Here is a 65,883-nt window from a genome sequence, read left to right as displayed (position 1 = left end):
CCGAGCGCGCCAACAAGGAGCTCAACTGGAAGACCGAGCAGACCATGGAGAAGGCCTGCGAGGACCTGTGGCGCTGGGTCGAGAACAACCCCCAGGGCTACCGCCAGGACCCGCCCCCGGAGTTGCTCGCCAACGCCAACGCCATTGGCACGAAATAGAGAGACGGGGGACGATGGGAGAAACGCGAAGGGATTTTCCAGGACAGCCTGGATTCGCAGAAACGGGAAAAAAATGTTGCTGCTTTTCACTTTCTCCTTTTGTTGCTAGAGGTGCTGAGCGCCACGCACGATAGACTAATGAAAAAAAAAACATGACGAAGAGGCTTGGAAGTGTCTCTGCAAATGAGCGGAATTTCATTCTCGATCCCCATTACTACACGTCTATCGGTCTAGGCAAGTCTGCTGCGTGGTGCGTGGGCAGCCCCATCTCCCTCGCGTCAATCAATCTTGAGCAGGAGCTTGCCGGATGTCTTCCTCGACTCCAGGTCAATGTGGGCCTGGGACGCGTCTGCCAGAGGATATGTCTTGTACACTGGTACCTCGACCTTGCCAGACGTCAGCATCTCGAACAATTCGCTGCCGTACCTTTCCAGCTCCTCGCGCTCGGCTAGGTAGCCGTTGACCACAGGTCTCATGAGTTTGAGGTTCTTGCCGCCGAGACGGAGGATGTTGACGGGGTCCACGGCGCCAGACTGTAAAACATCAGCATAGTTTGGGTTCAGGCAGGGGCATGTGCTGTCACGACGTACAGCATTTCCAAAGACGACAAGCCGTCCCTTGCGCGCCGCCATCTCGACGTCACCGTCAAAGGTCGTCTTGCCGACGCCGTCAAACACGACATCAACACCATGGCCACCGGTGATCTTCTTCACCTCCTCGACGAGGTTAGCGCTCTTCGAGTTGACGCCAAACTCGGCGCCCTTGGCGTGCGCAGCAGCGAGCTTCTCATCGGAGCTCGCCGTAGCGATGACGCGAGCGCCGACGGCCTTGAGCATCTGCACGAGCAGTCCACCGACACCACCAGCCGCGGCGTGAACGAGAGCCCACTCGCCAGACTTGACCTCGCCCGCCTCGCGCACAAAGGTCCATGCCCGTGAGCCCCTGCAGCCAGGCGGCAGCGGCGACGTCGAGGGACAGGTTGTCGGGGATGACGACGACCAGGGCGGCGGGCACGGCAGAGTAGCTTGCGTAGGCACCGACGGATCCCATGTAGACGACACGCGTGCCGTTGGGGAACTTGGAGGCCACCGAGGGGTGTGCAGCAGCGACCGTGCCGGCGCCTTCTCGTCCTAGAGTGTAGGGGAAATCGTTGCCAGGGATGGGGTAGAGACCTGTGCGGAAGTAGGTGTCAATGTAGTTGATGCCGGCGTAGGCGTTGCGCACGAGGACATGGCCCTCGGGGACAGCCGGGACGGGAGCCGTGTTGAGAGCCAGCACGGAGGGGTCGCCGGTCTTAGCAATCTGGATGGCGGGCATCGACTGCGGCAGGGAAGAGGAGGCCATCGTGCGATGTATTCTGGGGCCGCAGATGGGTCTGAAAGCTGTTTGGACAGAGAAAGGCCGGACGAGGGCAGCGGTTGGGATGCGCTTTGATACGAAGTAAAGTGGTGAGGATGCCAGAGACATGCTACGTACGCTGGTGTTGATACTGATCTATCTTAATGCGTGGTGGGGGTTGAAGTCGTGATCCAATGTGATGAGGGGTAAATCCATGCCTGCCTGCCCGAGGTGCCGCAATGCTGTTCGGGGCTAGTCAGGTGCGCCGCGGATTAGTGAGCCGGAATACTGGGCAACTCTGATGTTTCACGCCCTTTCATTGCCTTTTTGGGCATGATGGGTGGATGCTGGACGATCAAGACAAGGGCCGTTCATTTTAGCATTACTATTAGAATCAGCCTTGGTCGGCGGAGGCGCGTCGTCACTGCTAAGTTTTCGCCGAGTCGCCGTGCGCCTTCAGAAGAACCCGATAAAGCTCTTATCTGGATGAGACAGGAGCGCGTCAGCTTGAGCGATCTCCAGGGGTTAGTTGCAGTGTCCCGGCGACGGAGTAACGACGATGCCTATCCATGGAGAGTGGCCTCCGGGGGCTGAGTCGGAATGCTGTGAGGCCCCGGCCGAGAGGTGGTTCAAGTTTTGTTTCAATGGGCATGCTGCCTCGTCGCTTTTTCCCCAAAGCTTGCGAGGCCTTGTTCTCTTTGTTCTCCTTGTGGAGGCTCTTGTGGATTGGCGATGACTCGGGAGAGCGCTGCGCCTCGCAGGAAACGAGAAAAGAATCTAGGTTGCCAAGCAGAACACTCAGCGAATGGCGTGCATTGACTTGCACTGACACACCGAGACGAGCAGGTTCCGTTGTCGTTCTCTTCTCGGAACATGGGTGGGAGGCAACAGAATCCACGTGCCGCGTCATCGCGAAAGAACAGAACCGTCGGCTAGGGCCTCGCCATTGGCCTTTTCATCCGGAGTCCGGGCTCTTGATGAAGGGTGAAACGGGCGAGAGAAGTGGCTGTTCACATGCTTTTCCAAATGCATCATGGACCAAGTATCAAGAAGCCTGCGAGGTTGGGGCAAAATATGATTCGACGCAATCGTGACGATTCCAATCAGGAAGACTGCAAGGCGAGACATCAAGCTGGATTTTGACGCTTGTCCTCCCCCACTACCTAGTGATACATGTACCTTAGGTGCCTTAAGCTATAGCTGATGGATGGGCGAGTCGGCACCTGCCAAGCGGCTCTCCCGTCGAAGGCCTGTCTTCGAGCTGTGGCTAGAGAAGGAGAAATTGGTGGGGTGGACAGGGGCATCGACAGGGGATATGTGGCGCATCGAGATCCACTGGCTGTCCATCCCTCTGTCTTGCCTGTCGTCCCTAAGGTAGGTACCTCCTGCCCATGGACACAGAAATGCACTGCCTACACTTACACTGCCTGCACTTGCCTCACACCCGCTTGCTCCTTCCCCCTCCGCCACGGTGTGTGGACGTCACTGACCGAATACTCGTGTCTGTACGGCTGCTCGGGATTTTCGCCTTTCATCCTTTCGCATTTTTATCCTTTCATCCCTCATCTCCCCAAGCTGGAGCCTTTTCGTTTTCAAATGTCAAGAACTCAATGACTGGCGGCCCCTCTTACGAACACTCTTCAGCATAGTATCCGTCGGTTCTGAGACGAAGCAGTTTGCCCCCCAAACTCGACACTCAGTCCAGCCCAATTGGCCGAGCCTCGAACCCGCAACCCGGCTCACTCACTCCTGAGACATCAGTCCATTCGTCTTCTTCCAGACGGACCAGACGGACCTTGACACAGGAATTCAACCTCGGAGGGAGGCCTCGCCGCGTTGTATCTCCAGCCCTCTCTGATTGCTTCACCAACCTTCTTCCGATTGCGATCTGCCCCTCCTCTGATGCAACCACGATCCGTTGTTTAGCTTTGGCTTTTGGCTCTCTCTCACCACGCTGTGGCTGAGGAGCTTGACCTGAACCGCGCCACCCATTAAGCGACACGTCCCTGTCGTGCCTGTCATGCCAATTCCCTCCCCCGAAGACCGCCAGCGGCGACTTCTTCAGCTCGCCGAGCAATGGGGCGTGGAATTACCACCAACGACCTCATCACTGTCCCGCCCATCTCATCCGCCAACTTATCGCAACACAGATGATGACTTCTACGCCGAAGAGCTCGTCAAAAGAAGACAACTCTCGCACGGCCGGACCGAGTCGACTGGAAATCTTCGGAAAGCATTTTCTTCCTCCAAAAAGAAATCCTACGACCCCAAGATCGTCTTCGATGCCTTGAACTCTCACGTCGCCAACTCTGGTAGAGCCGGCGCAGCCGAGTCCCTCATCAATCTCCTCATTAGCTCTGGTGGCGATGTAAATCTTCCCCAGAAGCCCAAGCCAGGCCTTCTTAGCCGTCGCAAGAGCTTGGAGACCTTTGGAGAACGAAGCAGGCTCCTCCAGCAGGCGGTGCAGAATGGACAGGCAGACATGGTGGCCGTCTTGTTGCCCCACGCGGACGCCGTCGCCCTGGACACATCGTTGCCCATAGCTATGAGAAACCAGAACACAGCGATTGTTGAGCTGTTGCTTCGATATGGTGCCGGTGCCGCCTCGACGGCTGATGCCCAGGACGCCGTACGCCAGGCATGTGTCACAGGCGGACAGGCCGAAATTGTCAGTCTGGTTTTGCGGTCCGAGGGACGACCCTCAGCTTCCTGGCTGTCCCAATGCATGATTGATGCCACTCGAGCCGCCTGCGTTTCGACAGTTGTGAGACTAGCCAGATCTACCGCCGATGGAAACCACAATCAGGCGCAGGCCCTGAAGATTGCAATATCGCAAGGACGACACGACATAGTGCTCGCAATCTTGCTTGGAAGCAAACCACCCCGTGGTCAAGGCCTGGACGAAGCCTTCACCGAACTGATCGGCCATCCGTCTATCAATCCAAATGACAAGATTTCCATGGTGGAGATGCTGCTTTGTGCTGGTGCCGAGGGGGATGGCCCATCCCTTGCTCTGCTCGACTCGGCATCCGCGGAATTCCTCGAGATGCTCCACGTCCTAGTCACATACGGCACGTCGATCGAGTATCGGGATGCCATGGCCGTTCGAAAGGCCATATCCAGTGGCCGCGTAGATGTGGCGCATATTCTGCTTGCTGGCAACTCGCCTTTGAGCTCTCTTCAGGCGTCCGAGTGTGTTGAACTCATTCCTAAAGACTTGGCATCGGATCACCGGCGGCTGTTGCTTGATGTACTCTTGCGAAGAGGAGCCAGCGGCAATCCTCTGCATGCCGTTCTCATCGAAGCCGTTAGGGCTGGTGACGTCAAGTCTGTCAATCTCCTGGTCACTCCCCAGTTCCCGGGGTCGGGCCGACCCGTCGAGTCTCAGTCGCCGCGCGGTTTGGGGAGAAGAGCGTCGAAATCTATGGTCTTTGAGAGACACGAAGTGGCCTCGGTCGACTACAAGAATGGACTGGCGTTGCAGATTGCAGTCGGCCGTGGTGATGTACCCATGGCCAGTGTGCTGCTCGCAAGCAAGCCCAGCGGTCAAACTGTTGCGCGTGTTTTCGCCGAGACATCAGCACTCCCGCCTCGGGACAAGCTTGCCATGGTGGAGTGTTTCCTCTCAAATGGACTACCCCCTCAAACCGTACAAGATGCTTTGCAGGAAGCTATCGACTCACAACCACCAAACCGGGATGAAGCTTTAATTGCTCTGCTTCTTCGGTTCACAAACGACGTCAATTCAAGCGATGGGGCATTGCTGGCAGCAGTGACGCAAAAAGATGTCAAACTTCTCGCTGCGCTTCTCCGGAAGAACATCTCGCCAGACACCGCGGCGGGTGTTCTTCCTAGCATAGTAGCGATTGAAGACCCACGAGCCAGGCTTGAGATAGCGAGTCTTGTATTGAGCTCCGTGCCTGGCATGGATCCCGCCAAGGTGTCGTCTGCGATGCTTCACGTTCTCAATACACAACCTGCAGATATGAGACTGCTGCAGGTGCTATTACAACAAGGTCGAGCCGACATCAATTTTCATGATGGCGCACCATTATCAATCGGTATGTTAGGTGTATCTCAACCCTGCCATCCCTGTCCTCTAACAACGATAGCGATTCGTGACCATGAGCCTCCGGTGCTCGACACAGTTCTCAAGCATAGCAAGCCCTCTGCTGCGACTCTGAATCGTGCTCTGAATGAGCTGTCTCAAATGCCATCCTCTGAGAAAAAGGTATCCAAACTGCACACCCTCTTGCGAAGAACTACAGACAAGGCCCTTCTCAACGATATTCTGGTCAAGGAGGTCCACTCTCTTGTCAAGACAGAGCCTAAAAGCCGGCAGCTGTCCACGGTCAAGGTCCTCCTTAGCTCTGGAGCTGACGTCAATTCACACAATGCGGCAGCCTTGTGTCATGCAGTTGCTGCCAGCGACGAACAGTTGACGAATGTGCTTTTCGAAGCCAAACCGACACCGGCATCCCTGGCTTACGCTCTGCCACATGCCTTACGGATAACTGATCCCATGGATCGCTTGGCCTTTTCCAAGAAGTTGCTGGAGGCTGGTGCCCCTAGTGCGGAGGCTAATCGTGCACTGGGCTTTGCTATCAATACATATTCTGACGATCTCCCTTTGTTGCGGACCCTCTCAGTCAAGGCGAATACCAATGATGGGGAGGCTCTTGTTGCTGCCATCAGACGAGAAAGACCCGACATTGTGGAATTGGTGCTGCAGAGAAAGCACACCACCGCCATCCTTAACAGTGCTTTCACCGAGGCCACCAAATGCCAGAAAAGGGATACTAGAGCGCTCCTGTGTACGCTGCTTCTGAAACATGGGGCCTCGGGCAACGCGGTTTCAGAAGCTTTGCAAGCTGCGGCGACCGACGGAGACATCGTCCTTGGAAACATCTTGATCAACCATGGTGTAGGCGTTGACGACCAAGCTATCATCGAAGCTTGTCGGTCCGGTGCTGCCGATGTCTTAGCGATGCTGCTGACCGGTAGAGAACCTAGCAGAGCAACGCTAGAACAGGGGTTCCAGGCAGCAACCGAGGTTGGAGACTTGCGAAAGCGAGCTGCAGTTCTGGAGCCGCTCCTCACGCGCGGTGTCGGTGGGGACGCTCTCAATGCCCAACTAGTCTCTGCAGTCCGTTTCGGTGGCGAGGGTGAAGAACTGGTCAGGATCTTGCTTCAAGCTGGCGCGGACCCAAATTATTACAATGGCGAGGCTGTCTGGGCAGCGACGCGGAGCGCCAATGTGGGCAGTCTGAAGACAATGCTCGCTGTTGGCCACGACGAGAACAGCAGAGTGAGTTGACTCAATAATGGAAATCGATTTCTGGCTAACACTGTGTAGCAACCAAGGGCATCCTCCGTTACTCTAATCAGAGCACTCAACGCTGCCTGGAAGCTAAGCGGAAGCTCGCGCTTGCTGGTGCTTGACATGCTTTTCAAAGCCGGACTGCCCGTCTGCGAGGAGCTTCACATCTGCCTGAATAAGGCCGTAAATGATGAGGCGATCGATGAAAAGGCCATCGAAATTCTTGTGGCCCATGGCGCAACCCCAAACGTAAAGGGCGCCAAGACACTGGTTGATGCCGCACAAAGAGCTTTGCCATCGGTTGTGCGACTGTTACTCGAGGCACCAGTTACGATCGATGCCTTGAACCTGACAGTTGTGCAAAGCTTCACCAAGGACAACGCAGCCACATGGTTCAGCGACAGAGGCTTCCTGGTTCTCCAAGCCTTGATACTAAAGGGAGCCCAGGGAGCGGGTTTGACAAATGTCTTGGGTCTCGTCATCAACATGGTCCCCCAGAGTCCAGACCTCGGAGGCCGTTTCATGGACTTGCTGTTCGAGAATGACGTGGATGTCGACCATGAAGACGGAAAGCTTCTAGAGTCGGCAACCTCTACAAACAACATTAGGCTCGTACAGCGCCTTCTAGAGAAGCATCCCAAGACAGAGTCGCTTTCAAAGGCTTTCCATCACATATTTGACCAGCAACTGTCCGAAGATGAGGCCCTGCAACTCATTCAGGTCTATACAGAGTACAGCAACGGAGAGACACGACTGGATGTCATGTACTCACTTTCGGACTCGCCACCAGTTCTGTTTCTTGCGCTCGCCAGGTTCCCACGGTCCTTCAGGATTATGAAGGCTTTGCTGGATGCCGGCTTCTACCACGACCAGACAACCGTTAGTCGGGTCATGCCTGAGATTGAGGAAGAAGAAACAGTAACACTTCTCACTTGGGCACTTATTCAACCGCAAAAAAAAGTCAGCAGCAACATCATCCAGCTTCTTCTAGATTCCGGTGCCAAGGTCAACTTTGAGACTCGACACTCACGTTTGACGCCGCTGATGCTGGCGATCCATGCCAGACGACCTGATGTCACGAAGGAACTTCTTCTGAAGGATGCCGATGTCGACGTCACGGACGCAAAGGGTAATACACCACTGTCACTGGCGTCAGACATTGGCGGCGACGTGGCCATCACTATAATGTCCAACCTGCTCGCTGCTGGCGCGTCCAGGAATGACGGATCCCTTCAGAATGCTGCTCGCGAGCTCAACCTAGCAGCTGTCCAAGTGCTTGTCGAGTATGGCCACGATCCAGACTTTCCCAGTCATCTGCACGACGGACGGAGTGCCTTGGGCGAAATGTGTCTTCATGGTGCCATGCCTGGCGAGATGACTGCTGCCCACGAAAAACAGATTGAAAGAGTTATGAACTTCCTGCTCGACAAGGGCTCTGACATTTCTGTCAAGTGCAGCGGCAAGTCCTTACTTCATCTTGCCTTGGAATCGAGCGATCCTGTGGCTATGACCAGGCTGCTCCTCAAAGTTGGCATGTGGAAGTTGGTCAACAAGAAATTCAATCTATACAGGGATGGGGTGTACACGTACTCACCCACCATGTACGTCGCTAAAGTTTTACCCAAGGCTGATGTCAATGAGCAACTTCTGCGCCTACTACGTGCCAACCGGTGCGAAGACGTCTTCTTTGCCAATCGAGGGCCGCAGCCGGACGATGCCACAGGCCTCCCAGATGACGTGGCGCTCCAGGAACGGGAACGCCGAGCCCGCCTTAGCCGGCTGGCGAGTGAGCAAGAGGACTACGAGGTGAGCATTGCTCGCTCCAAGGAACTCGCGGCTGTGCAAGCACAAATCTGGGCGAATCAAGCCGAACTCGAAGATGCGCGCCGTAAACGGGCGCACAGCGAAGAAATGCAAGCTATGGGTGATAGGGCACGCGCAGAGGAAGAAGCCTTCGCAGCGGCCATGCGACGGCGACAGAACGAGCGCGCGTCGGAAGCGTCACACGAGAAGGCCATGGCCGAGGCATCTGCACTCAAGGCACGACAAGAAATGGAACTGGATAAGCGACGACACCTTCAAGCGCTTGACTGGGAACGGAACATGGCGACGGAGCGAGTGGACCATGCTAAGGCACTGAGTGCGCTTCGCATTGCAGAACGTGAAGATGTTGAGAGAATGGACCGGCAACAGGACGAACGGGCGACACGAAGAATTGCAGAACAACGGCGACTGGTTGAAAGTCAGTCAGGTCTTGCGGGACAACTTGCCGGCGTTGGTCCTCAAGGACGGCGGCAGATTGGATACGTCGCTGGAGAGCTTAACAATTAAGGCGGAATGCAGCAACTACGGACATGACGGAAGGCAATCTGTACTGCGATTTCAGAATATTGTGGTGCACACGGAAGACGGGACACATGACGACCGGAGTTAGGGCTCATTCAGATATACCCTTCAGTTGAGATATCTTTGATCGAACAACCAAATACACAGAAGACCAAGCTCATATACGTTTCCCTTGGTATATAACGCAGAACCTTGAAATCATGGCGATGCCAGTCGCCCCCCTGAACGCCTCCAATGCAAGCTTTGTCCACCATCCTCTCGTGTCTGTGACAATACGGCAACCTTTCAGGCAGCGTCAAGCAGCTAGGTGCCTCAAAGCAGGCTAGCAGAGATCCAACAGTCGTTCGTGTCGTTTAACAAGCACCTTGAGAGCTTCAGCGACCCGAGAAGCCGCACCCAGGACCGCCTGCTGCCTCGGCCACCGCGCGTGCGGCACAGAGCCCATTGCCGCAGCACCCCGAAGCACAGTCGGCGTCACTGGTGCACTGCCCCGTGATGAACTGCTGGCCGTTTCCGGTACCGACATTCTGGGAGCCCGGCGCGCCCGAGTCCGCACCCGGCTGCTGGGCCATCCGTCCCGGGTCTTGCTGCTGTGGGGGTGCCTGCTGCTCGGGTGGCTGCGGCTGCTGGCCGCCATCGCCAAAGCCGCAGCCCTGCTTGCCGGCCTGGAACTGCGCGCCGAGGCCGGAGCAGACGCCGCCGTTGCCGCCGTTGATGGCGCAGCACTGGGATGCGCAGTCGGCGCTCGAGAGACAGGCGCCGCCGATGAACTGGACGCCGTTGCCGTTGCCGATGTTCTTCTCACCGGAGGGGTCTGGGACGACGGGGCTCGGCAGGGCGAGAACTGTGGCGGCGACTTGTGGACTGTTAGTTTCTTGCCGGTCTCTGTGGATGTGGGCGTGGTCTTGGGGGGGTTGGTGGTCGGTGACTTACACAGCGCTGCGGCGAAGGCGAAGCGGACCATGTTGACGTATTTAGGGGAGGTTCCTTCACTGAAAAGGCTGATGACGAGCTGACTGTGGTCGCAATAAAGGATTGTAAAGGCTATGATCTGAATCTGACTGAATGTGCTTCATCATCGCCGGTCTTCGTCACTTCTTATACAAGAGATCGCCCCTAGCACCATCAACCATGGTCTGACCTGTCAGCCTTGACGTCCCCTGACAACCTGGGTCAGACACCTTCAGACGAGTCTCGATGCATTTCCCGTCACAGAAACACGTCGTGCGGACTGGAAAACGAGCGTAAACCGAGATGTACCAGCCGTGCTGCGCACTGATGAGCTGGGCGTCCCTTGTCGGACTCGCGATACTTCGACCTCGTCTTCGTCAGCGAGCCAGTCGGGCCAATGTTTCGGATGAGCGCGTAGCTGACTGGGGTTTGTGCTCCGAGCGGGAGCCCCCCATCTGACATCTGGTGGTTCCGCAGCTCACTGCGCCGGGGACAGGGGCGATCAGCGCTTTGCGCCCCGCGGATCTTCAGACGAGTTTCCGACGGCAAGGGTTTCTAGGGGGGGTCGAGACCGTCTTCGCGGGCTCCCTTTCTGGACTTTGGTTGGACCACTTCCTCCGAGAGGGTTGTTTCTTTGATTTCGGATGGTGCGCCAGGCTTTGGGAGCTTGGGTATTCGTATTGGCTGGGTGAACGGTCGCGCTGTTTGGCACTTGCGTTGGCAGTGTTTGGATCTCGACTTTGACAGCCACCGTTGTGTGAAAGATGGGATTCTGGTTTCGAGGGGCATGACCTCGAGGCGACGTTGTGAGCTCGGCCGACGACTCAAGGAAGATCCGACTGTGGATTCAGGAATGCAATCACCTTTGTTTCTGAGACGTTGGTGGCTTGCACGCATAGAAGTGACAGCTCTGCTCTGACAGGTGGCGGTTCTCGTCTGCGGAGCTGAAGTGCGCTGTTGTCGTCGAATCTGGGATGATCTCTCCGCCCTCGCCCGAAAAGCAGTGTCATCGAAACACTGCATTACGGCAGGTTTGCCTGGCATGGTCGCCTTCTAGAAGAATTACTGGCCACCCGACTTGTAGGACGTTTGCGGGTTTTGTCTCCGAAGAGAATGGTGAAACAGCTGCCTGCGATGATCCTCGCATCAACCTCCGGGAGCTCGACAAGCGCAGCGGCTAGCCTAGAGGCTGTTCCCTGCTCTTCCGCCTCCGTACCGATACTTAATGCCTTTTCTCGGGGGTTGAATTTCATGCTCGACATCTTCGATTTGGATGGCACCCTGGTATTCCTTATGATCTATTGGCACGGCATGTGACGTTACCTCGTCCGGCTATCACATGGGCCGAGCCGGTCGAACCATCCTTGTTGCCTGCAACGACTCGACTTGAAGTTGCAATCGATCAATGGCGATAGTGTATCCGGTCCTACGTGTGGCAATGAAGCTAAGACATGCCCAGCAGAAAGCGGTGCCTGTATACCATGGTGCTAAAATCAAAGTCTTCGCTGACCTTGGAATTGAAAAGGAGCAAACGCCCACTACATGAGATACCTGTCCCGTCACGATGGTTCGATCGCGGCCGATCGTCCAATGCCATCAAACCTCGCGGCAATGTAACTTTGATGTTCAGGCCCCTTGGGGAAGATCATACAAGGACTCATGTTGCATGACTCTCGCCATACGCTCACATGCCATGCTCGAGCCCTCCTGGGCCCCCTTGTTCCGTCATCCGTTTTCTGACCGTCCCTTCCCCTATCCTCATCCGTCTCCTCACAACTCGAGCGACAAGGCCAAACTTGATTCCCCTGCTTTCTTAAGAGCCATTTGAGGATTCCTAGTTCGACGCCCGCAAGTCTGCAAAGGCAGGTGGCAATCGAAGTTTGCATGCGAGGGTTTGCATCCTGAGGTAAGAAACTTGTCGCGCGCACGCTCACGGGCAGGTGCAGAGAGGTGAGACTTGTGTCAAATATGGAAAGGTAGAGCAGAGCATCAGCAAGTGGCATAAGACAGCTCGATGTTATACCGATACAATCTCTCTCGACGGCTTTCTTCTGTAGCTTTTGAGTCTACTCGGCTAACTTTCGGACGCCGTACGGCTTCACCTCAATCGTTCCCACGAGGCCATGCTGCTGCCGTCCCATGCTACTGTATACAGCCGGGTCCACTGTCCTGATCCTGTTGATCAAGTTGGTCGCCATTTCAATGACAACAGTGTTCTTTCCCTGTTCCAAGAACGCAGTAATGTCAAACTCGACACCCATCTGGTCAACAGGACCAATCCATTCGTCATTGACAAAAATGCGCAGCGAGCCGATGAAGGTGGGAATGGCCAGCACGGCACCATGCACATCGGCGTCCCACTCGGAGTCGAGGGTGAAGGAGCTGCTGTAGCGGCCTATGCCAACCGAGTCTTCGAGTCCCTCGATCTCGGGCCAGGCGACGAGAGGGCCATCGCCGAGCGAAAAAGTGCGGTTGACCTTGACGGTCTCGCTGGAGAAGACATCATCAGTAGGGCGCCAGTCCTCTACGTCGAGCGTCCAGTTGCTGAGGGCTTGGGCAGGGATTACAGAGTCAATTTGGGCAGAAACGGACTCCCCAGTACTGAGAGCAACATCGTAGGTCCCCGTATTGTTGGAGCGAAGCACCAGGCCGGCTTCAGTGCGGCGGAGCGAGGCACCCGCCGGGGCGGCAAGCCTTGCGTAGATGGGGGTCGTGTCAGAAGGCGCGACAGTCAACATTGCTGACTGGTAGGCCGAGAGACTAATGCGGACCTTCAACTGGGTATCAGAAACCTCTTCATAGTTGGCAACGGGAGTAATTTCTCCAGTCCAGAGGTTCATCCAAAAGGGTACACCCTTGCTGCTTTGGCGAGGGATGATGACATCGGCCTCGACAGGCTGGACCCGGATATTGGCACGAATCTCATAGATATCGGTATGTGTAGCCGTGAAGAAGAAGTGATCGGAATCGCCATCCACGCGATGATAGTTCAGAAGCTGTTGGTTGTCATACTGCACATGAGGTTTGACGCCGGCCTTTGCCATGGCGGCTGGGATGTCGGGGCGGTCTGCCGGGTTGAACACGTTGGGTAGAGCCAGGAGCTCGTCAAAGATAGCCTTGATCTTGTCGTTCTGGTCAAACTCTTTGTATCCGAATGCGCGGGGTGCGGTCCAGTTACCAACAGCAACGACCGTCAACCCCTTTTTGGCAAAGTCAAGAATCTTCTCAGCGGTGGCAACCTCGATCACAGGGGCGCGAGAGGCAAACGAGTCTCCCTCGAACGCAAGCACGGAAAAGCCGGGGCCGTTGGGGTGCAAGAGCCCATCCTCAACGAAGGCCGTTGGCTCTTCGAACTGGCCGGGACCGATAAGATTCATGCTCCAGCCCTGACGCGCACCATCCAGGGAGTACCATGGCCCGCTGAATCCGGCAGCGATGTAGCCCTTAGGGGAGTAGAAGGCGACATCGTGCTTGGGCGAACCTCGTTGGAGAAGTGACTGAGTGCGAGCAAAGTAATCGGCAACGTCGCGCGTGTGCTTCCACATGGGAATGCGAGGGCCCCAAGACTCTGAGTAACCCACACGGTTGCCACTGTAAGGGGTGAAGGCTGCAAAACCAGGCCACTTCGCACCAGGTGCTTCCTTGTAGGAGAATCCGTGGAAAATTTGGAGATTGACGCCTGCCGTCATGATAGGATTCATAATCTTGATCATGAGATCCCATGTTGTCGCGTAAGGCTGGTTCAGTAGAGCGCCGGCTTCATTGCTGATCATCGTGAGATTGGCGAAGTTGGCCGCACCAGCAAGAGCACGCCAGTCACCCATGTTTTTGAAGCCCAGCGACTCGCCCTCGGGGATATCGATCTTGCCCGCTGCGGTGGTAGCGGCCGTAGGAACACCATAGACCTGGGCGCGGAACTTCATGTTCATGGCATTCGCCCACGGCTTGATGCCATCAATGTGATTGTCAACGTACATCTTACCCAGAGTATCCCAGAAGTCATTGATGACACCACGGTTCAGCTCGGCGTCCGCAAACCGGAACACGTTCTTTTGGTCATCTTGGGTGATGGCAGGTAGGTAGCGAAAAAGGTCGTAGCCCTGATAAGTCTTGAACTCTTCTCGCAGGTCTGGGGTCCAGATGGTGTTGTACTCAAGTTCGATCGAGTCCTCGAAGTATGCGCCACCGATATCGGATAGCAGGTCTTTAATCTCAGGCGTCAGAAGATTGTCGTCCCAGAAGTTAGTGACAGCCCCAATTCCGGCGGAGGAAAAGTGATCAATGACCGCTCCGTCTTCGTGATTATGAGGGCCGCCCTTTGCCTTCATGCCTGAGCCACGCTCGTGCCACGAAAGAATCATCCAGGTCCCATCATCAGGCGGCGTAAAGTTGACGGTACCATTAGCTGCGAAACAAGACAAGCTGATGAGGCTCGTATGGTCGAGAATGATAGGGTTGGCAGTCGGGCTGCTTCCAGCGGCAACCTTGTAGGCGTGCACCGCCAACAGCGTCTCCTTGGTGACATCGCCTTCCGGAGCATGGTCAGGAGGTGGTACAGGACCGCTGTAGCGCTCACCACCAGTCACAACGGCTCGCCCAAGAACAACCTCCTGAGATGCTGCCGGGTCGTCTTGAGATAGACCAGGTACGGCAGCGGGGTAGGTAGGGCCGACAGTATTGTCGATGTAGAAACCGACCTTATCGGCCTCGGAAACGGCAGCGTAGAGACCGTCGATCCAAGGTTGGGTGCCCCAGCCGTAATTTTCAAGGTCGATAGGCGTGTTGCGACTGCGATGCACATCGCTGATTTCGGCGCCTCCAAAACCAGCGTCGTACATCTGCAGCACCTCTGCCCTTATTTCCTCAGGGTCAACCAGACCGTCAGGCCACCACCAGCGGAACATGGGTCGGGCCCGCATCGGAGGAGTCTGAAAGGCGCCATAGACCTCGCCGAGGGCGCTCTGCGCCAGTGTCGACTACAGTCATGGTTCAGTGACTGCCAGAATATCGGGGCAATGCCACGTCAAATCTTACCAGAGCCATGCCAAATTTGGTCTCTACCGGTTTGGATGGAATATGAGTAATAGCGAGAGCCTGAGGGACCTAGTAAACGCGATACGTGAAGCTCATATGAACATGATTGCGAGCTCATGGACTCTTTTAGAGGAACAGGCACATCCTCAGGCCTGCTCATGGCTGGCGACCGCTCCGGGGAGGCATCTGAAAAGGCCGGAGCAAAGGTATAGAGCTTGGTACAAGGTTGTTACAAGGAGCAACCCCTGCCAGCGCTTCAAGCGGGCAGGAAAGAGACATGCCTCGCTCGAGTATTACCCCGAAGAAGCCAGAAGATACAACGAGGCCTGGCAGGTCGGGCTCCTACCTTGGGACTGTATTGTTTCTGCCCCCCCTGGTCCATGGAGTGGATTGTTCAGGGAGGGGTCGCGCCGCACTCATGACTGTCGGCGGCGGGACCTCTTCCAACTTACACCCACCAAGCCTGCAGGAAAAAGTTGGTCCGTCGGTTAGTTTGCGGGTGAAAGCTTTGGCAGGGGCTATTCGGCCGATTACCCCGGACGCTCTCTCTAACCGTCGCTATTCAGTTGTTGCGGGGAACCGGTGATCAGAGGCGGGGGAAATCCTTGGTGGGAGGGGCAACCCCTGGCCGTTCACCAGGGTGATCCTACTACTTATGCGGAAGGAAACCAACTATTGTTGTAGACCCGTACCCAGAGCTTCATATCTGAGCTTTACGATGTGGTCTTATGCACTCGAGCTCCGTTGGTGTCGTACGTCCTGGGCAGGTCTTGGCCGTGCAGACTAGTGCAATGCGCACCTTGAAGTTAATACCTCTGCTTGGCACGACGCTGGAAGGATGCTCTATTGAAAACCTTGCTCAGCTGCTGTGCACGGCGACTGACATACGTACCAAATTTCTGCAAGGCGCCGGATGTTTGGCTCCTCGGATGCAAATCACCTGGCCCAGGGCAGTCCCAGTATCGCGGACTTCCGCCCCGCTACTCGATCAGTTGAATCACACCGAATCGCAGATCCGCCCATTCTGCTGGGTCTGGAAATTGGGTGGACATAAGTCACTCATCAATAAGGTGCGCAGACAGCCTGGTATTTGATGTACGTCCCGAGAGTGAGTGAGCCATGCCTGCCAACCAAGGTTTCGGTTCCAATCATCCGTCAACAGACGGCCAACATCGAGCGTACACATCAACCACGATCCGCCTTTGAAGGCGGATCTCTTTCACAGGTTGTTATCATGAGTGAGGCAGAACGTGTTGATGCTATGTACACTGACGAACCCTGGACGCATCTCGGTGCAGATTTCGGTCGTGGAGAGAAATAGCGCACGTCGACAGATAAAGACCTTGGCGAAGATCCTCGGTCTATTCCCATGGTCTGCCATCCGCCTGGGCATAGAAGAACTCGCTGCCGCTGCAGCCCAGCTTGCGTAGGATGTGGCGCATGATGGATGACGACCAGCAGTTGAAAGATTGTGCGGATGCGCGAACGTAGGATATGAATTTCCATGATAGAGCTCCAGGCTATCAGAGCGCTTTTTTCTGGACCTCGTATCCGTCTGGGTGCAGTTGCAGCTGCGAAATCTTGACGACACCGAAAGAGAACTTCTTTCGTGATCCGCAGATGTGACCAGACGCATCACATGGTCGTTATTGATCAGCCTATTCCAGCTGCGACGAATCCGACGCGGCACGGCAGGAACATAATTGCATGAATTCCAAGGCAAAGCCTTTTGACCACTGGTAATGAAAGGCTTCCGGGTTTACATGGTACTATGGGGCTCAGAGCATCATAATCGCATGGCTATTCGTTACTAGCACCAAATCAGCTCCCTCACATCATCAGACTTCATCTATAGCTCCAAATTAGGTGGACTTACAAGTCGTGTCTTATAAGCGCGTCAAGAATTTGCTTGGCGTCCAGCCTCCTTTGAGCCGCGGACTGTTGTTTGGTGTACGTAGGTGGGATATTTTGGATAAGGGCGGCCTAACCCAACAAGTTGACGAATGGTTCCGGCCACTTGCCCCAGAGCAGAGGGCGATCACCCAGTCGACCGCTGACTGGCGCGAGAACTTTCATTTTGCGCCTCTCTTTGTCAACTTCGGCGACGTAAACATACCCCATGACGTTCGCGTTGCGAATGGTCTCAGGCGAATCCTTTGTAGAGGCGTACATGACGGCTAAAGTCCAATGTGCCATGAGGCCTGATGGCTCGGACAGCATGAGGCCCTCGTCTCCGTTGCCGTACACCGAGTCTGGGGCATGTTAGTAAGCGATGCGATGTACCTTGCTGTCGTGGTTGCAAACACAGAGCACGGGGCCAAACTTACAGTCACCCAGCCTGTAAATGGTGAGGCTGTCAAAATCGACCTGCTGAGTCGCAGGACTAAGAGTTCGCCCAATGTTGCCGAAAAAGTACTCTCTGATCGAAGCCTCACATGCTTGTTGCATGTACCCTTCATCTCGTGTGGCCACTCCCTCGGATCTGTCGAGATGAATAACATGGATTTGTTCTCCGAGGCCGGTACGTTCATTGGCGAACCGCCTGCTCAGCTCTGTGTTGACGCGTGAAGAACCCAATACGAGGATGATGTTTGCTGCCAAGTGTCAACAACCCTGCTCCTTTTATCTAGCACACAAACAACTCACCCGATAGCTCTTCGGCAATATGCACGAGAACATCCATGCTGGCTTTACTCTTTTCATCCATGCTAGGCGTGTCGATGATCATGCCAGAGCTCTTGACGTCGGGATCTTGGGTGAATCTAGAAGTCACAGAGCCTGCCAAGCGGCTTACGAGTTCAAGGTATTTCTTAGGGTCTTCGGCCGGGCTTGTTCGTCCGTAGTAGAATGCTAGAGGTAGCTTGACAGGTACCTGACTGGGCCCGCTGGTGGGCGTGGTGCCCCATCCGTCTACAGCCTCGATATCCAGGATGGAAGCCAGAGCGCTGGCACTCAGTGTGCCTGGCAGAGACAGCATGCCCTCTTTGGGATCCATGTTGACCATCAAAGGTTGTCCCTCCAGTCGCGTAGCGTAGCTTGTCAATGTCCGCGCCACACTTGTCTTGCCTGTGTTCGGAGGCCCGCAGATCATAACGCGCGGTCCTTCTGCTTTCGCCGCTGCCGCATGCTGTCGAAGAGCATGTAGTTTGAAGTGGAGATTGAGGTAAGAATTCATCGGTGAGTCGGTAGGTTTCGGAAAGTCTGCGAGGAACTCGTCATCGCAGGTGCCAGTAACTTCGAGCTGGCAGCCCATGAATGTGAGGATTTTCGTCTTGACACCGCTGAAGCGATAGACGTGGTGTGCGGCGAGCTCCGTGCCATCTTTTTCTGCAACGCCGGCAACAAGCTTCACTTCGACTTCGGAGCTGAAGCCAACCTCGAATCGCCATTCAGACAGCTGGTCGAGCTTGATGACCCGAGTAGTGGAGGCGCCGGTGGGAGCTGCTGGCTGTCGAGCAGTCAGAAGAAGACAAATGCAAGTCTTGGGACGCGAGACATACCTGAGCAGCGAAGGTTTCCAGGCCAAGTCCTGGAATAGACATGGTCGCTACTAAGCTACGACAGACAGTAGCTTGGGGTGTGCGGTCTAGAAGCAAGCTTCGGTAGCTATATAGAATGGATCCCTAGCATAAAGCTGGCATACAGCTTGCTTGAGCAGCCATTACGCACCTGCATGTGTCTGGTGGGGGTGCCTGGATGGATCTTCAGGGACATCCGAGGTTCACCCGCACAGCCCAATCAAAGACCTCTCACGCACAGAACGTAAGGTACGTCACGGGGTCCATTACGCACCCCTCGCTGACAGCGCCCAAGCCACTGGCTCCCTCTGGGGCAAATGGCAGTGCATTTGGTCCATCTTGGGTCACGGACGCCCACTCCAGGCTCCCAAGACGTCACTCTACTTCTCCATATCCAGACCACCATCCTCACCTTGCGACCTCGAAACCACAATCACCTGCACTGCACTTGTTCATTCTCTCCTCTACAAACACAAGTGAACCGCTAGACCGCCTACTCACCCGTTCACCACATCCGAAAACCCTCCACAATGTGCTCCGCCGACATCTTCCTTGGCTTTCTGGCCGTCCTCTTCCCCCCACTACCTGGTACGTCTTGCCCCAATAACTGCTGCCTGATCCCTCGCCAAATCCATGAAATATCTCTTGAACCCTCACTAAAACCTCCGCAGTCTGGGTGAAGCGTGGCATCTGCTCAGCAGACTCCATCATCAACATTCTCCTCTGCGTCCTCGGCTTCGTACGTTCCCTCACGGCGACCCCAGCCACCGAACCATCCCCCACTAACACGGCCCCAGATCCCCGGCCTCATCCACGCCTGGTACATCATTGTCCAATACCCCGAGCCCGCCAGCGAATACGACTCCCTCCCCCAGCATGACCGCGAGGGCGGCCGCGTGACCTACGTCTTCGTCCACGGCGACGGACGTCAGCCCCAGCAGCAGGCCCGCCCGCACAAGGGCCAGCCCCAGCCCCAGCAGAACCACAACAACCTCAGCTACGGCACCGCCGGCAACTCGAGCCAGCAGCAGCAGCATGGAAACGGCGGCGAGGGTAGCAGCGACGGCGCCGCGCCGCCCAGCTACGCCGCTGTTGTGGCCCAGGGCGACAACAAGGTCCAGACTCATGACTAGAACGTCTGACAGCAAGAGCGGCAGCAGTAGCGGAGCGGTTTTCCGGTCGGCTTTGCTGCGCTGCTGCGATTTTGCGTGCTTGATCTTGCTGTTTGGTTAGCTCTGCTGCCTCGCTTGGGAGACTTGTATGATTTTGTTTGAGACACTCGTTTATCCGGGGGCGTTAGGAATAAGGTTGTTTTTTGGCTTTTGTGGCAAGGGATCGTATAGTTAATCATTCATCACATATTCTCGCAATGAACGCTTGTTGAACATTGTCGGAAAATCGAGGAGCCTGTTTTCAATCTCGCACCGGAAACTACCTACCTGCCTTGCTGGGCTTACGGATGTGTGCCTCTCCAACGTCCGACTCCCCCACTTTGGTTTATCTCCCCTTGCGCCAGCACGACCATCGCATGACTGACTTGTGTGTATTATTCTTCATTCTCCGCGTCGTCATCTGCTGCACCAGGTTCCGTCGCAGATGGTGCAGGTCGATCATTCACTCGCGGCTCGCAAAACCTACGCATGAGTGTTTGCGGCAGGAACACGAACCACGGCACCAGCACATCAGCCACCGACTTGATGAAGGTAACACCCATGGTGAGCTCGCACACCGTGGCTCGTATTTTCATGCTGGGCTGCAGAAAGTACAAAATGTCGTCGTCCAGCAGTATTTCACGCTCTGTCTTGTCGAGTTCCTGTGCGGCAGCCAGAATGCCAACATCATAGCCGTCCTCAATCACGCACGGCTTGACTATGGCTGTGCCTATGGGCTTAAGAGCTGGATGACTTGGAAGCAGGCAGACGGATTTGTACTGCTGGCGGACTTCCTGTGACGGCCGGTTGACAGAGATGACTTCGAGGTCATAATCCTCCTCTTTGAAGACCCTGACGGATTCGAACTCTCTACCGGCATCAAGTAACTTCGCAACCTGGGTGTCAGTACCGGCAAGCAAGATTCCAGTAGCGAAGACGATCCTTGCGTCAAATTCTTCAGCTCGCTTGAAAGAACCCATGGATTCCCTCGGGAAAAAACCGTAGTCGTCACAGAATAGCTCGGCAGCCGCGAGGCCGAACTCACCGGGAAATGCGATCAATGCATGGTGAGCCTTGGGCAAGTCAACGCGTGCTTTCAGGCATTGAGCTAGTGCACTTCGGACATCATCGTCGTATTCGGGGCAAACGCCGTGATGAAGGATGTAACGGAGGAAGTTCTCAACCACGGCGACGGCCGTGTTCATGGCCGTATAGTTCTGGCCCGTGAGCCTCGGCACTGCTTCGGACAAGTACCCGGTGACGATGCCAGTGAAGTCAATCTCCCAGCGCTCAGGTTCGGCTTCGTTGTAAAATGTGGAATTTTTGTCGCGATGGATCATGTCCACGGCAGTGGCGCAGCGTACTTCATCTGTGTCCATATCCTGGAAGTCGGGATTGGTCTTCGAGTTCGAACCAGATCCAGTGAACTGACGTTGCGCAGTGTCGATCCCCCCGAGAAATAGGTAAGCGTCGAAGTAGGTTGTCATCTCTGAGTGGAGACGACGGCGGGCACGGAAACGCTGGATGCATTCCTCAATGCGGCTATCTTGTCAGCGTCACGCTCAATTCATGTCTGCAATAGATTGTCTTACTCAACGAACGGGCGGTGCCTAGAATAATCAGTTATTTTTTCTTCGATCAAGGTCAAGGAGGTTGGAGACATACGGTGGATAGAGCTCTTCAGCTTCTTCTCGGGCTTCATCAGGCGTGACAGGCGGATCGGCGTAGTATGCTGGCCCTCGTCAGCTCTGTCATGCCTCCCAAGGAGACTTGATATCCAGTGCCTTACTTTCAAAGCCGGTTCCACGACTCTTGGGGAGACCTGTTGGGCCTCTAGCAGAACCTGATTTGCTCCTGTTCTTCTTGTTGGTTCCTTCCACCTCACCAACGACATGCTCAGACTCAATGATGTCGGCAAAGCGGCCCTGGCCAAATTTTAGGCCACCTGTGTTGGGAAGCTGCGCCATGTTGTTGGCAGGGTTGGTGTAAGTGGCTGCAGAATGCTAAGGTAGCGCACCATGTGTGGTAGTGGCAGTCAAGAGTCGGTCAAATTGAGGCCCTCGCGCTGCGTGATTCTTGAGAGACGACGTAAATGGAGAAATATCTCTGGCTTGGTGCTTGTGCAGGGTCAGGTCTCGTTTTTGGAAGAGACTTATTACTCAGGTGTTGCTCCTGCCCTACGCCAACAACGGGCCTGATACTGCAAGGGAATCTAATGTGGCAAACGAGAGGAAAGAATCAAACAGAAGGACAGGCATTGCGAATCACAAATTGGCGCCTGTTTCAAGCGGGATAGATGGGCAAGCTACCTACCTCACCTAGGTACCTATGATACCTACCTACCTAAGTATCTTGGGTACTCGAGCATCGATTTCATATTTCTTGCTTGATATACATTTCGAGTAGGACGGAGGACGGTAACTGTTTCTTGCTTCTCCACGACAGTCAATTTGTCAGCGACCGATATAGTCTGAGTAGAAATGAAGCATCCAGCTATTGACACAATGGATCTGGTCAAATATTGGTTGACACATCTGTACTGCATGTGTACCTCAGGTAAAACTCAGGCGGGCGAAGTCGGGGCGGAGCAGAAGGGGCGTCGTGACATAGTCCGTCGGGCGCAGAGTGGGCGCCGACCTGATCACCTCACATTGGTTTTGTTCCGCATATGCAAAGTGTCCAAGGCGCTTGGGCAACGGGGCAAATGCAAACTTCGCGTATGACGCGGGATGATAATGGAGGGGGGGTTGGATTGACAAAAGCGATGACAAGCGAATCCGACCGCGATCGCGAGAGACCTCACTGCCACGTCAGAGGATAGGACGGGAGTCAAAGATCCAAGCATAGGAGCTGTAGCTGTATGCACAAGTCCCTTTTTGTGGGCACTCCAGCCCTTTCGTACCTATGCTTGTTTGTGTGTGTCTTTGGGCCATGCTGATATGTGGGATGGCCCCGATCACAGTGAACAAAGTCTCTTTGCCAAATAGATACAGTAAACTTGGTTCAACCGATCACCATGGCCAAGCGTGACTTCTCGGGCGATCGAGTGCAACGTGGAACAAAAGTCTTGACATCGTCCAACATATATGAGAGGTGATAAATATGTGCTGAATGACCAACTGGAGCGGCCATGTGAGAGAAGCCCGTCTCAGATCACTCTGTGCCACCTGAGAATACCTCCCTTTTCTTCCAGTTGGTGCCCCCAAGAGGATCACAGGCATGACAAGGGCCTGGGAAGGAAGCGCAACGAGGAATGCCCATCAGTGTGCCTCATACCTTGTACTTCGGCCCCCCCCCCCCCCCGGCCTGGACGGGGTACGACGGCAATCACGGCAGGTGCAGGCATGGGTGTGATAGCGATCGTGGCTGAGAAGGCAGTGTACATGTACCAGCGCCTTCAGCGTCTCCCAGCGTCTTGAGTGTCCTTCAGTGGATTGGAGATCATCTTGGCACTTTTGCCCATTCATCCGCTGTGGCGTTGTGGAATGCCATGCCGTTCCTTCTTGTCGAACCCACCACCCCTCTCTCTACCGAGACCCAATGGTCACTCCTCTCTACCCTTCCGCTGGTTCCCTCCCACTCGCCCCCCAAGCCCCCCTCCTCTTGCGTTCCGCACCAACATTCAGGCCCAGGTGGTCAGGCAAGTCAGGGTCCCCTGTTCCCGACCTGAACTCCGCCAGCCCATGTCAATACAATCCCCGTCCAACCCAATGACCAGCGGCAAACGACAAGCGAACCCAACTGCGCAACCCTGAATCATCGCCAGCGCCTGCGCCCGCGCCCAAATCTCACTCTCCTTAAAGACTCAGTCATTCCTTCGTCGTCCTGTCGCCTGTTCGGATCGCCACCATTTGTAGGCTGCAAAGATTCTCGCCTGCAACGCTTCCTGCGAACCTGGTCCTGTCGACGCATTGCAGGTTCCGACTCCATTCTTCACCGACCTATGCGCCGCCTACATTCACAATAGTGCGACCGCTCGATCCTGCCTCTTGTGGCTACCCAACATTGCGCCTCCTCAATACCGCCCCCCTCGATATGCAAATACGTTAGAAAGTAGTCGCGATCACTTCAGGAAAACCGCAGTTTGACAATGGCGGGAAAGAAAAGGGAGAAGAAGGAGATTCCAGCTCGGTCTGAACTCGTCGATTGTACCCACGCTGTGGCAGGACAGTAAGTCGGTTCGGCGCATCTTGTCGCAACATGCGCTCTTTCGAAACACACGCAAATTGACCTCTCTTGCTAGTGCCGGAACAATGTGCGATGCCGACGGCGAGCTCTTCATCAAGCCCTGCACGCAACTCGAGGTTGAATTTTACCAATCTGCCAATGCCCGCTACCCCGAATTTGCAGAGCTCATGCCCCTTTTCTTCGGCACTCTGAGCCTCAGCGACCCTGCTGAGCTTAGTTCTGCCGACGACGGCATTCCAGGTCTTGTGGCTGACCCCGACGTCCAAGCCAAGGTTATCGAGGCTGTCCAAGCCCAGGCACAGATTCCCGTGGCAGACCCAGCACCCGCAATCAACGACGGCATTACGTGGATACCAAACAAGACGCAAAAGATCAAGACCGACCAGGCTGTAGTGCTCGAGAACGCCTCGAGCGGCTTCACGCACGCCAACATTCTCGACGCGAAGCTCGGCCGCCGGCTTTGGGCCGATGATGCGCCACAGCAGAAGAAGACAAGATTTGACAAGATTGCTTCCGAGACGACGCATGGTTCCTTGGGATTTCGCATCGCGGGAATGCGTGCCTATCGCGGCTCGCCCGACAAGGCTGAACTCAACGAAGAGGACTACAAAATCTACGACAAGGACTTCGGCCGCGACAGCGTCAACACTGACAATGTCGTCGACGCGTTCCGTAAATTCGTGTTCAACCCAGACGCTGGCATAGACGAGGAACTCGGCAAGGCTGTCTGTCACGCCTTTGTTCGCGAGCTGCACAATGTTGAGGAGGTGCTGTCGGTACACGAGAGCAGGATGTACTCCTCTAGTCTTCTCTTTGTCTTCGAAGGCGATGGCGACAAGCTGCGCGAAGCCATCGAGGCCAACAATTCCGCTGTCGACCACGTCGAGAACCGCACGGGCCGGAAGGACGATAATTTCGGTAGAACCACCTTCCGCGTAGATAGCGGGATCGAGCTGATGGTTGAAGATATTGTGCAAGGCGACGAAAATGACGACAGTGACGACGAGGATGACGGCCCCTCTCTGCCGAAGATCTTCGAGCTCAAACTCATCGACTTTGCCCACGCGCAGTGGACCCCTGGCTTGGGTCCTGACGAGAATGCGCTGGTGGGCGTGCGGAGCCTCATCAAGATCTTCGAAGAGCTGGCGGCATGACGTGAAGAGCCCTGGGGGCCGCATAGAATCGCAGCGCATAGGACATGCAACTGTTGGCCACAAAAGGTTGACCAATGATGAATGATTAGTACACAGGCCGAGAGAGGTCTTTGCATCATGGGTTCATGAAATACCCCGGAGGAATACAGCATTGGACTTGGGCAGTCCACTCAACGAGGACCAGGCCGGAGGGAGCTGGGTGGCAGGGCGTTTGGTTTTGCTGCTGATACGGCGCGGCGTTTGCTTGCATTCAATAAAATTATTTCAAGACGGACTTGAAATATTTGTGAACGTTTTTCTCCCTTATGCAACGGCTCAAAGTCCTATTCATTAAAGGGTGGCGCCTCGAGATTTCGTACATGAAGTAAGAACAGGTAGAGAGGTCACACCGATGCCTACCGTTCCTCACCGAAGTGCCTACCATTGATTGGTGTATCATGGCCTTTGGGACCCACCATTCGTCACTCGCGGCGTCGCGCATGAAGTTGCCCAGTCTGGTTTTCTTTACGCTTCATCGCCGCAATCCTCTAACTTTTTGTTGGATCTCGCCAAAACCACCAACTCATCACGCACTTTCCAGAGAGCGCTGTGTCGCCCTTCAACGGCCCGCCATGGACGACCTTTTGGAGCTCGAGCTCCTGTCGCTCGTCTCCAAGGTCACATCGGAACTGCAGAACCACATGGGCGTCTCCGACAAGACCCTCGCCGAGTTCATCATCGCCCAGCGCGTCGAGTGCGCCGACACGGGCCTCGCCGGCTTCCAGAAGAAGCTCGCCAGCCTGGGCGCCGACTTCCCGCCCAGCTTCGTCGAGAGCATCGACCGCCTCGTGCTGGCCATGCACCCGAAGCTCAAGGGCAAGAAGACGAACGGCGCAGACGACGCGCAGCAGCACCACCACCACCGCAGCGCAGAGGAGAAGGAGCAGATCTTCAAGGGCCTGGCCGTCCCCGACAAGGAGGTCGGCGCAGATGCTTTCGACGACACGTTTGCGCTGCTGGAGGGGCTCGAGGGCCGCGCGCGGCAGGAGAAGACGTCGGCGAGGAAGAGGAGTCGCAGCCCCGAGGACGACCGCGAATCCCGACGCAAGAGGCGAGACAGGTCGAGATCAAAGGAGAGGCGGAGGCGGCGGCGGTCAAGATCGAGGTCCCTCGACGACGAGCATGGCCCTGCGCTCAAGCAGAGGAGAAGCAGGAGGCGGGAGCGCGACTACAACGACTACGAGGACGACGACAGGCTGCGGAGGCCGCCCCCTACAGAGCTGGACGATGCGCCGCAGATCCAAAAGGTGTATCCCGGGCGGGTCACCGGCGTCAAAGATTTCGGAGCCTTTGTCAACCTTCAAGGCGTTCGTGGCAAGTCGGATGGGCTGGTGCACGTTTCGCAGATCTCAGAGCAACGGGTCAACCACCCGTCCGATATCCTCAGCCGAGACCAGCCGGTCTGGGTCAAGGTCATCAGCGTCGATGGCAATCGAATAGGGCTTTCGATGAAGCAGGTCGACCAGGAGACAGGAATGGACCTTGTTCCACAAGCAAGGATATCATCCGGCGCCAACATGGAAGCCTTGGGAGGCGGAGGAGGAGACAGGAATGGCAACATGTTCGACGCTGGGGTCATGCCACCACCAAATCAACGGCCGCAGCGGCAGAAGAAGAGGATGACTTCACCTGAAAGGTGGGAGATCCGGCAACTGATCGCATCAGGCGTCGCAAAGGCCTCTGACTACCCCGACCTCAACGAAGACTACAATGCAACGTTGCGTGGTGATGGCGAGATGGAGCTCGAGGAGGAGGTCGATATCGAGGTTCGCGAGGAAGAGCCCCCGTTCCTGGCCGGACAGACGAAGCAGTCTCTTGAGCTGTCGCCGATTCGCGTCGTGAAAGCACCGGATGGCTCGATGAATCGCGCAGCCATGTCAGGCACTGCACTCGCCAAGGAACGGAAGGAGTTGAAGCAGCAAGAAGCAGAGGCTGCAGCACAAGAGGAGAACAAGGTTGATCTCTCTACACAATGGAACGACCCCATGGCCGACCCCGACAAGCGCAAGTTTGCCAGCGACATGAGAAACGCGAGACAGCAAGCGCCCAAGCCCGATGCCGTCCCGGAATGGAAGCGTGCTGTGCAGCCCAAAGACCAATCGTTTGGAAAGAGGACAGACATGAGCATGAAGCAGCAGCGGGAGTCTCTGCCTGTCTTTGCTTTCCGCCAAAAGTTTCTCGACGCCGTCAACGACCACCAGGTCATGGTTGTCATTGGAGAGACAGGCTCTGGCAAGACTACTCAGCTCACACAATATCTAGCTGAAGGTGGTTTCGCCAATCATGGTGTCATTGGATGTACGCAACCGCGTCGTGTGGCTGCCATGTCTGTCGCCAAACGTGTGGCGGAAGAAGTCGGCTGCCCCTTGGGCGAAGAGGTTGGCTACACCATTCGATTTGAGGACCGGACCAGCCCGGCAACGAGGATCAAGTACATGACGGATGGTATGCTTCAGCGTGAGATCTTAGTCGACCCCGATCTCAAGCGGTACTCGGTCATCATGCTTGACGAGGCGCACGAACGTACCATCTCGACTGATGTGTTGTTTGCTCTGCTGAAGAAGACGATGGCCCGCCGCAAGGACCTGAAGGTCATTGCCACATCAGCAACTCTCGACGCCGATAAATTCTCCTCGTACTTCAACGGGTGTCCCATCTTTACGATCCCTGGTCGAACCTTCCCCGTCGAAGTCTTGTATTCTCGCGAACCGGAATCCGACTACCTCGACGCAGCTCTGGTCACAGTGATGCAGATTCACCTCACTGAGCCGCCTGGAGACATCTTGCTATTTTTAACTGGACAGGAGGAAATCGACACATCGTGCGAGATTCTGTTCGAGCGGATGAAAGCTCTAGGGCCAAATGTACCTGAGCTGCTGATCCTTCCCGTTTATTCAGCTTTGCCGAACGAGATGCAGAGTCGCATTTTCGATCCGGCACCGCCGGGCTGCCGGAAGGTCGTCATCGCCACCAACATCGCTGAGACATCCATCACCATCGACAATATCTACTTTGTCGTTGACCCCGGATTTGTCAAGCAGAACGCCTACGACCCCAAACTCGGCATGGACTCTCTTGTCGTCACCCCTATTTCACAGGCTCAGGCCAACCAGAGAGCTGGCCGAGCAGGGCGTACCGGCCCCGGCAAGTGCTTCCGTCTGTACACCGAAGCAGCCTATCAATCTGAGATGCTGCCCACAACGATTCCCGAAATCCAGCGTCAAAACTTGTCACACACGATTCTCATGCTCAAGGCTATGGGCATCAACGACTTGCTGCATTTTGACTTTATGGACCCACCTCCAATCAACACCATGTTGACGGCTCTTGAAGAGCTGTATGCGCTTAGTGCGCTAGACGACGAAGGTCTTCTGACACGTCTCGGCCGCAAAATGGCCGACTTCCCCATGGAGCCTTCGCTTGCGAAGGTCCTCATCATGTCCATCGACATGAACTGCTCAGCCGAGATGCTCATCATCGTCGCAATGCTCAACCTGCCCAACGTGTTTTACCGTCCCAAGGAGAAGCAGACACAAGCCGATCAAAAGAAGGCCAAGTTCCACGACCCCGCGGGCGACCACCTGACCCTCCTCAACGTCTACAACTCCTGGAAGCAGTCGAGCTACTCAAGTCCCTGGTGCTTCGAAAACTTCATCCAGGCCCGCTCAATGAAGCGAGCCAAAGATGTCCACGATCAGCTTGTCAAGATTATGGACCGATACCGCCACCCTGTCGTCAGCTGCGGACGCAATACACAGAAAGTCCGACAGGCGCTCTGCTCGGGCTTCTTTCGCAACGCCGCGCGCAAGGATCCGCAGGAGGGGTACAAGACGCTCACTGAGCAGACGCCGGTTTACCTGCACCCGAGCTCGGCCTTGTTCGGCAAGCAAGCAGAGTGGGTGATTTATCACACGCTGGTACTCACGACGAAAGAGTACATGCATTGCTCGACATCTATTGAGCCCAAGTGGCTAGTGGAGGCGGCACCGACGTTCTTCAAGGTGGCGCCGACGGACAAGCTGTCGAAGAGGAAGAAGGCGGAGAGGATCCAGCCGCTGTACAACAAATTTGCCGGGGAGGACGATTGGCGTCTCAGTGCGCAGAAGAAGGGGGGACGGTCTGGAGGCGGTGGTACCTGGGGATAATATGGTGTTACTGGCGTGTTGGAACAATATCACTACAACTGTTCCTCAAGGGAGCTTATCACATCGCAGATTCTATGACCCGTGTCTCCAACAGGTAAGCCGTTGTCGAAGTAGCCTGATGATACGAGCAATAGGTCTCCTTGCTTGCGTCGCGGCATTGCCATCGATGCTAACAGCGAGCCATGCCTATATTTGCCAAGTGATGAACGCGAACAACACCAGGGAAGCTTGCTATGTGCTATGGGCTGAGGGCAAACACGACAGAAGCCGTGTCAATCGAAGAGCTGTGGGCGACTCTGCTGGGTAATTCCCATTTGGTTGAATGGCGCAAATCAGCCTGCCGCATTGGTCAGTACATCACATCATCGGTATCATCGGGAAGAACCGGCGGTGCCGACAGCTTGGTTCAAGGCAGAAATTATTTTGCGATGCCCCCTGAAATAACTTGTGCTGCTCCCCGTTTTCGCCGGCCATGTGTCGCTTTTGATTATGAGCCCTGTGCGAAGGTCATTGCATTCACCGAGTGAGATATGGCCCACCGTCTGCTTCAATTCAACTACCGTCCGAATTAAGGATATCGACAATGGCTCATCGACCTTCAATGCACCCCTGTCAATGCGCTCTTTCCCATTCACTCCTTTCGATTCACCTGCCCATGTAATTCACCTCATGGCTGCGCCCTATGTATTGCCAGGGCCTTTATGCAACTATCACACCCCTCTCTCAAGTACACGCACAACACTGACTGCACTCGCGACATACTTCATGCCATGCCAAACTCCGCCTTTCTTCCAGGAATAGATTATCCCGCCACTATCGTTCACATACGCCAACATGGCTGCCTTTGTTTTTGACATCGACGGTGTGCTGTCCAAGGGGTCACAGCCTTTACCCGGGGCCAAAGAGGCTCTCCAAGTTCTACAGGCCCGCAATATCCCCTTCATCTTCTTGACCAACGGAGGAGGACTGACAGAAGAAGCGCATGTGGAGAAGCTGCGCGTGAGATTGGGACTTGACGAGCTTGACGAGAATCAGTTTATCCAAAGCCACACACCCTATCAAGCGTTGGTCCCAGAGTATGGCGAGAGGACAATCCTCGCCCTGGGCGGCCACAGCGACAATGTTCGAAACCTCGCGCATGCCTATGGTTTCCGAAAGGTCGTGACTTCCTCTGATCTGTACACGGACCACGAGCACATTCACCCGTTCCCGGAGATGACTCGAGACCATCACAGCAAGCACGGAAGGAAGGACCCGGTTTCTCCGCTCGACAACAGCACTGATGGCAGCGAAAGTGGCGATAGCGACGATGGCCTGCTCCGCATACACGCGATTCTTGTTTGGAACTCACCCCGAGACTGGTGCCTCGATCTTCAGGTCATCCTCGATCTGCTCCTGTCTGTCGACGGCATCGTTGGGACCCGGTCCCCGAAGAACGGCGACGCCACCCTGCCGAATGCTGGCTACCTCCAGGACGGCCAGCCCAGGCTTTTCTTCAGCAACCCGGACTTTGAATGGGCCACGCAGCACGCGCAGCCGCGCTTAGCCCAGGGCGCTTTCCGCGAGGCCTTGTGCGGTCTTTGGGCCTACAAGACACGGGGCTTGGCCCAGCTCGACTTCACGGTGGTCGGCAAGCCGACGGAGGCGACATATGTCTACGGTGAAAATGCGCTGGAGGCCTGGAACGAGCAACTCGAGCAGAAAAGGAAATCGACCGCGGCATACACGATTGAGACCGTCTTCATGATAGGCGACAACCCCGAAAGTGATATTGCTGGTGCCAACAGCTTCCAGTCGCGCAAGGGTTATAAATGGGAAAGCATCCTCGTCGAGTCGGGCGTGTTCGCCGCCGGCACGAAGCCTGTGCACCAGCCAACACACATTACGAAGGACGTCAAGAGTGCCGTGGAATGGGCTTTGCGCCAAGTCGATGCGTGATTGTGGGATCAGATTGGGTGGGGGGACAATGAGCTACCCTACGTTGAAGGCCACGAAGGCAGCGACCTGGACGTGGACATGAATGGTCCTGGCTGTGGACCATAGGCAGACTGAGCTGCGGTAGGTGGGCTGTGAGGAGGGTAGGTGCCCATACAAAGCAAATATACCACGTGCAAGAGAGGTCCCAGATGACGAATTTGGGGTCGTGGCAGAGCGCATTGTGTTGGCCTTGGGTACGCTGGAATGCCTGGTGTAAGCGGCAAAGGAAATTTCTGGCAAAAAAGCAACACAGGACTTTGTCCGTTCCTGATGCAGACAGTAAGCTCCGAGAGGGGTCTCTGCTTGAAACGACGGTAGCCCTGGGCAGACGGTAGCTTGCCAACCTATGGATCCTTATCTTGCCGCCTCGTCATGTGCAGCAACGGCGTGGCGTGGTGAAGTGATCGACCGAGTTCAAGGTTACTATGCACTGCTTTCTTCTTGTGGAAGCAGTGCAGATGGAACCCAATCTGCGCATCCCATCCGTGAAGGACAAAGGAGCAGCAAGGGCAAAGCGCTGTGAAGGCGCGTCGCCTCCCGGCGCTTCCTCGTTGTTCTGGGCCTCCTTCCCTACCTGCCTACCTACTACATGGTACCTGCCAAGCTACCTTACCTTGAGTACCTTAGGTACCTTATCTAGGTACGTACCGGAGGTAGGTACATGCCCAGTGAAGAAAGAGCAGACCAGCACTGCAAAGCGGTGGATCCCCTGGTCGTCTCAGGTCCTGCATGGCGCTCGTGGGTGATTGGCCTGGAAAGCGCTGAGCAGACAGGGGTTGTCCTGGGGGAGCTTGGGGAGTGACCACTCAGGGCGGGTCTTGCCAATCCCTCCTCCAAAATGCTGTGTTGAATGTACACCTGCTTGACCTGCCATCTGATGTTCCCTCCTCCAATGCAACCTCATCGACTACCACCACGTCCCCCATCAGGTCATGACTTCACGATGCCCTACCGCTGGGCTCTAGCCTGTGCGCCCTGAAGCGAATCGCCGCCATCGCGCATCATTGTCGATCCCCCCCCTCCCCCCTGGATCCCCGACTTCTTTGTCCCTTTGCCGCCATCAGCCGCCGCCACGATGTCTTCCAACCCCGTGTTCTATTCTCTGCTCAACCAAACCCGGCTTTGACGACCTTTCTGGCCAGTCGTCTGCCCATCAACCCCTGCCCAGAGCCGCCAACCGCCATGGTCCATGGATGGCCCCCCTGTTTACCTGAAAGCTGCCAGCGGGAGACCCGTTTTTTTGTTGTTCGGCCTTTTTGGGTCTGCATCCGCCGTTTGATACCCGAAGGCAGCCCCTGGACATCTCTTTGAGCCGTTTCTTTTTTGTCCAGAGCTTGCCTTGTTGTCGAGGCCTCGGGGTCCTGCGCCCTCTGTTGATTCGACGTCGACTCTCCAAGGCCGTCTGTCTTGGCCTCGCCAAGATGCTGCCCCTGGATCCTGCCGCCCTGGCCGAGGTACTGGTTCGTCTTGGATGGCCCAGCCGCTGATGCCACTGCGCAATATGCCTATGCGGGCCTTTGCGACAGTGGCCTGGATATATCATGATGATGTCCCTCGACGATTCTATTGTTTGACCTTGTTCCGCTGCATCCTCTCTTTGTGTTTCCTCTTTCAACCAAGGTCCGCCATCTTCATCTCTTTCTTTCCTTGTGTGTGTACTTACCCAACAGTCATTCTTTCAAGACTTGTTTGGCCATTCACTTTGACTCTCACATACTCCGTTGACGGAGTCTCGACGACTCGTGCTACATAACCAACTACCGCTGGCCGTCGACTTCACTCCTTTTTGTGTACAGGAGCTGAACAACACTGCTTTCCCACACAAGCTCGAAACAGCTCACTACCAACATGGCACCCTCGTTTCTTTCCGCAGCCAAGTCAGCTCTTTTGTTTTCTGCCGCTGTGCAGGCCAAATCTTATCAACTGTCTGATACTTATGATTCTACCAATTTTCTTGACAAGTTTTCTCTTTTCGAGGTGAGAATCCAAAGCGAACCCCCGGTCGTCCAAGACAGAAACCTAACGTCAACCAGAGCGATCACTCGACAGGAAACTACAATGATGTCGATTCCACGAGCGGCTACGTGTCTTACAAGGGCCGTGCCGAGGCTGAGGAACTGGGCATCCTAAAGACAGTCGGCGACGAATTCTATCTCGGCGTCGACGCAAAGACCAAGCTCGACCCCACTGGCATTGGACGCAGCAGTGTCAGGCTAGAGAGCAAGGTCAAGTACAACAAGGGCCTGTACATCGCTGACTTCTCCCACTTTCCCAAGCCAACCTGCGGGACCTGGCCCGCGTTTTGGACCGTTGGCCAGGCTTGGCCCTCGGGTGGCGAGATTGACATTTACGAGGCCTGGAATCTTGACGCGGCCAGCCGTATCGTTATGCACACTGACGCGAAGGTCGGACAGTGTGGCATCGATGGCGAGGGCATGACCGCCGACGTGGGCAAACCCAATTGTGCCGGGGATGCGCCTGGCCAGGGGTCTGGCGAAGGTTGTGCCGGCCTTGACCCTTCTGCCCCCTATGCCTCTGACAAGGGCGGTGTCTGTGAGTGATCCCCGAAGTGCTAGTCCCTTTTTCCATCTAATGAGTGCCAGACGCCCTGGAGTGGACCGACGACTCCATCAAGATCTGGGCATTCACCCATGACAATGTCCCTGCCGACCTGGCCGAGAACCCCAACCCTGAGACCTGGGGCCTGCCCCGATTTGCCAGTGCCGCGTGCGAGGTGGGCAAGGTCTTTGCTGATGCGCAAATTGTCATGAACATCAACTTCTGTGGCGTTGCCGGCCACGAGGGCCACTGGGACCAGTGTGCCGAGACCACAAAGCAGACAAGCTGCCAGGCTTATATTGCGGAGAACCCCGAAGCCCTGAAGGACAGCTACTTCCAGGTCCGCTCTATCAAGGTCTACACTCCTGGTGATGAGAAGAGGGGGTACCTGCCGCCTGCCATCGAGTCGGACGCCGCCGAGCCCACCGCTCCCAGTGTTGTTGTTCCTTCTACAGCGCCCGAAAAGCCTCAGTACACGGATCTGCCTGAGGGTGAGGAGGTGCCATCGACTCCTGTCGAGCCCGAGGTCCCTGTCGAGTCCGACTTTTACGAGCAACCGGGAACGCCATCGATTCCTGTCAAGCCCGAGGTCCCTGTCGAGTCTGAAATCTACGAACAGCCCCCCGAGACGCCCGAGCAGCCTGTTGTATCCGAGCCGGTCTCCGTCGAGAAGCCTATTGCGTCTACCTCCGCCTCGATCCCCGAACAACCTGTTGCATCTGAGCCCGTTTCGGCTCCCGAACAGCCTGTTGCATCCGAGACCCCTTCCGCCTCCGGACAGCCTGCGCAGTCTGCCTCTACCTCCGTCCCAGACTACCCCATCGAGACGGAGCCCATCTCGATTGTGCCTTCAGAGTCGGTTCTTCCAGTGCCTACCTCCGTACCCATCACATCGGGTGAACGCCTCACGACCCTCATCATCTCGGAGACACGCGTCACCACCATCACATCGTGCCCGCCCGAGGCTGCCGCCGAATGCCCCGGCAAGGTGGGCGAGGTTGTCACTGAGGTCATTGCTGTGACCACGACTGTCTGCCCTGTGACCGATGTGCCTACGGTCGTGACCGTGTCGAAGACCATTGTCAATACTGTCACCTCGTGTGCTCCTGATGTGCCTGATTGTCCTGGCGCGCCTTCGACGACCATTCAGGAGGAGGTCATTACAACGACGACGGCGATCCCTGTTTTGGAGTCGTCGGTGCCAGTGGCTGAGCCGACGCCCGAGGTGCCGACGCCCGCCGAGCCCACGCCTGAGGCTCCAACCCCTGAACAGCCCACGCCAGAGGTTCCTACCCCCGAGGAGCCCGGCAAGCCAGAAGTACCCGAGTATCCTACCCCTGAGGAACCAACCCCGAAGGAACCCACTCCTGAGGAGCCTACCTCTCAGGTGCCTGAGGTGCCTGTGGAGTCTGAGAAGCCTGCACCAGAAGAGCCCACCCCCGAGGAGCCCACACCCGAGGAGCCTACCTCTCAGGTGCCGGAGGTACCCGTGTCCGAAGCACCTACCCCGACCATCACGATCGAACGACTGACGACCCTCACCATCTCCGAGACTCGCATCTCGACCATCACTTCTTGCCCGCCTGAGGCCGCCGCTGACTGTCCCGGAAAGCTTGGATCAACAATTACGGAGGTTGTCGGCGTTACGACTACAGTCTGTCCTGTTATCGATGTGGCGACCACAGTCGTCGTCTCCAAGACCATCGTTAACACCATCACCTCCTGTGCCCCTGAGGTTACTAACTGCCCTGTGGGCCAGCCGTCGACTACGATTGAGGAGGAGACCATCACGACAACGACGCCGGTAGTGGTCTTCGAGCCAACCGGGGAGCCTACACCTGAGGAGCCAAAGCCCGAGGAACCCACTCCCGAGCAGCCTATTCCTGAACAGCCCACCCCCGTTGAGCCTACCCCAGAGCAACCCACGCCCGAAGAGCCCGTGACGCCTGGAGAGCCAACTCCAGAGGTGCCTGCGACTCCCGAGGAGCCAACCCCGGTGGTACCTGTAACCCCCGAGCAGCCGACCCCCGAATACCCCGCTCCCGAGGAGCCCATTCCGGAGACACCTGTCCCTGAGCAGCCCACGCCTGAGCAGCCCACTCCTGAGCAGCCCACTCCTGAAAACCCTACTCCTGAGCAGCCTACTCCAGAGCAACCTACTCCAGAGGAGCCCACTCCTGAGCAGCCCACTCCTGAGCAGCCCACTCCTGAAAACCCTACACCTGAGCAGCCTACTCCTGAAGAACCCGTCACGCCCGGGCAGCCTACCCCTGACTACCCTGCTCCGGAGGAGCCCGTGCCACAACCTCCATCACCGACGCCCTCTCGAGTCGTGCCGCCTCCCCCCGCCATCCCTACTTTCACCTCAATCATTAATGGAACGCAGACTGCGCCTGTCACTTTCCCGACTAATACCGACATTCCAGTCGAAGTGGACGCGGCGAACAAGCTTGGATCAGGTGGCTTAACACTTCTAGTTGGCGCAGTGCTAGGTGTGATTGCGTTCGTTATGTAAAATACGGAAGCCCCGTTGGACGCGAGATACTGGTTGGAGATTGGGCAATCAGTATGACACATCGAGCGTTGGAGGAAGATAATGGATATTGCACATTTGGGCTGTACATAGTTCGCGTCTTGTTTTGTCTGAGGATAGATGTAAATACCCTAGATATATTGGTCCGCCTTCCGCGGCACGCATACTGCATTTGAATCTTCTATTATCATCAATCAACCAAGCGCTCGACTTGCTGTCTAATGCTATGATGTGCCAAAATGCTCCGTCCGCATTCCATGTCGTGTGTAATCGTTGCGTCGTTCATTGGTCATATGCCACTGGTCCTTTGTGGCGCTGCCATTGCTTCATCCTGAGAAATCTCAGACTTGATCCCTAATGCGCGAATCGGAAGTCCAGTCTCTTGTTGCCCTCATCCGTTGTTGTCGAGAGATAATCGAGCCTTTCATCCTCAGTCATCGCGCTCCACCTCCTGTCGCGTTGCTTGTTTCGCCATACGTAGTACGCCTTGACGGATAGGTAGAGCGCGATATTTCCGCACGCAATCGCCAGAAGCCAACGGTTGCCGCGCTTGTACAGCGGTGCATCGTCTGTGAGGGGTCAGTAATCCAGAGTCCCTCTTCAGCCATGTCCTATCCTATTTGAAAACATACCTTCTCTGTAGATGTTTGACGAAATGATCCCGCTGCCTTGCACAAACATGTTGTAGCACGCCGCTGAGACTGTTCTGGACCGGACTGAGCCCGAGTTGCGCGAGTTCCAGCCTACTTGGATCGGATGGGCTGCGGGCGCGGTTAACACTGGACGTCTCTACAGCAGGACACTTTGTGCTTACGGTTGGGATACATCAACAAGAGGATGATGACGAAATAGAAGAGCCACCTGTTGATCTCGTCGGTGTTGACGATGTTGAGGAAGATGAGTAGCGGCAGGGCCCAGACTTGGCCGATCATAGACACGAAGGAGAGCTCTTTGAAAATCTCGCCGATGTAGGTGAGGCCCAGCATCATGATCACTAATTGGGTCAGCAGTGGTCAGGGTTAGGAGAATTGAGACGGAGAGAAATACTATGGCCAATGGTGTAGGGGATGCTGAGGAGGTTGGACTGGAAGGTATCGAAGCCCAGACTGCGCAGTGTCAGGGTCAGGTAGAGCTTCGGTGGACCCATTGGGATTTCGAACGTCAGGCCGATGAGGTAGATGGGCCTGATGGAATGTCAGAAGACTAAATGACTTGAAACCCCCCCCTCGACAAACGTACCAGAGATCAAAATCTTTAAGGCTGTTCCAGAGGAGCTGAGGCGTGATGGCTTCGCGATTATGCATTCCACTCTTGCCCGGGTCTTCTCGCAGAACCCTGTTAACCATAATGATCTCTTCTCTAGATGATTCATGTCAGTCAAAGGGCCACGCGGACTGGCAATCACTCGAAAGGTACCTCTTGGAGAACCAGCCCTGTTTTCCGCGAAACCAGCTCGCTGTCTGACACGGGCCGGCCGGCATCAGGAGAAAGCCGAATACCCCGGCCACGAAGGTAATGAGGCCCTGGGCGATATTTAGTGATGCACATGGGTGACGACTGGCACAGGGAGACACATACTTCGATAAGGAACAGCCATCGCCATCCAGCCTGACCGTTCACGCCCCGCATATGTAGGATGCCCGACGCAAAAAGGGCCGAAAATATGTCTGCGAGGCTCATGGCCGTCCAGAAGAAGCCAAGTCGGAGCGAGAGCTCATGGTGTTTGTAGAAATAGGAGAGATACAGGATGACCTCGTCCAGGTCAGTATCGCTGGTCACAAGCATCTGACGGGGGACTCACATCAGGAATGAAACCGCCTTGCAGCATTCCCAACAGGGCCCTGAATATCAAGAACGAATGCCGGCCAGACAGCCAGAATTGAGTGCTCGCAATCAAGCTCCAGAGAACCATTTGCGCCGGGATCCATCTGTCTGGCCCGATCCATTTGGAAAGCAGCTGGGAGGGTAATTCGGCGCAAAGAAAGCTAAGCTTGAAAATGGTATTGCCGAGGTTGTAATCTGTATCTTGGGTCAGAACGCTTCGCTGGAGCTGTGAGCTAGCTTACCATTCGTGGTCATGCCCAGATCGCCCAGGAAGTTGTCCGTCAGAGCCTGCTGGATGTTTGCGCGGTCCAGCTCGAGTGCCATGAACATGATGCAAGCCCAGACCATGATACGCCAGTCGATCTTGCGAACGAGGCTGTGCTCCTCTCCCCATGACCACCGAGCCGACGGGTCAAACCGATGAATGTTCTCCCTGCGCGCATGTGAGCTTGGCCTACGAATCGCGCACCGTCGGTCGCGAGAATGAGAATATTCACCATTCGGGGTGGGGTTCGTAGCGGTCCGCCGTGTCGGGGTCATCGAACACGCTCGCCTAGACTCTGTATGAGCATCGATGAGCCACCACAGGATGGATCGTTGGGACGTCGTACTTGGGTTGCGATGGCATCTGGGTCATAGTTGCGCCTTCGCTGGAACCAAAACCGCTTCTCGTCTATGGGTGCACCCAGCGGCGCGACATCGATGGCCAGAAGCGAAGTCGTCTCCTCCGTCGTGCCGTATTTACTGATCTTTGTTTTGTTTCTTGTCAAGACGGTTGCCATCTTGACAGCACTTCATGTAGGCTGGCTCCTCGGCGTTGATGTCTCGCGTCTAGGGAGGTGTCTACTTGAGTTGAAGAAACGATAGGCGAAATCCACGGATTTGTCGTATACATCAATCGACGACCTTGACGGAAAATACAATGTTCAGGAGATTTACAAAAGTTTCGAACGCTCTGGCTGATGTGGAATTGCACCAAGATCGAACAGACCGCGGGGTCATGGCCAGCGGGGTGCAACACGTCGCTTGACGCGACGATGGCGTGCTGAGGCCCCTGACCACTGATGGCGGCCACATGATCGACCGCACACCTCTGTCAAAAATTCAGGAGTAATCACTCGAATCAAACGCCACATTCAATGCAGGCCTCAAACCGAGCACGATGCGATGCAGCGGTCGTGGAGCTGGTGGACTCTCGAACGACTTGTGACGATCGGAGATTCCTCACTCGAATAAAGCACTTGGTGCTGCGCGCTCTTGTAGGATAGGGCAATGGACAATTGGAGCCAACCTGATAGGTACATCGATGCAATTGTCATACATTCTAACTAGGGCCAAGAAGACCTGCTCTGCAGCTCTGCAGCTCATGAACATCTTACATCCAGTCGTTATGTAGCAACTAATCTCATTGGGCTGGCATAGTGATTGTCGCTCCGTGCGCAAGTCACTGAGCCAGTACAAGATGCTTTGTTATGGCGTCTTCGCTCGCCATCGTCCACAGATTTGACGCCAATGCGCCAAGCATCCGTAACGCTTCCGAATGGACGGCATGAGGATTCTGAGTCGCTGAGGTCGAGCATCACAAAGTACTCATGTATGGAAAAGATGAAGGTGGTAAATCTTGAGGTAGACCAGTGGTCGGGATTGATGAAACGATCCGGGTATCGGTGCCAAATCCCCTTCTGGACCTTGGCCTTGGAACGTGCCTGTACATCATCACATCTCTAGATGGCGTGTCCACCTCTAAGTACCAGTACCCATATTCCCAACAGGAGGCGACATGTTTGTCAGAGTTCGGAGCATTAGCAGTTGTATCAATTCCCCGCAAACGACTGGCTGCTTTATGTGGATGACACCATTGACCCCAGAACCACGCAATGCCCACATCTCATCAAGGCCGAGAGGATCACGAAATCTGTGCGAATACTTCCACCACGGGGAAGATGCGACATGGCCGCTGGCATCTTATCGAGAGCCCCGCACTGGATGATGATCATCAGCTTCGGCTGAACACATTGGCGATATCGGATGTATGTTATGCAACCCCTATGAGGAACCCCTCAAGGGCCGGCCCGTCGCCAGTGTATAAAGAAGCTTTATGGTGCCGCCGTAATGATGAATGTTGGCCATCATTCTGAACCAAAAGCAAAAACAGAAAATACGGCTGTTAGATCTCCTATCTTTTTGTACCTGAATATCCACGCCTCTTGCTCCAAGCTTCTAGACACACTACTCAAATTTCAAGTTTCCCATCATGGCGCCATCGGCCCTCGAGACCGAAGTTCCGGTCCATACCAAGGCCAAGGGAAGTCATCGGGAGCCTCTCAAACAAACTGGGGTTCTTGACAGCTACGAGTCTTTCGACGTGACTCCTGTCATTGGACGTGAATTTCCGAAGGCCAACCTCGTTGAGTGGCTTGAGTCCCCCAACGCAGATGAGCTGATCCGAGACCTAGCCATCACGAGTAAGTTTTGCGCCCTCCACCAATTGTTCTAGTGCTGATTAGATGCAGTCGCCGAACGCGGAGTCGTGTTCTTCCGTGCTCAGGATAACCTCACCAACGACCTCCAGAAGAAACTCATTCTCCGCCTCGGCGAGCTCTCTGGCAGGCCAGCTACCTCGGGTCTTCACATCCACCCAATCCTCAACTCTGAACGTGAGCATGGTGGCTCGGACCCGGAGATCAGCACCATCAGCTCTCTCCAGCACAAGAAGTTCTACATCAAGCAGCAGTCGGATCAGCTCAGCCCTAAGAAGCAGAACGGAGCCCAGTGGCACAGCGACATCGCTTTTGAACCTGTCCCTGCCGACTTTTCTTCTCTTCGACTAGTTGAGCTGCCCAAAACCGGCGGTGGTAAGTGTCCTCGGTCAAGCAAGCAAGCGTACACGGTTCTTTTACTGAGCGTTGATAGACACCCTGTGGGCTTCAGGCTATGAGATCTACGACAGGATCAGTGAACCCTACCAGAAATTCCTCGAGGGATTGTCAGTCACCTTTGAGCAGCCAGCCTTCGGCAAGGTCGCCGAGCAGGCTGGTTTCAAGCTGTACGACAAGCCTCGCGGCGCGCCCGAGAATGTCGGCACCACACTGAAGGCCATTCACCCCGTCGTGCGCACGAACCCCGTCACAGGCTGGAAGAGCGTGTTCCCTGTCGGTGGCCACGTCAAGCACATCAATGGCGTGACGGCTGAGGAGAGCAAGGCGTTGCTCGACTGGTTCTTGGATCTTGTCTACAAGGGTCACGACCTGCAGGTCCGCTTCAAGTGGCAGAACCCCAACGACATTGGTAAGTTCCGGATGTTGAGATCCGCATCGTGGAAAATGAGCTAATATGATGGCTAGCCATTTGGGATAACCGCAGTGTGTTCCACACTGCCACCTTCGATTATGACGACCAGGGCGAGCGTTTCGGTAACCGCGCTGTTGGACTGGGAGAGGTGCCATATTTCGATGAGCAGAGCACATCGAGGAGGACTGCTCTGGCCACAGGACATGGTCAGATCCCTGAGCTTGGCTGATTCAGATATCATGAGATGGAAGGTACTTTGTAGCAAGCTGCGAATGCTCCATCCAATCCTGGAGCGGATCGAATTGAAACCTCCTATAATGTTGGTGTTCGATGTGATTCCCTTAAGTAAAAGCGCTCAACAGTAGGCATTTCTCACAAGTGGCCATGAACTGCTATGCTGATGAAACAATCGGCACCCTGCAGCCATCCCATAACTACCTACTCGAGGGTCCTGACACCAAAAACGCTGAAAACGCGTCTAACCCGTGATGACTATGGCCCATTACTTCAGACTCTTGGTAGTATATTGATATCCTTGAAGTGAGCAATCTGTCGTTTATATTGACCATTTCGTAGCGATTAGGATGAACTATTCTTGGAGAAGTGCTTGAAGAAGTGCTTTAACAAGTGCTCGACTCGTTCAAGGCTCTTCTTAACAACTGCAGCCAAACATAAAGCATCAGCTCGAGATTTCCTTTGACATGCAAGAGGTAAGGGACATCTTTGAATTAACGTAATATCCTGGTGAGCGCTTGTATATCGCACAACTGAGAGGCACTCGGATAGTGGTCGAAGAAAAATCGAATCAGACGCGAAGTGGATATGGATTGAAAGGATTCCTGTGATAACTTCAGTCAAGAATGTAAAGCCTTTCTTTGAGAACCACTCTTAGCATGAGAAGGCGATGAGAGCACGAAATTACTGTGCACAATCCCATAAACAGTAAAGCAGTTTTAAAATGCCACTCAAAAGGCCTACAGGGCTATACACTACGCGAGCTTATGGTATGGCCGAACATCATACTGCCCAAAGGGATCCTGTTCATTGGAGCACCGGAGCCATTGGATAAACTTTGAATAGCCATGAGTATGGCTGCATAAAGTAGCAGTGAGAAATCCCACTGGGTTTGCGTTTTGATTCTGCCTTGGTGCAATGTTTGGCCAGCTTATCAACGTGGGATCAAACGTTTTGATTGGATTCGATGACCATCAGGGCTCACAGGGTTAGCAAAAGCCGGATAGATCCATTTTGGCAAGGCCCGGTAGTGTCAGAATGCCAGGCCGGCATGCAGCGAGAACCATGATGGTCCAACCAAGCCCTTAACTGACGCATTGGCCGATACGACAGCCACGAGGGACCATGGATACAGGATGCAGGAACCGCCGATCTCAGCCCTAGAGCACGCAGTGATGTTGTAGTAGCCTACGTGGGCGGGCTAAGATCCATAACCAAGGCCTCGGATCCGGGGTAGGCCATCATGAAACAGGATGCACCAACGTCAGTGGTGTGGATGGCGGAATACCCTTGTGCTGCGGCTCTCCCCGGCATGGGTCTGCTATTATTCATGTCTTTTGGTATCAAACCCATCATTAACATGTTGAGCCTGGCGACATCATATGACGCATTCCCTGCCAAGAGAATCATGGCAAGTAGATCACACCTACCTGGCTTTGAAGCCGTACAAATGAATGCTACGTGATTGACACCAAAAAAGCAATGCCCTTACCAAAGTCCACAATCGTGACGTGGAGCAGTATCAGAGGCTCCAGAGTACATGGTGATGGCCACTGAGTATTGATAGACTTTTGAAAGATGCCGAGGGCTATTTACAGGGCCAAGTCCCGGTCAATGCTAAGGGATGGCAAAAAACGAGACACGCGCCAGAAGGTTGACCACTCTGGATCAAATTTGCACGATGAACCCGAAGGAGAGATTTATGCGACCACAAGATGCGCCAGACAGCAATTTGCCGACTGCCTTGCCTCTTTCGAGTGACTTGTAAACCCGTGGAGTTGCGTCTCGCAACATCTCAAGGAATGCCATGCTGATTTATCGGATGTATCAGTGCGAAAAGCCCGGCGGGAAACACGCCACCGATGCAGCGGCTGACCCTTACCCTTGCTGTTCGTATCCAATTGTACAATCAGCGTGCGAGGTTGACCAGCTGCCTGATTGGGACGTTGAGATGCAGATTGTCGGTCGAGCCGGCCGGAGGGGCGAAAGGCTAGTAATGGGGCCTCTTGCTGGGCACCGAGTATGGCCAGGTGTATCCTGCCAAGTCGCAGTAGTTTTTTTTCCCCTTGTTGAATCAACAAGATATCAATCTGGTCTCATGTCCAACTGACATTCCTACAACTTTGTAGGCCGAGGCATCCGTGAGGCTATCTCCAACAGGAGTAAAAAAACCCTTCACGCACTGGAAGGGAGGGACGGCACCTGAAGCACCACCTACTGTAGGTGGATACATAGCAAAGCTGCTGTGCAAGCAACTGCCTGTCCCCGCAGCAGCTCCATCGCAATTGCCCGCGCCATAGCGTACCTGCCCGCTTGTAGTGGCCGGCAGGACAGGGAACCCCCTCAGTAAAAATCAGGGCACCTTCCGTATATGGCAATGATCGTGGGCTAGCCAATCGGGCCAAGCGCCCTCGCGGGGTTTGACTTGCGCGACCAGGGACAGGGCAGGAGCTTCTTTCCATCTCCTGCCATTTCCTGCCTGACTCCATCTCCACCTCTTCGCGACTTCGCATTGCCTCTTCATCGCTGCCAATAACGCGATACCTGGTCTTCATGGAAGCAACCCACCTGGCCTTCGACACCATGGATACTTGCTCACCAAGACCCAAGGTCCCTGGCCACGCCCTCGGCTGGTTCCCTATTACGTTGCCATCCCATCGCCACCTGCCTGCCAGAGGGTAGCATCACCGGTGTGGTCCATCACCATCCTAGCAACCCTCTGCTTCTCCAACCCCTCCGCCACCCCACAGATGCGGCCAGCCGCCGAACATCTTGGCCACCCTCAGCTAGGTCTGCCTACCAAAAGTCTTTTTGATCAAGGGCTTGGATCAGTTGCCTTTCTTATCGCGCCATTTCTTGGCCAAAGAACCAACGCCAGGCTCGGTAGCACATGGCATGGGTGTCGCGTAGCAACGGCACGAGGCATGAGCCGTGTCGACGATCTCGGTCCAAGTATATATGGGACCCGTTGCGCCCGCCTTTCCGAACTGGATCCTCTTGTTCCTTAGGAGCCTTTTCGCAGTAACTGATCGCGTACCCATCAAGCTTCCATCATGAAGTCCGTCGCCGCCCTCGCCGCTGGCCTTTTCGCCATTGGCAGCTTTGCCTCTAACCCGCTCACGCCTGAGAAGGCTGTGGCTGACATTGAGACCCAGAAGTGAGTCAATGGTCTGACATACTCTCACCCGACTACATCGTACTGACGGCTTCCCAGGATTCAGCGTAACCTCTGGAACCTCAACAAGATCGCCCGTGACAACGGCGGCAACCGTGCCTACGGCTACCCTGGCTACAAGGCCTCCTCTGACTTCATCCTGGAGCGCGTTCAGACTCGTTTCGCCACCACCGTCGACACGAGGATCCAGTACTTCAACCATACCTTCGTCCAGCTCAACGATATTTCTGTTACTGGTCCTGATGGCGAGGACGTTGTCGTCATTGCTCTGACCTACAACCCCCCTACCCCTGCTGAGGGTATCACCGCCGAGCTCATTGACACCCCTGTTGATGACGTCCGCGGTTCTGGCTGCTTCGCTGACCAGTGGGAGGGCATTGATGCTACGGGCAAGTTCGCCCTCGTCAAGCGAGGTGCTTGTGCCATCTCTGAGAAGCTGAAGCTTGCTGCTTCCAAGGGTGCCGTTGGCGTCATCCTCTACCACAACCAGCCCGGTAACGCCATCACTGGCGCCACTCTCGGCTTCGAGAACATTGGCCTCATTCCCCCCGTTGGCACCATCCCTCTTGAGGTCGGTCAGGCCTGGAAGGCCCGCCTCGGCGCTGGTGAGACTCTCTCTGTCAAGCTGTTCGTCGACGCCGTCTATGAGGAGCGTGAGACCTGGAACGTCATTGCCGAGACCAAGGAGGGCGACCCCAACAACGTCATCGTCCTCGGTGCTCACCTGGACTCTGTCCCCGCCGGCCCTGGTGTCAACGATGACGGCTCTGGCACCAGCGCCATCCTCGAGATCATCAGCTCCTTCAAGAAGTACAAGGGCCTCAAGAACAAGGTCCGCTTCATCTGGTGGGGCGCTGAGGAGGTCGGCCTCATCGGCTCCCTCTACTACACTCGCACTCTGTCCGAGGAGGATGCCGACAAGATCCGCTTCTACTTCAACTACGATATGATTGGTTCCATCAACCCCATGTTCGCCGTCTACCGCGGTGACAACGCCGGCGACGCCTTCGGCGCCGACCTCCTCTACGATTACCTTACCAAGGAGGGTTTCCCCGCCGAGTACGCCCCTTTCGGTACCGGTTCCGACTATGTGGGCTTCGTCAACATTGGCGTTCCCTCGTCTGGTCTGTTCACCGGCACTCCCCCCTACGATCCTTGCTACCACCTTGCCTGCGACAACATTGACAACATCAACTGGGAGGCAATCACGGTCAACGCCAAGGCCGCCGCTCGCGCCGCTGCCATCCTCGCCAACAGCGACCTCAAGGACCTGCCCCGCCGCTCCAAGACTTCGTCTGCCAAGCGCGGCGTCGTTGCCATGCGCCAGGAGTTCCAGCGCTGGGCCGCCATTGCCGAGGAGGCTGACCACCACCACTCGTGCGGCGCTCACGGCAAGGAGAACGTCGTCTAATCTGGAAGCATGATGAACAGGGCTGTACATAGATGGTGATCACATACAACAAACTTAATGAGATATGTCTATTGAAGAAAATTACCACCTCGTGCTGTTTTTCAAGTGTCAAGCGTTGGATGCGCCGCGGAAAACTTATGCTCATCTTTAAATGTGGGAGCTTTGGTTGTGATTAACTTGTGAGGAGCCCTGGAACGGGATATACGGGGATGGCGAGCTATAGCGACGTAGAATGATTTTCTTACTGGCCTTGGCTGTCCACTCCAAGCTCAACACCCTTTCACGCTGATCACTCCCGCTATCGCTGCCGTCACGAACTCGATTGATACAAGTACTGTAGCTTTCGGTCTGTTGCTCATTTCCTCGGGGTCATATTCCTAAGCATTCTTCTATTCAAGAATTATAAGAAAGATGAAGCGCTCCTGCTCGCTGTGGACACGAAACCAATCCTATTCCTTGTGACTCTGTCGTCAACCTGCCGGACTTGAGCCTCACCGAAGCGCGTTCTTCATGGCTGGATCGCCATTTCACAGGGTGGGGTGGAGGTAGCCTCAGCGCCCAACACCATACTTTGCTCAAGGCCTGAGGTGCCTGTACTCCATCATCTCACAGAGCTTTATCGGGAATACTGAAGCGAGCGTTACATTTAGCCCACCGAAGGTCAGCTTCAGCCCGAACTTTCATTTCGAACCTGATCATGCTGCTTACTGCTGCATGACGCATGTCAGGTCCCGCGGCTCGCGAGCAAATCGACTTCAGCCCTGTAGACAGGGTCCTTCTACTGCCAAAACTTCTATACGCGTATCGCTTTGGAGCACCCTGGCTAGTGGTGAGTGTGCACCACACAGCCACAAGTATGATCTCACTACCGCCAGCCAGCGCTCACTGTCTTATCCCCACTGCAGAGCAATCCGAGCTGAGCTGAGATGATCGTCGTTGCAAGATGCGAGGGCGCAGTAAATTGAGATAAATATGTAGGCATTCCCCCTTCTTGGCCTTGATTCTTAGAGCCCCTTAGCAGCAATCAAACAATCACGGCCTTGGCCTACCATCAATCGTCCTCGCGAAGCGTCATCAAACAATATCATCATGGGGCTCAAATCGCTTTTCCGACGTCATGACGACGACAACGATGAAGCCAGCTCCAGCAATCCACCGCCATCATACTCAGACGCGGATAAGAGCCACGATCACGGACCTCCTGCAGCCCAAGATGCGCCTTCTTACGAGCGACCGACATATCCTGGTGACTCGACAATCGTACCCGCGACCCTTAAGTTTCCCCCTCGCCTCAATGTGTACCTGAGCTGGAAGTCAGGACGCACTTTTCACCTGGGCACCTCAGGCGAAGAAAAGCTCTTCGCCGTCTCGACCTCTTGGGCCGTCATGGGCATGAAGAAACCACTCCTCACCATCTATGACGGCCCCGAAAAGACGGACCCCGTCCTCGCCGAGACGAGCCCCCTCAACTACACCATGAGTCAGCGAAGCACCATTACCCTGCCACCCGGTGCCGCCACCAACCCCGGCACCGCGCCCCTCGTCATCAACCTCAAGTACGAGTACTCCCTCAAGACCATCGTCTTCTCCTTCACCCTCGCCGTGCCGCCGCCGCCAAGCCGCAAGGGTGACCCCCCGCAAGAGGAGGCCTTTGAGTGGCGCTCCACCTTCGGCGACGAGGTCAAGCACCTCACGGGCGGGAGCGTCTTCTCCTCCGGCTGGAAGCTCGTGCGCCTGTGGGGGCCCGAGAACCGGTCTGGTGCCGCGGGTCCGGGGTTCGCGAGCGACGGCAAGGAGATCGTTGCCGTCATGGCGCGTAGCATGTCGGCGAGCATGACCAAATCGGCGCTGTTCGCGTTCATGGGCACGGGGCTGACGGGACAAATGGGGGCGCAGTGGGAACTCGTGGCCCTCGCGTCGGCAATCCAGATGTGGTGGGCCTGGACGACGGGCACGGTTTACACGCGTTAAGGGGGGGGGCTATCGCATGACCGGGACCCGAGTCGCATATGGAGTTTGGAGATCTCGGTAAGCGAACATTGTTAGCGTAGCGAATATATTCTTCTTCATCGTTCTCACTAGTCATCCCGGAGATCCCTTCACAGCAGCAGTGTGGCTGGTGACAGGGGTGTGTTCCAGCATCACAGACGTTTTCGGGATTTCCCCGCAACCGCGTCAACTCGTGTCGGGATCCCCCACAATGGAGCACGACTTCTTCGACAGGGTGGAAACTATTACCAATCGCAGCTTCGGCAGTTGACGAAGGGGGTTCAAAAGAGATGTTTCCAAAATCCCTGAATCCTTACGCCCTAAGTCCGTGACAAAGATACGGCTATGGAAGAATTAGCGTTTGGCTTGACGAACATCATAATCCCAGATGCCGTGACTTCATGCTCCTTCCAGTTTGCTTACTTTCTCGAACTATGAAAGCAATCTTACCCATTTGTAAGCTCAGACTTCATATGAAGGCCGTGGACCTGACGGCTTCGCCATTGCGGTACGAAAGAGCCGGATGGGTTTGGATATCAGTCGAGTTCGCGATGCAAAAAGAGCAATATTTGTACCACTATAGCTGACGTGTCCATCTCGACACGAATCTCTTGCAGCCGTCCAGGTTGCGCTTGAAAATACGTTTCACGGTGGTCCACTCTTACTCTTCGAGACTCAAAGATGACGGCTAACCAAGCTGCCTGGATCACGGGGTCGAAAACTTACCCCTTAGAATTGGGTCCAGCGCCCTATCCCAAGCCAGGACCCGGAGAAATCGTCATCAGAGCGCAGGCAATCGCACTGGTATGCTTGGAATGTAGCTACAGAAAGGTTCTTGTTCGCGTTTACTGACTTGACCTGCTAGAATCCTGTCGAGTGGCGTGTTCAGTATATTGACGTTGCTAGCATAGCGTTCTTCTTTTGGGAAACGCGGACATTACTGATAGCACCGTGAAGAGCGCGAGACATGTTCAAAAACAGTTACCCATTTATTATAGGAGCCGATGCTGCTGGCTATGTTGAACAAGTCGGCGAAAATGTGACGCATGTCCAAGTGGGCCAGCATGTCATGGGGTTCGTGAGACCATCGTCTTAGGGCACAGACACGGTTCTAGAGTTCGTCTTGGCTGATCATATTTCCAGATACTGCATGGGCCTAGGCGTCGACAAGCCGGCTTTCGGTGCCTATCAGAAATTTCTCTTTGTCTTCGCCTCCCTTGTCGCACCTATCCCAGACGACGTGAGCTTTGAGCAGGCTGCCGTACTGCCGGCCTATACCACCCAGACCACCTCACCCTGCCCCTACCTAACACCAAGCCAGTGCCTGTGAACAAGGGCATTCTCGTCTGGGGTGGTTCATCTTCGGTCGGAGCCACAGCCATCCAGCTGGCAGTGGCGTCTGGACTCGAGGTTGTGAACACTGCCTCTGCCCACAATCACGACCTCGTCAAGTCTCTTGGCGCTCATCTGGTTTTCGACCACAAATCTCCTTCCATTGTGGAGGACTTAGTTGCCGAGTTTTCTCGACGCGAAATTGTTGCTGTGTTTGACTCCATCTCAGAGCCCGAGACCATGGGACCCATCAGCGCCGTGGTGGAGAGAACTGGCCCCCTTAAAGTTGGGGTGGTTGTACCGCCTACCATTCCTCTGTCGAAGAACTTCTTGGTCAGCATGTGTAAGTTGAACTTCAAACGCTAGGCACAAGGATCATCCCCTGTAATACGGAGGACGCACTACTGACGATCTAAGCACCTGCATTCGAGCTGCTCAACGAGAGAGGAAAGGGTGTGCTGGATGCTGTCTGGGGAACATGGGTGCCCGAGGCGATGGCTTCAGGCTCCTTGCAATTCAAACCAGAGCCCGTCGTTGTCGGCCAGGGGCTTGGAAGCACTCAGGATGGCTTGGATCGTCTCAAGCGCGGCGTTTTAGCCCAGAAACTGGTTGTCAGGGTCTAATTGTGAGGCCAGCGGACCCAACCTGAAAGCCCTGATACTTTTGTTGCCCCGAAGCTCAGGCGAAGCTGTCAATCAAAAAATTCTGTGGTGATTACTTTAGAAGGATGCATAACGTGGTACATAATGTCAGAGAAGACTTGTGCCTGAATACTGAGTCTTTACGTCAGCGTCGTCGACTTGAAAGTCGGATGGTTTTCATGTTGGCATGGGTGATTTCCAACAACAGGCCCCATAGTGGTGATTATTCTCCATGGCAGTGAATCAGATCAACTCATGGCCCGACACTACATCAGGTATTGGTCGCTTGCTCACCCTCGAATGACATCACTCCATGGGTCAAAAAGTAGACGACGGGACTCAAAGATTTCTACAAGCAAGATACAGAAGACTTTCTAAGTATTGAATCTTTTGACATGGGCAATCAGCAATTACTTGGAGGCGACCGCTTTATCGAGGAAGTTGATGATACGCCTGATGCTGTCAATCACTGGGGTCGACGCCGTCTCCTTGGCCTCGACGTCCGTGCCAGGAGGAATGTCACCAAGGTCGAATCCATGGCCCTTTCCCTCCACTGTTTCAAGAATCACCTCAACCCCTAGCTCCTTCAACTTCTTTTCTGCGCTGATGCTCTGCACGGGAAATACAGAGTCGTCTGCCAGTCCATGCAGCAACGCAGTAGGAGGAAAGTCCTTCGTCAGACCGAAAGCCACAGGGAAGAAACGATGGTCGGACGGATGAATCGCTTTCAACCCATGCTCTCTGATTTTAGCTGACAGGCCGAGCTCGCCGGTAAGGAGATCCGGGTATAGCGCCGCCTGGTGAATGCCCCTAATCAGAACCACCCTCTCATCAGTGAGAAAGTCGATTGGCTCGTGTGAAATAATGGGAGGTTTCCCCCTGAGCTCCAAGATTCGCTGCTCAACAATGTCGCAATCGGGCAAGGGGGGCGCTTGTCCGGAGGTTGACCCAAGGGTGGTATAGGGTGGGATAGCGAAGTCGAGCATCCCGTAAACCGAAAGCACGGCTAATGGCCGTGGGATGTCAAGTTGGGCTGCTGTAGCCACGGAGAGATAGCCGCCGCCGCTGGAGCCAGCAATGATTATGCGAGGCGTGATGTTTTCGATGACCCACCTTGCAGCGGCCAAGGCATCGTCGAGAACGTCTTTGCCGCTCGCCTCCGGCAGAAGGCGGTATGAAGGCGAGACATATGCCCATCCACGACGAAGTGCGGTTTCGATGAGCCAGACGGGACTCCAGCTGTCCTTGTGCCCAAGAACCTGGACAGATCAAATCAGCCGCCCGAGCATCTGACGAGTAATTGGAGCAGTCCCAAGATTAGTATTATCGTAAGACCATCACCGTGTACTGACAACATAACCTCCATGATAATGTATCACAGCCGTCTGAGGATTGGTTTCGTTGGAGACAACGTCTAGGGTCAGTTCCAAGGATCCGGAGACCCTGAACACATGAGAGGTCTTCTTAGACGATTTCCAAGACATGATGCTTTTATGGGGACGTCAGTCGTTGCATTGAGAAGGTCGTGTAGCAGACGATGGGCGAGTCGGTGTTAAACTTGTTAACGATGGTGCGCTTGGCATGATCGGTTTGCCAAGGTTCTCAAGCGCGACTTTATCCCACCAATATTCCCCTCATCTGCGGATCTTCCACGCATAAGACGGCATGTCATTAGCCTGCCGACTGGTCGTCGGGGTAGTTTCGCTGGCCATAGGAGACCCACCTCGGCTCCTCGGGTGGTGAAACCTTCCAAGTAAGATAGAATACGAGTCGAACCCGTGATTCTGGATAGACTAACTAAAGTCTATGACTTAGCGATGCCTTGTCAACTAGGTAGATATTACTCTGGCGCACCCCCTGTCTGAAAAAACCCCATTCCTAGCGGCGGCCCCCGCCGCCGCCGCATAAGATCCGCCTCACGCCCCAGCTGAGCTGTCAACAACAGAGCTTTACCTTGTCATTCACATGCATCCTCGAACAGCATAGTCAGATTACACCGATGAGTGAGCAGACAGAGCAGGAGGCGCCCAATGCAGATGATGCTGGACTCACCGGGGCAACACGTAGCTGGGTCTGCGAACACTGCAACCAGACTTTTCGTCGCGCTGAACATCTGCAACGACACGAGAGGCGACATCTTGGCCATCTTCCCTTCCATTGCCCGCTTTGTGCTCGACAATTCTCCAGGAGGTACTGCAAGCGCGACGCGTCAGCAAAACCCCAGAGAAAGTTGGTGTGCTGACCATCAACAGAGATACCCTGAAACGACATCTTGGGACACATCAACTCTCTCCCGAGCAAACTGCCGCGCTGGCAAAAGCAACTGATGCAGGTCCGTCCAAAGCATGCACCAACTGTGCAAAGTCCAAACAGAAATGCGATCGAGATATGCCTTGTGGCCGTTGCAGAAAGCGGAAGCTTCAATGCTCGGTTGCCACGAATCAACCTAATGATGGGTTCGATGTAATATCTTCCTCACAGACGAGTTCACATCATGGAGAATCAATTCGGGACACCCCGCACATGAACCGGGAATCCGTACACCGCCAAGACCCTTTCGGCGCCGTAGGCGGCTGCGTCATGTATGATCACGGCATTAGTGGAGCGTTTGCGCCGTCGGTGCCCGTAGCTTCAACGTCATTTGGCAACCTCCAGGACGACCAAGACACCCTGAACCACGAAACGCCAGACGCACTGCTGGAATATCGGCTCGAGCCAGCCTTGGCGGGCACGCTTGTACCAACACACAATGTCGCGCCAACTTTGAACACGACCGGATCCTGGTTCTATCCAATCCCAACCTGGGAGTATGGGATGGACATTGATATTGAAGGCTTCAGAGCTCCTACTGAGACTCGGTATGCCAAGATGCCGGATACGTACGATGAGAAAGAAGGGCTTGCGTCTCAGGATGCAACATTTGCTACGAATACATCCGTCATCAGTCTCCGGCTGAGGGAACAATTGCCACGATACGTGTCATCAATGATAGACGACAATGACACCCTTGCGGCAGAAACCCATTTTCATGTTCCACAGTTCTCCAACGTGGTTTATGAGTCTATTCGAACATCCTTTCTCATCCATAGAGACCGGCTCACACTGGCGCTGGGCTCAGACCTCGCATTTCCCGAAGCTAACGTACTGGGTACATTTGTGCAGCTTTTCTTCGAGTATACCCATCAACAAATTCCCGTTCTTCACTTGGCTACCTACAATCCCAACTATGAGTCTTGGATTCTTGTTCTAGCTGTGGGCGCTGTGGGTAGTCAGTATTCGCAGGTCAGCAACCAGGCAAACCTCGCAGTATCGCTGAGAGAGTTACTTTCAGAAGCGATTCTAGACAGGGTTTGTATTCAAGAGCCTAAACTTGAAACCTGCAAGCTGATACTCTACAGGTCGGTTGTAATCCTCGTGTCATTGGTGATCTTGCCTTTGGGCAAGCCGTACTTCTGAGTCAACTCCTGTTGCAGTGTAGTGGCGGCCTCGCAAGTTCGCTACGCTCTCAGTACCAAAAGGGAATCTTGACTGCCATTTGTCGCTCGGTTGTTTCCAAAAATGGTTCTTTGTTCCGCACAGGCAAAGCTGTAAGCCAACCATGGCGTCGTGCTGAGGACTGGCACAAATGGATTGAGCAAGAGTCTTGGACGCGTTTGGCATTCTTCTCCCTATGTGAGTCCTTCGCAAAACCATAACCTATGGTGGCCTTCTGACGCTGGCCTACAGTTTTGGAACATATGCAATCTGTTATTTGGGATATCAATCCACCCATCGAAGTAGCTGACATTCATCGACAACTGCCCGACAGCGACCGCTTGTGGGCATGCACTTCGGCTATCGAGTGGGAGAAGCAGAGGATGATATATCCTCGTAAGCCCCTCACATTCTTACCCCTTCAGCCTTTGCTCACAAGACTTAGCCCAGATCACGATGCCCACATTTGCGGATTTATTCACCAGCGAAGAAACTTTCCAAAGCTACTGCAAAGATCTCGAGGAGCCCGCGCGTATAATTGTCATGTCGACGGTATTCTCAGAGGAGAAGAAGTTGCAACGCGACGCTCAAGGGTGGCTACATCAGCGCATTCTCAAACAACACGGTATTGCGCCTGGGAAAGGCCGTTCTTGCTCTACCGCTCTATTCCCTCTTGACCAAGAGTTTGAAATGGTATCCCAAAACTTACCAGACCTTGCGCCGTCTACAGAGATTCTCCACAAAACATATCATACCATCTCGATCCTTCGCAGAGTATCGCAGACAGAGCTCTATCTCTACTTCGGGTGGATGACGACACCTGAGGTTACACAGCAAGCAAGGGAGAACCTGGCTTACTGGATTCAGAATGACCTGCAGAGTACGAAGGACTGCCTGCTACACGCCGCCTCGCTGTTCCGTCTGATCCGAGATCAGAAGGTGACTGCGTTCAGTGACCCGTTTTGCCTCTTGATAGCGACAATATTCATGCGAGTACTGGTCGACCTTGACGATGCGGCAATGAGCCAGGTGAACGACCAGTACCCGATTCTCCGAGTCGACCAAGAGATCGAAGACGATGTTCGAACTAGTTGGCTGAAAGGAGCGACGCAGTTTCGACTCTACGTAACAGGCATCGGACTTTTGGACGGATCGCGAAGCGCGCAACGGATTGTGAAGGAGGCAATTCGGATCTTGAACCGGGATACAGGCTGGAAAGATCTCTGCTCAAATGTTGCATCGACACTTGGGCATCTACTATGTGGATCTGTCCCGAAAACCCCAGACATGACACCTTGATCCTTGGGTCTATCCCACTACCACCAAGAAAGTTGTGGAGGCTTGCGCCGCGACGAAACATAGGTACAGTGGGCCGGCGGCATTTACACTGATCTCGGATGTCAGGGCTTGGAGATCGGTGATGCGAAAGCACTGCTCTGGGTCTGGTTTCTATAATTTGGCTCCGGTCCATTTCAGGGATGTGGCAGCGACCATGGGGAATGGCTCGTATATCTTGCCTTCCATGTTTGACCATGGGACGGCTGAGTATCCAAGAGATTTCTCCTGGTTAACTGACCTATTTAGGCAGCCACCGACAGAATATGGTGTTGAACTCAAAATCGGCAATATCAGGACGCTACAAAAGTTCTCTTGCTGCTCCGCGCTCCAGTCTTGCCCTGCGATGATCAAAATCAGAGTGTGTCCCGACGACGTGCTCCTATCGTGTTGCGGAGGAACGTCTGATCGGCTTACAAGCCAGCAGAGGCGCAACTGCGCCCCAATGTACGGCCACGAGGGTTGTCGGGTGCGCACTGGAGCATGCCTCGTTTTGTCACACGATCAAATAGCTTGGGCGTCGTACGTGCGCATGCGCTTGACGCTGGTCGAAGCGCCACACGCGGAACCATCGTCAATGGACCGGCCGGCCGACAAAGGTTCCTCAATTTTCTTCCTGGTGGACATCTCTGTTTCGGCCAAACGCAGTTACATCGTCCGAGAGTCGTCTTGAGACAATGGTTGTGCAGGGGGTGGGGGTGGACAGTAGTCAGCTTTCGGGCGATGCACATTAGACGTTGACATTGCGTCGTGAAGCAAGGCGGGCGGCCTTTGCCGCGTTGCGTGCAGCGCAAGCGGCGGTAGGGTGCTGTCGCAACACAAGCTGGTCGTGATCTCATTGCTATCTCTAGTTTATCCTCCCAGACGCCACCCAAAGAAACAGTATAGACCTCAACAAGTTAAATATATAAAAGCCTCCCTAGACTATAGGGTTAGTACTACTAGTAGTATAATATACAACTCTAAGGGTTAGCTTCAACTCTAAGCTATTTCCTCAAGTACATATAAGAGTCTATAAATTATCTACTAACTGGATAGAACACTATTAGAATTTTATTACATACGATTACTTTCTACTTCTTCTATCTATTTATTAGGCGCTCGGACATTATAAAGCGTGAGATATGCAATATAAATCTATCCTCTGAGAGAAGTGCTATGCCGATTTGATCTCACAAAACACCTAGTGTAGGCGCCGTCTGGGGTTCGGCAGCCGCTCGGCTGCTATTCATGGATAATTGCTGTCCGTTCTACATATCGTGACTACTGCTGAACCTATTCCAGACGAATCGCTTACTATCCGCGTACACAGCGATTACCACCAGCGCTTCTCACCTGTCAATATCACTTCAGATTAACTTGGTGATCCCAGGCTGGATACCTTCCAATATGGCAACAACCTCCTCCCAGACCCTGACCTGCATTAACTCGCCTTCTTCGCCATTTAAAATGGGCGCGTATTCGGCAACGATGCAATTTTCCATGTACCGGCCATGCGACTCCTCGCCAGCGAGCGCTCCGGCCAAAAGACACCTTGAACCCATTTCCGAGGTACGTCCAAAAACACGCATACCCAACTTCATCGGGTAATTGAGCGGGAAGGGCATAGACCGGAATAGCTCCGTCTGGCAGAGTCCCGGATGTATAGTATTGATTATGATCCTCTCGCTTGGGGGGTAGCTTGGAACCCGTGTCGCTGCGGCGAGCTGCTTGACGATTGTAACCTGTAGGAGCTTAGAGACGTTATATCGATCGAGGAGGCTGCGATTTGCATTGAGGGCTTCGAAGATTTTATCCTGTTTACGCTCATTGAAGTAGGCCTAAAGCTGTCTGTCAGTGGGTGCACTGAAGCACAGTGTACCGACCACGCTACTCACCAAATGTCCTGCCCCGCTGGCAGTCACCGTGATATGCGGTGTCGTCCCATGCTTTTTGGCTGTTTCTCGCATTTTCGGCATCATCAAGAAGACGAGTAAAAATGTACCGATAACATTTACCGCAAGTGTTGACTCCCACCCGTCAATACTTTCGCTATACGTCGACGCTACGACACCTGCATTGCTCAGGAAGACATCGACGCGATCCAGCTCCGTCTCAGCCCGCGCCGCGAAGGCCTTGACGCTCGCAAAGTCACTTATATCAACCACCCAGACGTCAAGTTTCGTCGGGCTATCGGGAAATGAGGCGCGGATTGAATGGACGGCGGTATCGCCCTTGGTCTTGTCGCGACAGGCGATGATGACGCGGTCGGGTTGGAGGCGGGCGAAATGGCGGGCGGCTTCGAGGCCGAGGCCGACGTTGGCGCCGGTGATGATGATCGTACGGCCCGTTTGTAGCGTGTCTGGGACGGGCAGGTCTTTGAACTGGCTGTACGCCTCTCTGATCAATCCGGCCATTTTGGAGCGACGCGAGACGGATTGACAGGTCAAGTAGGTACAGTTGATCTCGATCGCAGGATGTGCAGTACGGTGAAGGAGAAGCTGCCGAGGTCGAGGCCATTATCTCATTTCAATCATGGTGATGGCGAATCACATACATGTCGTCAGCCCCCAGATAGGTAGGTAGCTAAACTCTTCTCGGAGTGTGGAAGTAACCGACAGGCATTTGATCAGGAGTCGCCAACAACACCACTGGACGAGGTAAAGGAAATCGCGGCCAATGGAGTGCCGAGAGCATTGTATGGGCGAATTCATACGCGTATAATTCATTCTCAATTGCAACCTTGCTTTTAGGACTTTTAGGGCTGGCTAAACAATAGAGATTTCACTCGAAATTTATAACAGAAGCTGTATTAGCTATGTTATAGATATGAGATAGATTAATTAGTCTTCCTAGATAGGTAGGCTATAAATCTTATATAGATTATAGATTAAATACTTGATAATAGTCTACCTTGCCTTAGGCGTTTTACCCAACTGGGCTTGTAGTCTGAGTAATTACCCTACCAGCGACCGGCAGCCTGGGGTATACGGCATTAGTTCTCCCGCGCTGTGCCGCACGTATTTTGCGACGTCTGAGCCTCAAGAAATTCGCACCATCGGCCGTGCAGTTTGCATCGCCACAGTTAGGACAGAAGACAAGAACTGATTGGGCCGCCAAGGATTCAGCCTTGAAGGCAAAGTCAACGACAAGTCGGGCGTATGGCCTCATTACTGGCGAGTCTGCCGTGGGCTTGTCTACGGCACAGCTAATTACGCGTGGGTCATACGCAGGCTAGCTGCCATTGTTGTGACCCTTTCCAGTGTCCTTAATCCACAATATGCACCACTGGTGCTTAGCAGGTCTGCGATACTGCAAATGTGGAACAGTGCACCCCAGCCCTCACACTACTGTTTTGGAGATCCTGTATGCGATCATGAGTTCGTACACAGCAAGGTCACCTAATGGTACTGCAGAGCAATACCTCAGTGACATTCGAGTTGACTTCCTTGATGGCGATCGTAGACCCCTGTTCATCTTCGAGTCACCCCTGGAATCCGCTAATGCGGCTTTGCGATGTATCTGCAGAGCTTCGTGTTGCCTGCCATCGTGAGGCCTCTCTGCCTAGGGCCATATTGAGAGGCCTCATCAAGCAACGCCAATGGCTTCATCATCGCTTTCCGTGGCTAATCAATATAAACCGGTCTTGCCCGACAATTTGCAAACTACGTCCAGAAGTTCATCAGCCTACTTGATGTCAGGATGAGTCTTTCAACTCCCCCACTCCCATCCGGGATACCAAAGCAAAGACTTAACCATGATCTAAACAGTGCTTGGGGCGCCATCTTGTGCTTTGATCAATTGCAGGCTATCACACCGGCCAATCCATTATGGCATCAGTTCGTAACAAATCGCCTCAAGCTCGAGAAGAGGTATGACGAGCTCCTTGCTCATTTCGAAGCAAAATTCATGTAAGATGATTCAACCAATCCCTCGCCAAGACACCGCTCTTGACTAACTGACATCTGTACATAGCTCGTTCTTCAAAGGCTTCTATCCCATCGACTATCAGAACTCGAGTACACAAGCCATGAACCCAGTCTTGACATCCAAAATGATTTTGATGCTCGGGAGATTCATCCTAGCCAAGGGTTCCAACATTCCAGTTCATGTGATTGAAGAAGACACCGTATTGAAGCTAGTCGGTTGGAACCAGAAACAGGCAAGCACCCCGCGTTGGGCCCTGCTGTCCGATTCGTACACAGCGGTCGCGAACTCACCGAGCTCAGTGGTAAGCGTCACCTCTTGGGTCTCTCCGTCGCCGCGAACACATGAAATAAGCTAATGGTTGCATAGGGAACGCCCGGGACCAACCCTGACAAGGGCCATCACTGCGGCTCGGATCCTTTCTTCCTGAACCCGACCAGCTCCCAAGGTGATCTTCGGGCACAGCTAGAGGACGCAAAGGAAAGCGGATGCATTGGCATCATTATCGAAATTGTTGATGGGCAATACAGCGGTCGCGCCTTCGACCCAGTTCTTTTGAAACGCCTACGCCAGGTCTGCGCCGAGAAGCAACTCATTCTTGCGGCGGATGAGACCCTGACTGCAATTCGCTGTGGTGCACCTTTTGCATTTCAGCGTGAGGAGTACGCTGATGCCGAACCTCCTGATCTGGCTTTCTTCGGCAGAGCCATGTGTGCCCATGGGATAGCGATAAATTTCGCAGCACCATTTATTCGTAGTCTAGGTATTGCGAGATCCCTGCAAGTCCAAGCGGTTCGTCATTGGCAAAACAAGGCTTCGAAGCCGGTCCTGACACCGGTTCTGGTCCAGGCACTCGCACTTGTGGATCTCGCTGTGGCGGGGGACTTCCCAGTACTGAGTCGGCAGGTTGGAAAGGCCGTTCGAGATTTCATTGTGGATGCTGCTCGGAAAAATGGGCGTCAAGAGCATCCCCAGAGCTTCATCGGGGGATTAGATAGCCTGATCTTCGTGCGAAAGGACATCGCAGGGCCCCTACTCATCATGGGCGCTAGCACTGCCGGCCCATGGATCCCCTGGGTTCGTTGGTTTCCTAGGCTCGAGGTCGACATGTCAAAGCCGACTGTTATTCGCTCGATTCTTGGAACTGCCAGCAAAGAGACACGGCAGAACTTGGCTCGACAGATGATCGATGAAGGGTCAAAGCCGAATTGGTGCTTTTGGTGCGGCAGCAAGGCCAACAACAAGAAAAGTACTTGGTGCCAAACTTGCTGTGTGGATGTCTGCGATGCCGAAGGCTGCGTCGGGAGACTTTCAAGGCATAAATGTCTGACATGAATCATTGGGCACTTCGACTGGGTGATTTTCAGGTGATGTCCAAAACTGGTGTGCCTACTGCATCATTTATCACATGTGGGATTTGGTAGGTTTGCAATGACTGGCCGACTTTTTTTTGAGGGCCAACCGAGGACTTAATGGGCTTTATATTGGTTAAAACGATTGTTCAAATAAATTAACACTGCGAAGCGATATAGGTTCGCGATTCGGGACAGCCCCAAGTTCCTTTACATATAATTCTAACGATTATGAGGCTCGTAATGATTTCCAGGGCCCATGATCCATGATCCTTCGCAGTGCTTACACTACACCGGACTCCTCAGTGATGTCACTGAGCTTCAGAAGGCTCAGATGACGTTATTGGCCCTCAAATGTCCTGCTTCAGCTCACAAATGCAGGCGCGCGGCACAGGCCTTCTAGGCTGCACCAAACACTGGTCCAAGATAGGAAGTGTTGCCACATGGGAAGCCTTCACACCAAATTATCGATCTCTGTGGACTTCCTATGCAGCTCGCTTATTGTGCCTCTTCTGGATTGGGATGCCATCGCCGTCAGTCCTGCATCTCGTGGTGGCTGGGAATCCAGCCTGCTTTCCTGAATCTGTCGTCTGACACACGCTTTATTCAGGACGCCGCAAGAAGGCTTGGGGGCCCAAAGCTTGCCCTCAGCCTCAGACAGAATTAGATCAGGCTCGCCATCCACGTCGGACATATAGCTTCGGAAGATCCAGAGAACGCAAATGGTGGGAAGATCCTTTATACACGTCCTTGCAAAGCTCACTACATCACATTCATCGACTATTCAGACTGCCGAGTCATCTCTCGCTTAGCGTGGCTCCCCCGCGAACCTAGATGATGTCTTCAGGCAATGTAACAACAGATTTCGCGACATGGACCCCTCCAGCCCTCGTCGACCTGACTTTTGGCAGTGATTGCAATCTTACGAAAGATTTCCTGCAGTCATGGTTTGATCTATCTAATTTTGAAGATGTCGATGATCTTCCGGGAAGCGATGGGAACACCACTTTTTGGATTCCTCAGTCGCTTCACTCTGATGTGATTGAGCGCTATTTCCGAGAAGCTTTGCCACAGAGCCTCAACGAAATCGCTCGATACGGCGAAATTCTCGAATGGGAGCATTCGCTACGTGGCCAGTTTGGAGAAGAGCGCAAACAGTGGATAGATTCGGTGGCTGGACAGGACTCGGACTTCTGGGAAGACAGTCCACTGCCGTTTGAATCGTCCTACTTTCGCTTCGTCATTGACGAACCGAGCCGCCGGTGTAAAAAGGCCGTATGCGAGCTAAACTTTGACCATGGCCGACTCGGCGACGTCAACGGCCCTGGTGTAGGTTTTGAGCCCATCTAAACATCTGTAATATAGGAGTATTGACTCAAGATTTGACAGGTTTTCATCTTCTACATAATTCAACTTGCGGCTGGTTTTTTGTATTCGGCTATCACCTTGGTTGAAGCAGCACGATGGTGGTCTCAAAGTCGTAATAAACGCAACCGAACAGCACCTGGACATACGGCCTGCAACTTAGGATTCTTCCACCCAACTGGGAAAAGGCCAATCATGCGGCTATTATACGACTCGGTCAAAGCTTCTTACAGCGGCTTTTCTGATTCGGCGGCTGTCTTTGCATTGGTGCTGCCCGCTGCCATCTTGACACACAACTTCGCCTCGGGTACGCCAACCGTATGGACCAAAGATCTTCTGTTGCAATACTGGATTCTGCTCTACTCCAATCTCGTTTGTCTGTGGCTTGTGCGTCTCGGGGCATGCATCCGCAGGCTCGAGGATACCAGACGGAATGAGGATCCTACGAAGCGAGTTCGGAAACCAACAATCTTATCAAAGTGGCTGATGTACATGTCCTTTACTGTGGGCATCTTAACGCTTGTGATCATGTTGATTTGGTTTCATGCAAACGACGGAAAGCGACCATATAAGTTTGAAAGCTTCTGGGACGACGTTTGCGACTTTCAATACTCACTACCGATACGGACTCTGGTCATTGCAGCCTCTATTCTAGCAGGCTACTGTTTCGTCAGAGGTTTCAGCATGGGTGCAGTTGCTTCCTGGCTAGCAAGACGCCAGAGAAGGGGAACTGGCTCTCCTATTCCACTGATACACGGGAAACGCCGAAGGACTTTTGATGTGCACTTCGATAAGCTTCGGATTCTAGCCGACATTCGACAAAACAGCCCTACATACCGGACCTTTGCAGATGTTTTGGGAATCATGGATGTCTTATTCCTGGGCATCGGAGCTATCGTGGCTCTCTACTTTTACGGTTCTTATCGTTCGGAGCTTTTCGACATTTCAAACGTCGGAAACTTCAGAGATGGCTGGACGCTGGGACAGGTTCTCGCTATTTCTACTCTCATGCCTATTCTGATTGAGTTCCTCCACCAATTAGGTACGTATCATGTGCCACAGCATGTCAATTATCTCATGCTATCTGACTGACAATCGCGGCGCAGCTCAAGGATGGCGGGCAGACAGGCCTCCACGACAGGCCAAGTAGTCGATATTTTGCTATAGTTGGAAGTGGGCAGATCAATACAGTGTCTGAACTCTGAACGGGTTGAATCCCGTATACTTGCAAAACTATAAGAAACCGAATGGCAAAAAGTTGAACTGCGCAGGATCAGATCGAACAAAGGAAAATCTTAACCCTAAACCTTGTTTCAACTCCTCCATTCAAGGGCATTCACGTTTCTCCCTGTCATAAATCGAATGCTGCTCTCAAGAATGGTCCTCAAGGCTTCCATTTCTTCTTCGTTACGGGGCCCGTAAATCATCAGATACGTGTCTCCAATACCGTATCTGTGTCTGAACCAGGTGTTCGTAGGGACAGAAAGGCGATGTCTTTCTCCCCAGCCCTTCTCAATCACCTGGCGCGCATCGGCCGGGCTGAGGTAGAGGTGCATCGACAAGTCTTCATGGTGATGTCCAAGTTCTCCCTTTGCCATGGATGCCGCCTTCGGTAAGTGCATGGCACTTTCGTTGAGAAGCTTTTCAGCCACGAAAAGGGCATCATGATGTCGTTCGTAGCTCGAAACTCGCTACTCAAGTATGTCAGGGTTTTCGGAAGCAGCATTTTCGAAAAGATTTGAGACAGGCTATAGATAGGGATCAGCCTTTCCGTAACAAGTGCTATCAAAGGCTGTAGGCTCGATGCTCACCGTCCTCATGGTTTCTGGGGCCCGTTGCGTGACTTGACGATGTGGCACCAGGCCGGCAACACTGGCACGTGGGCCACGTCTTCTCGGAAGGGACTCGATATTATTGTGTGCTCCATGTTTCGGGTAGTCATCGGTGAAAGTTGCCTTGGCTTTAGTCGAACAGAAAGGGCGTACGGCAATGTTGACGATGGCCCAGCCGAAGAAGTTGTTAGGTGGCCCTCCGGGCCCCAGTGCAATGTAAGCGTTGTAGTCTTTAATTGCCCATGTTGTGGCGAGACCTAGCAACAGAGCAGCGACTGCTCCTGCGCCTCCAATGACCAATTGTCGCTGGGAGTCAGCACTTGATTCCATGCTCACTTTAAGTATCAGTTGATGACGGTGTTGGGCTGTTAGATGTGGAATGCTGGGGGCAGGCAGCCTTTTCATGCTGACGACTCTCATGCAAGAATGACCCCGCACTGGAGTATTGAGGCACAGCAACGTCTGTGACAATATGCGCCCTCGCGAAAGGTTCCGTCCAGAGGATCGCTTGACATTCGATCCGGGTCACCAGTGAGCGTCATAATGGCATGATCTCTCAGGCTCCCGGGTGATCGTCATCTTGTCACGGACATTGATGCTGTGCTACTGCCACATGTTCGGCAAGCATTGAGTGTTCAAGTCTATGATTGAATTTGTGTAGTAAACTACAGAATGTTGCGGCTGTTGGAACAATGAAGGCACCGCAAGGGTTCTTGTACATCTTGGGTCGTATTCGCAGTATCTGATTGACATCCTAATTTCAGCCCCTTAATCAGCCGGAAAGAGAGGTTTCCATTGATTATAAATTATTGAACCGAGCTGATCAGCCTCGGTTGCAGATCCAGCGTGCTTCATTTCGCAGAGAAGACGGGTTCGTGTCGGCAGAGCCATAATCCCAGCCATCTGGAGTCAGGGTTAGTCTTTGATGCTCAAGGTATTTCTCTTTCCGTTACCAGCCTACCTTGGATGAGATCTCCGTTGTGAAGCCACGTGCCGTCAGGGAGGAAGTACCAGTCGTTCGATCGGAACTCGTCCCTAGTGTTGGCGCAGGTGTTGAGGGACGTCTTGCGAGTCGAGAACGTGGCATGGTAGTAGAATCCCTGATAAACCTTGGCATGGTTTCGATCCTTGGCGCCCTGGTCGAAAAGATCGCCGTCGCTACGTTTGTCAGCAAAGACGCTTTGAAAAGCTGCATCTCCTGGATTTTGCTTACTTGTTCACAGTGTTCTGGATGTCGCCCCAAGCAATGTAATCCCAACCGCTGTGCCAGCCAAGCAGCGTACCGCTCCGCTTCCAGCCGCCAGCACCGTCTCCGTTCCAGATGACAATGCTGTTCTCCCAGTCGTTCTTATGGCCAGAATCCTTCTTATAGTAGATGCTGTACGCAACGCGCCACTCATTGTCGTTGCACTGCCGAACGGTGTAATACACCGGAAACGGGTTTCCGGGAGAGTTGACGCCGTTCCAGGGTCCGGGATCGGCACAACCGCCATTCTGACTGCTGAAGCAAAGGTCCGAGTCAACGCCGTCCGTCTTGACGCCGTCAGTCTGACCAGCCTCTGGGTAGCATGGCTTGCGGTCCCACGAGCGACCAAAGTGATACATGGGAGCACCGGCGATGGCTGCTTCATGTCCGCTGTCTATAGATCGTTAGTTGACTGCGATCTGTGTTGTAATTGTGTTCATGGGTTGGCTCACTTTCGAAAGCACTGCCTGGGATCGCGTCATTGGCGGAAGTCAACCCAGTAAGGGTGGCTAGCACGCCGACGAGAAGGATTTTGTGATACATGTTGGCAATTGCAATCGAGGTTGATGATATGAAAATTGTGATTTATGAAAATGAAGTGATGAGTCTGGAATGAGAGCCAAGTGAAGATGTTTCCGATTATGGCAGCAATGTTCTCGTTCGATCGTGCCAATTTATACTTGGGCTCTCTCGGGTTTTTACGCTGGTCGAGATGTTCTGTCTGGATCTCGGCCATGATCCTTCGGCAACAAACGAAAGCTTGTTGAGTCGCGAAACCCATCATGTCGGTCCAGGTTGCGACTCCCAGAGGCACATCTTCACCAAATCAAGCTCAATGGACAGCCTGACTCAAAAATAGATGCCGTGTACCTGGACGCTGACGATCACAGCCTCAGCTGCTGCAGCGGCATCCTCCACACGGCCGCCGGTGCCGCTAGCCCCCAGATCGTCCCCCGACCCCAATCCTTCACTGCAAAAAGGGAATATCCTCTCTGCACAACCGAGTCTTGGGCATTCAAGAAGACGGCAAGATTTGCGCGACATGACTATTTTCGAACCGAATGC

The 65,883-nt window shown here is 54.3% G+C and overlaps 23 protein-coding genes across 23 annotated transcripts in view; 13 read left to right on the top strand and 10 right to left on the bottom strand.

Moving 5' to 3' along the window:
* The window catches only part of VDAG_07994 (GAL10), a gene marked incomplete at both ends in the record, with an annotated part of 1,196 nt that extends 1,038 nt beyond the window's left edge, over window positions 1-158 (top strand). The window contains one exon of the mRNA XM_009652760.1: window positions 1-158. This exon is cut by the window's left edge and continues 935 nt beyond it. Coding sequence (XP_009651055.1) covers window positions 1-158 — 158 coding nt within the window.
* Window positions 159-436: 278 nt separating this feature from the next.
* VDAG_07993 (quinone oxidoreductase) lies at window positions 437-1,502 on the bottom strand (the record flags this gene model as incomplete). Its single annotated transcript, XM_009652759.1, has 3 exons — window positions 437-691; window positions 749-1,069; window positions 1,125-1,502. 3 exons carry the CDS (start codon window positions 1,500-1,502, stop codon window positions 437-439), a joined length of 954 nt encoding a protein of 317 aa, XP_009651054.1.
* Window positions 1,503-3,516: 2,014 nt separating this feature from the next.
* On the top strand, window positions 3,517-9,147 carry VDAG_07992 (uncharacterized protein; the record flags this gene model as incomplete). Its single annotated transcript, XM_009652758.1, has 3 exons — window positions 3,517-5,557; window positions 5,609-6,804; window positions 6,853-9,147. The coding sequence occupies 3 exons, from the start codon at window positions 3,517-3,519 to the stop codon at window positions 9,145-9,147; spliced, it is 5,532 nt and encodes a 1,843-aa protein (XP_009651053.1).
* A 389-nt stretch (window positions 9,148-9,536) lies between these two features.
* Window positions 9,537-10,126, bottom strand: VDAG_07991 (uncharacterized protein; the record flags this gene model as incomplete). Its single annotated transcript, XM_009652757.1, has 2 exons — window positions 9,537-10,006; window positions 10,096-10,126. The coding sequence occupies 2 exons, from the start codon at window positions 10,124-10,126 to the stop codon at window positions 9,537-9,539; spliced, it is 501 nt and encodes a 166-aa protein (XP_009651052.1).
* A 2,053-nt stretch (window positions 10,127-12,179) lies between these two features.
* VDAG_07990 (uncharacterized protein) lies at window positions 12,180-15,156 on the bottom strand (the record flags this gene model as incomplete). The annotated part of the gene is made up of 2 exons (XM_009652756.1): window positions 12,180-15,089; window positions 15,148-15,156. 2 exons carry the CDS (start codon window positions 15,154-15,156, stop codon window positions 12,180-12,182), a joined length of 2,919 nt encoding a protein of 972 aa, XP_009651051.1.
* Window positions 15,157-16,385: 1,229 nt separating this feature from the next.
* VDAG_07989 (Clp1 protein) lies at window positions 16,386-18,788 on the bottom strand. The gene is made up of 5 exons (XM_009652755.1): window positions 18,648-18,788; window positions 17,794-18,595; window positions 17,475-17,741; window positions 17,024-17,399; window positions 16,386-16,957 (listed from the first exon to the last, which is right to left on the bottom strand). The coding sequence occupies exons 1-4, from the start codon at window positions 18,687-18,689 to the stop codon at window positions 17,131-17,133; spliced, it is 1,380 nt and encodes a 459-aa protein (XP_009651050.1). The 5' UTR covers window positions 18,690-18,788; the 3' UTR covers window positions 16,386-16,957; window positions 17,024-17,130.
* A 251-nt stretch (window positions 18,789-19,039) lies between these two features.
* VDAG_07988 (uncharacterized protein) lies at window positions 19,040-19,798 on the top strand (the record flags this gene model as incomplete). The annotated part of the gene is made up of 3 exons (XM_009652754.1): window positions 19,040-19,253; window positions 19,337-19,404; window positions 19,463-19,798. Exons 1-3 carry the CDS (start codon window positions 19,196-19,198, stop codon window positions 19,796-19,798), a joined length of 462 nt encoding a protein of 153 aa, XP_009651049.1. The 5' UTR covers window positions 19,040-19,195.
* Window positions 19,799-20,211: 413 nt separating this feature from the next.
* Window positions 20,212-21,783, bottom strand: VDAG_07987 (uncharacterized protein; the record flags this gene model as incomplete). Its single annotated transcript, XM_009652753.1, has 3 exons — window positions 20,212-21,358; window positions 21,482-21,548; window positions 21,606-21,783. The coding sequence occupies 3 exons, from the start codon at window positions 21,781-21,783 to the stop codon at window positions 20,212-20,214; spliced, it is 1,392 nt and encodes a 463-aa protein (XP_009651048.1).
* A 2,123-nt stretch (window positions 21,784-23,906) lies between these two features.
* VDAG_07986 (inositol polyphosphate multikinase) lies at window positions 23,907-25,158 on the top strand (the record flags this gene model as incomplete). Its single annotated transcript, XM_009652752.1, has 2 exons — window positions 23,907-23,986; window positions 24,060-25,158. The coding sequence occupies 2 exons, from the start codon at window positions 23,907-23,909 to the stop codon at window positions 25,156-25,158; spliced, it is 1,179 nt and encodes a 392-aa protein (XP_009651047.1).
* Window positions 25,159-25,769: 611 nt separating this feature from the next.
* On the top strand, window positions 25,770-29,342 carry VDAG_07985 (pre-mRNA-splicing factor ATP-dependent RNA helicase prp22; the record flags this gene model as incomplete). The annotated part of the gene is made up of 1 exon (XM_009652751.1): window positions 25,770-29,342. The coding sequence occupies one exon, from the start codon at window positions 25,770-25,772 to the stop codon at window positions 29,340-29,342; it is 3,573 nt and encodes a 1,190-aa protein (XP_009651046.1).
* An 834-nt stretch (window positions 29,343-30,176) lies between these two features.
* On the top strand, window positions 30,177-31,280 carry VDAG_07984 (uncharacterized protein; the record flags this gene model as incomplete). Its single annotated transcript, XM_009652750.1, has 1 exon — window positions 30,177-31,280. The coding sequence occupies one exon, from the start codon at window positions 30,177-30,179 to the stop codon at window positions 31,278-31,280; it is 1,104 nt and encodes a 367-aa protein (XP_009651045.1).
* A 1,887-nt stretch (window positions 31,281-33,167) lies between these two features.
* On the top strand, window positions 33,168-36,393 carry VDAG_07983 (mixed-linked glucanase; the record flags this gene model as incomplete). The annotated part of the gene is made up of 3 exons (XM_009652749.1): window positions 33,168-33,221; window positions 33,353-33,872; window positions 33,923-36,393. 3 exons carry the CDS (start codon window positions 33,168-33,170, stop codon window positions 36,391-36,393), a joined length of 3,045 nt encoding a protein of 1,014 aa, XP_009651044.1.
* Window positions 36,394-36,765: 372 nt separating this feature from the next.
* VDAG_07982 (uncharacterized protein) lies at window positions 36,766-39,044 on the bottom strand (the record flags this gene model as incomplete). Its single annotated transcript, XM_009652748.1, has 11 exons — window positions 38,847-39,044; window positions 38,733-38,788; window positions 38,478-38,668; window positions 38,213-38,343; window positions 37,990-38,163; window positions 37,828-37,934; window positions 37,651-37,746; window positions 37,459-37,595; window positions 37,226-37,405; window positions 37,044-37,172; window positions 36,766-36,980 (listed from the first exon to the last, which is right to left on the bottom strand). Exons 1-11 carry the CDS (start codon window positions 39,015-39,017, stop codon window positions 36,766-36,768), a joined length of 1,587 nt encoding a protein of 528 aa, XP_009651043.1. The 5' UTR covers window positions 39,018-39,044.
* Window positions 39,045-40,489: 1,445 nt separating this feature from the next.
* On the top strand, window positions 40,490-41,755 carry VDAG_07981 (alpha-ketoglutarate-dependent taurine dioxygenase; the record flags this gene model as incomplete). The annotated part of the gene is made up of 4 exons (XM_009652747.1): window positions 40,490-40,700; window positions 40,743-41,090; window positions 41,149-41,523; window positions 41,580-41,755. The coding sequence occupies 4 exons, from the start codon at window positions 40,490-40,492 to the stop codon at window positions 41,753-41,755; spliced, it is 1,110 nt and encodes a 369-aa protein (XP_009651042.1).
* Window positions 41,756-44,813: 3,058 nt separating this feature from the next.
* VDAG_07980 (aminopeptidase Y) lies at window positions 44,814-46,346 on the top strand (the record flags this gene model as incomplete). The annotated part of the gene is made up of 2 exons (XM_009652746.1): window positions 44,814-44,917; window positions 44,975-46,346. The coding sequence occupies 2 exons, from the start codon at window positions 44,814-44,816 to the stop codon at window positions 46,344-46,346; spliced, it is 1,476 nt and encodes a 491-aa protein (XP_009651041.1).
* Window positions 46,347-47,435: 1,089 nt separating this feature from the next.
* On the top strand, window positions 47,436-48,317 carry VDAG_07979 (uncharacterized protein; the record flags this gene model as incomplete). The annotated part of the gene is made up of 1 exon (XM_009652745.1): window positions 47,436-48,317. The coding sequence occupies one exon, from the start codon at window positions 47,436-47,438 to the stop codon at window positions 48,315-48,317; it is 882 nt and encodes a 293-aa protein (XP_009651040.1).
* A 699-nt stretch (window positions 48,318-49,016) lies between these two features.
* On the top strand, window positions 49,017-50,290 carry VDAG_07978 (uncharacterized protein; the record flags this gene model as incomplete). Its single annotated transcript, XM_009652744.1, has 6 exons — window positions 49,017-49,139; window positions 49,201-49,223; window positions 49,293-49,409; window positions 49,479-49,596; window positions 49,653-50,010; window positions 50,085-50,290. The coding sequence occupies 6 exons, from the start codon at window positions 49,017-49,019 to the stop codon at window positions 50,288-50,290; spliced, it is 945 nt and encodes a 314-aa protein (XP_009651039.1).
* A 428-nt stretch (window positions 50,291-50,718) lies between these two features.
* VDAG_07977 (uncharacterized protein) lies at window positions 50,719-51,792 on the bottom strand (the record flags this gene model as incomplete). The annotated part of the gene is made up of 2 exons (XM_009652743.1): window positions 50,719-51,567; window positions 51,661-51,792. The coding sequence occupies 2 exons, from the start codon at window positions 51,790-51,792 to the stop codon at window positions 50,719-50,721; spliced, it is 981 nt and encodes a 326-aa protein (XP_009651038.1).
* Window positions 51,793-52,338: 546 nt separating this feature from the next.
* On the top strand, window positions 52,339-55,397 carry VDAG_07976 (uncharacterized protein; the record flags this gene model as incomplete). Its single annotated transcript, XM_009652742.1, has 7 exons — window positions 52,339-52,541; window positions 52,607-52,640; window positions 52,790-53,359; window positions 53,471-53,590; window positions 53,707-53,980; window positions 54,035-54,178; window positions 54,228-55,397. 7 exons carry the CDS (start codon window positions 52,339-52,341, stop codon window positions 55,079-55,081), a joined length of 2,199 nt encoding a protein of 732 aa, XP_009651037.1. The 3' UTR covers window positions 55,082-55,397.
* Window positions 55,398-56,466: 1,069 nt separating this feature from the next.
* On the bottom strand, window positions 56,467-57,513 carry VDAG_07975 (dehydrogenase/reductase SDR family member 13; the record flags this gene model as incomplete). Its single annotated transcript, XM_009652741.1, has 2 exons — window positions 56,467-56,937; window positions 56,995-57,513. 2 exons carry the CDS (start codon window positions 57,511-57,513, stop codon window positions 56,467-56,469), a joined length of 990 nt encoding a protein of 329 aa, XP_009651036.1.
* A 1,646-nt stretch (window positions 57,514-59,159) lies between these two features.
* VDAG_07974 (uncharacterized protein) lies at window positions 59,160-60,358 on the top strand (the record flags this gene model as incomplete). Its single annotated transcript, XM_009652740.1, has 2 exons — window positions 59,160-59,327; window positions 59,393-60,358. 2 exons carry the CDS (start codon window positions 59,160-59,162, stop codon window positions 60,356-60,358), a joined length of 1,134 nt encoding a protein of 377 aa, XP_009651035.1.
* Window positions 60,359-63,053: 2,695 nt separating this feature from the next.
* VDAG_07973 (uncharacterized protein) lies at window positions 63,054-63,902 on the bottom strand (the record flags this gene model as incomplete). Its single annotated transcript, XM_009652739.1, has 2 exons — window positions 63,054-63,431; window positions 63,552-63,902. 2 exons carry the CDS (start codon window positions 63,900-63,902, stop codon window positions 63,054-63,056), a joined length of 729 nt encoding a protein of 242 aa, XP_009651034.1.
* Window positions 63,903-64,395: 493 nt separating this feature from the next.
* VDAG_07972 (uncharacterized protein) lies at window positions 64,396-65,361 on the bottom strand (the record flags this gene model as incomplete). The annotated part of the gene is made up of 4 exons (XM_009652738.1): window positions 64,396-64,475; window positions 64,534-64,730; window positions 64,786-65,212; window positions 65,271-65,361. 4 exons carry the CDS (start codon window positions 65,359-65,361, stop codon window positions 64,396-64,398), a joined length of 795 nt encoding a protein of 264 aa, XP_009651033.1.
* Between the last annotated feature and the right edge of the window lie 522 nt (window positions 65,362-65,883).

This window comes from Verticillium dahliae, genomic scaffold (genome assembly GCF_000150675.1).
Source record: "Verticillium dahliae VdLs.17 supercont1.18 genomic scaffold, whole genome shotgun sequence".
Classification (NCBI taxonomy): Eukaryota; Fungi; Ascomycota; class Sordariomycetes; order Glomerellales; family Plectosphaerellaceae; genus Verticillium; species Verticillium dahliae.
This window is presented reverse-complemented; position numbering and strand designations above follow the sequence as displayed.

Coding starts and splice junctions, on each gene's coding strand:
- VDAG_07989 (XM_009652755.1), bottom strand. CDS start 18,689: ATGTCTATTCCAGGACTTGGCCTGGAAACCTTCGCTGCTCAG. Junction 18,596..18,647: donor TGGAAACCTTCGCTGCTCAG/GTATGTCTCGCG, acceptor ACTGCTCGACAG/CCAGCAGCTCCCACCGGCGC. Junction 17,742..17,793: donor TATTGCCGAAGAGCTATCGG/GTGAGTTGTTTG, acceptor GACACTTGGCAG/CAAACATCATCCTCGTATTG.